This window comes from Nicotiana tomentosiformis, chromosome 3 (genome assembly GCF_000390325.3).
Source record: "Nicotiana tomentosiformis chromosome 3, ASM39032v3, whole genome shotgun sequence".
NCBI classification, from domain to species: domain Eukaryota; kingdom Viridiplantae; phylum Streptophyta; class Magnoliopsida; order Solanales; family Solanaceae; genus Nicotiana; species Nicotiana tomentosiformis.
Window position 1 is genome coordinate 93,351,379 of NC_090814.1, and position 72,089 is coordinate 93,423,467.

Sequence of the window (72,089 nt, forward strand, 5' to 3'; positions counted from 1 at the left end):
TCTCTGCTCCAACCACTTAAATTTCTCTTCCATTTTACTTTTTTTTTCTTCCGCCTCTTTTAGTTTCTCTTGCACTGCCGCAATTTCTCGTTGCATTTCAGAGATCTGGCGTTGGTATTCACAGTTCATATTCCAAACATACTGCAAACATGACTTGTAATATTCCTGGTTAATGAGTTCATCATACTATTCCTCAAACATACAATTATTTCCGTCATTGCATTCAAATAATTGTTGACACATCCAGTATATGTGCCCAACATTACCATCGGACCAACATGCCTTCAAAATTGCACGTTTGCCACAATAGCACCTTGGTTGGTCATTGCGTCCAGACATTTGTTAATGCAAGAAAAATAAAAAATTTATGGAAAGTTTTGCTATTTGTTTTGGTTAAGCGCAGATAATAACTAAAATGTGCTAGTTATTTATAGGCAAGACAATACACATAACGTATTATTTCACCGCGCTATGCTTCGTGTGCTAAAAATTCTTTCAGGTACAATACAGCTTTTTCAGAAGATAGCTTTTGCAGGCGATCAGCTTTTTTAGGTCGACAAGACAATTTTTTTTTTAGATTGTTGTATTGAAGTATTAATGTTAAATATTAATAAGATTTAACAGCAATGGAAACATAATTTTATTTCATATATTCTGCAAGATAAACAAGTACATACACTTATTACAACCACATTACGGAAACAAAACACTACGTGTATCCTTGATAGTTGGGCACATTAGATGAACTTCCACCAGGAGCTGGATTACCACCGCCACCCAAACCAGCTGAAGGACATTTACGACGGTTGTGTCCTATTTGCGAGCATATGCCACATTTGCGCGCATAAACGGTATCACCAACATCTATTTGGTTTCGTATACGTGTTCTTTTTTGCACCTGTCGTTGACATACATAGTCCTTGTTACACACCATTTTAAATGGTTCCGGCGGCTAATAATGCTCAGCACCCACTGGCTGCAACTGCCCACTATAGGTCTTTAAGTATGCAGCAACACTATATTCTTTATCAACGTAGTTGGTTGGCCCTAAACCTATATGTTGAAAGCACTTGATGGCATGTGAGCACGGCATGTGGTAGATGGACCATTTCCCACAAGAGCATAACCTTCTGGCTTCATTTACGGTATGTGTATTATTCCCCCGGTTTTGATGAATAGCGGTGCGAACTTTAAAAATATTTTGCTCGTTGCAATACTATAAATATGAATGCCAATGTGCTCGCCGCCTGTATATCTCAAATCTTTTCATTGGTATTGGCATAAATTCAACACCCCTTTCCATCAATGACGATGCACCTCTAGCCCTTTCAACAAACCTCTCCGCCATATGCTTGAATGACATCCGCACCATGGCAGTGACAGGCAATCCACGTGCAGACTTCAATAACCCGTTGAAAGACTCTGACACATTTGTAGTCAGAATTCCCCATCTTCTGCCACCATCCGCATGCAAAGTCCACTTGTCAAGCTCATGTCGCATCAACCAACGATAGGCTCCCTCGTCTTCCTGCCTTATAGATTCCATGCGCCTCCTGAATTTACACTCTTGGTGATCTGTTGCAGCCATCCACATTAAATCATGCAATTCCTTGTTGGGATATGCCTTTTGGAAATTGGCCTTCAGGTGCCTCACACAGTAACGGTGGTAGGCATACGGTTCCTGCCATGCACACAAATTCTGTACAGAACTTAAAATACCACCATGCCGATCAGATATTAGACAAATACCTGAACGTTGTTTGATAACGTGCTCTTTCAAGTGGTTCAAAAATAGTGTCCACGTCTCTTGGCTTTAATTGGCAAAAATAGCAAAAGCTAAAGGAAATATACTTCCATTAACATGTACTGCAACGGCGATCAACAGCTTAATATCATACTTTCCATAGACATGAGTGCCGTCTATGGATATTACCGGCCGGCAATGCAGAAAACCATCAATTGCTGGTTTAAATGCCCAGAACACATATTTGAATATATGTTCCGGTATTCCCGGACTCCGCTCAAGCTTCCATTCAACAACAGTCTCAGGGTTAAAGTGTTACAATGCAGCCAAGTACCTAGGTAGAGATGCAAAGGACTTATCCCAGTTACCATAAATAATTTCAAACGCACGTTTGCGCCCGAGAAATGCCTTTCTTTTGGTAATGGTGCACCCATATTCCTGGTGGACGGATGTTATACACTCTTTGATATTGTACCTTATGGATGTTTCAATGTGTGGAATCAAGACAAGAGAAATCAAGTCACCATTCAAGTTAAAATGATTCCCACTGAATGTGTCCATTTTACAATTGTGGTTGCCACTGTATTTACCCACAACCCACATATTTGTTTTCTTCCTCCTCACACGCAGCATCCAATTACAACCCGTAAACCATCTACGGCAGACTACCTTGTATACATCTGGAGATGACTCGCGTACCGTGATCTCACGACAATCTTTTACGCTGTACATTAGTACCGCCCTAGTTAGGTGCATTTTATCGGGAAAAAGCATGCCCTTTGACAGCATTGTTGCTCTAGATTCATCCCACATTGTTGTCCAAATTTTGTCAATATCCCTTGTGAGGGCATCCACATCTGGCATACTTGGAAAATGATCAAGGTAGGGAATCTCCCTCGAATGAAACGGCACGTGGAACTCGTACACTCTTGGTCTAACGGGGGATGGAGCATGCTCCCTCATCAAATCAGGTCCAGCATTCTCTTCCTCCTTATCATCACCCTCATCAGGGAAGGGTGTGTCATCTCCAGACTCATCGGCATTGCTGTCATAATCACTATTCTCTTCTTAACTCTGTGCATCTGCCAGATCCCGATTAAATATGTCATCTTCGGGCAATTGAGTAAGGACAGGACCTTCAGGATGCACGTTTTCACTGCACAACCAACAAAATAGCTATAATGAGTTACTCAAATTGATAAATACTTTACATATAGCTATATCACTTCACTTACAAATCGTAATATGTTGACATCCCATGATGGACATTATCCTGTTGGTGATGACTCCCCGATGGACCACCATGATCCAACACACCAGAACTAGGTATATTCCAACTGGGCGTTGGTTCATAACTTGTAAAATTCATATCTGGCTGGTACCCCCTGTGGAATATATGAGTGTTAATACAAATTCAATACAGCAAAAATAAACATCGTAACACAAAGAAAAAATGAGTTTACCACTCGTCTTGTGGATTATGTAAATTAGGAGAGAAATTATTTCCTCGCTCCTCATTCGCCCATGGAGATAAGTTTAGATCAGGCCAAACTCTTTTAGACGGAACCTGTTCAGCTAAAACCACTCCAAAATAACCACCCGATGACTGAGGGATATCCCTGCTTTGCGCAACCTCATTATTGCGAACGTCTTCAACCTTGACGTATATTTCCAATATTTTTTTCACAAGAAATTTCCGGTATTCATCCAGAGTCCTCAAAAAATCTCTCAGAGTTTTATCGTCCTAGATGTTAAACTCAACATAACAAGCAACCCCTTGCGGAGTGACAGAATACGGATATCTTCCGATTACTTTAAGGTTCATCGAATATTTGCTCACACTGATTTTTTTACATAACAACGATACCAATTTAACGTACTCCATTATAAGTGGTAACTTAACATAATACTGTGGAGATAAACCATAGGTTACTGAGTTATTCGCCACCACAACCTCACATCCCCTCACCTCCCAATATAATGAAACACTTACTTTTCGCTCTTCAGACATTATGACAAAATGTAAAACAACTTAACGAAGAAATAATTCAGAAGACTTGAGAATATTTATGAATGGATTTTTAAAAAATTCTTAATCTCCTTAAATAGGGCAAAAACCAGTCCGGGGGTATAATATTTTTAGGTATAGCGCCTTAAATAAGGGTGCTATACCCAGTTGAATTATTTTTATGTCAGTTAAGCCTAGAAGAATTATTTTTGGGCCTATAAAATATGTATAGCGCTTTAATAAACGGCGTTATACTTGCCCGTCTTTTCAAATTCACGTATAACGCCCTTTTAAAGGGCGCTATACCTTAACGGGCAAACGGCCGTTAAGGCATAGCGCCCTTTAAAAGGGCGTTATATATATTTTGGTTACCATCTCTTTTTTCCACACATTTTAGTCGTTTGAGTCCAAAAGAACCACATTTTGGTTCCGGACTCCCTCAATGCATGGTGACAAACAAGTATCTTTTCCTTTTCTTTTTCTCTTTGTTATGTCCCTATACCAATCACCATTGGTGCATGCATGGCCTCAGCTCCCTAGTACATAAATGTTACAATCACTAATTATTAAAAGTACGCAATAGTTAAACCATTGGATAGGAGATGGGACATTAACCGCGGCGGCTCGATAAGAAGGGTAGCCTAAAGCCAAATTTTAATTGAGGACCTTATATTTTATTTTTTAAAATATTATATATATTTTTATTTGATTTTTTTAGTTTTTTAAGATGTAAAGTTGTTAATGATTCGTTTATAAAACATTTAATCTATCTAGAGATATTTTTTTTATCTTAGGTAATAGAATCTAATTCAAAAGGTCTAGCTGACACTTTCAAATATTTTGACATTTCAATACACTTACTGCAATGCTTGAAATCTGAGTGAAGAAATAAATAAAGAATGCACAATGTAATTTATTCCATTATACTCTTGTTTACCCTAAAAATTGAGTAACAATTAAACTTGTATTGTGGTCTTAAGGATATATGATCTAAACCAGCACCAATTGATAAACAACGAATTAAATAGATAACTTGGACAATAAAATAAATCAAACCGGTCTGCAAACGATGCCTTGACCTCGATTCGAAGTAGTCTCGAGGTTAATTAATAAGAACAATATAGGATAGAACAAACAGCGATGAATAGTGATGAACAAAGAAAACAACGTACAATATATATGTATATCCTTATCAGTGAATAATCTCTTTTCACAAGTGAATGGGATCCCTCTTTATATAATAGAGGAATCCTAAATAAGGTAAAACTCTAATAACGGAAGTAGATCCCATGATTGGCGTTAATAACCGCTTTGATTTGATATGTTCCGGGATTTTCGCCCTGACTTTCAACCGGTTACTGATATCTCTCCATTCCGTTATTACGTATTACTCAAAGTCAATCATGCTCGATCTCGATTTCTGGTGGCCTCGATCTCAATGGTCACTTCGGTCTCCAGGTGTGACATTCTATCTTCGAGCTCGAGCTCGAGCCCGATCTATTATAAGGTTATCCTCGAGGCAACTCCCCTGCCAACGAAATCGGGTATGCTCGATTTCGACCGTATACAGATAGTCCCCTCATTTTTTGGAGTGTAACGAGAAGAAATGAATTTGAGACTTCGATTTAATACCTCGATCAATTATGACGTCAACATCATGATATAAGCGACAGAAGCAATTGAAGCGTCGCGTCTGCGCAGTTCCCAAGGTCATTAATTAATGCTAGTTGATAGTCGGCCAACAGTGCTTTCAAACCGTCAAAGTGGCTATTATAAATAGACCACCTTCATAATTTTTTCAAACTTTACTTTCAAACTTCTTCTAATCTTCAAAAACTCTTCTATTCTCTTCAAGTTCATCAACTTTGTCGGTTTCCATTTGCCAATCTCTTATTAAAACGCAAATTCCGCCTTTTCCTTCCCTAAACCTCATATAGCAATGGCAAAAACATCAAAGACCGTTCCTCAAGAAGAAAAGGCCTCCTCATCGCGGTCGGCCGGTGACAAAACACCGGTGGAGCCACATATCGAAGAGTGCATCCTCGGGCCATGTGAACTTACTTCTGACTTTAAAGTCGAATGACCTTCTTCGGTTCCTGGCCGATGCGAGCCCATGTCTAGATACATCTGTTCGATATCCGAAGGTGATCTCGAGCAGGTGAAAAAGGACTTCCACTGGAAGAATAAAGAGGTGGTGATTCCTACCCCCGAAGAGGACATCACCACTCATGTGAAAGGGTTCTTAAGTGTATATACTTACCCTTTCATACTTGGTTCCATCGATCCCGTCATAATCGACTTCTGCCACCAATACCGGGTAACCCTAGGCCAGATCTATCCCTCTTTTTGGCGTATTATCATTTTGCTCAGATTCTTCTCGAGCAAGATCGAGGGGATGTCTTTCACCCTCGATCATCTTATTAGGCTATACAGCCCCCGTCTTTATCAGGGCAGACTGATAAGGCTTTAGCGCCGGGCCACGAAGGTGCTATTCTCGAGCATAGACGAGGACAAGGACCGAGGATGGATGTGTCGGTTTGTCCGAGTCAGGACCTCCGACTTAATCCCCGCCGAGAAGATTCCATTCCCCGAAGAATGGAACATGAAGCATAATTAGAACTTCACCGATAATGTTTGATTATTTGTTATGTTTCCTTTACCTCTTCGCATCTATATTCTTCTTTATGGTACAGCTTCCCCCTGGTTTCTTGGTGCAGTCCCGGACCTTGCAGGTTGGGTTCGACAAGTGGTTTCAACCTCTTCGTATGCAGAGCGCTCGTGGCGCGATTTGGCCAAGGGTCGATGGGAGGCCAAAAATCATGGTAAGTTCCCCTGTCCGTGTTTGATGATTTCCTGTGAAATACTTCTTTTTAACTTTAATTCTTCTTATACAGGTCTTGGAGATAATATCGTCATGAGGACGCCTCCCCTTGGGGAAGAGGAGCCCCCCAAGCCGACCAAAGACAAGAAAAGGAGAAGGGCCTCATCTCTAGATACCCCAAAGCCCAAGAAATGCAGGGCTCGAAAGTCGAAGACTGATCCCTTTGTTCTGTCTGCCGATGTAGTCCAAATGCTACGAGATGAAGACAAGAAGAGAGAAGATGCCGACTGCCTGCTGGTGGCTCGGAAGAGGGAAGGCGTTGAAGCTTCAAGAACTGCTGAGCCGGTGACGGTCGAGGAGGTTCAGCCGCAGATCGAGGTGATCTCGGGGGAAGGTCCGAACAAAGTCCCCGAGTCATCGGCTATTGATGATGCCTCCTGCCGTGATGAGCAACCGGCGGGTGTGCCCGAAGGGTCTAGTTCTGAGGCCCTTCAAAGAGAAGGGAATGCCCCAAGTAACTCACTTGGGGAAATTAACATTGATGATTCGCCGCCCGGCCCCATGTTCTCTGAGGGGCACTTTCGGGATGCCCGGTCCATGGGGACCCCTGATATGGGGTCGGCCCCCAAAGGGGATGATATATTTCGCGGCTGCTTCGCGGGGGTCGATGATGTTCCCGACCTGGACACATCCCTCATTTTTATGAGGCTCAACGGCTTCTGAACCAAGTGAGTTTTAGCCCATGTTACCATGCTTGCGTTTGTTCTTATTTCTCTAAGTTTGATCTCCTTCCTTTCTGTACAGGCTACGGCGCTCCTTCGAGAAGCGTCCTCCAAATACCGAGCTGAGCTGGCCCGATGCGAGGACGATCTCAAAACGCTTACGGAGGAGAGAAATTCCTTCAAACTCCTCTATGTGCACAAAGAAGAGGAGATCATGAGTATTCGAGCCGAGTTGACAAGAGCTCATCAAGATCAGACCGATCTCATTGAATGATTAATGTAAATTTTTGAGAGTATGTTATGTATTAACTCGATATTGGTGACTAACACTTTGATCCTACAGGTTCAGCAGAAGGTCGAATTGGTTGAGCAGCTTCGTGAGAAGGCCAAGATGAAAGAGGCAGATACTTTGGGGTGGAAGCAGAACATGGACCGTCTCGCCTCGGAGAAAGATGCAGTTCAGGCCCAACTGTCTTCGGTTGAGCGTCAACTCCAAAGTGTGAAGGTTGAGAGCTTGGCCCGAGCCCAGAAGGTTGAAGAGCTTGAAACTCGGTTGGCCGATGAACTTGCAAGGGCCACATCCGAGGCAGAGGCGCTCGTGGCCTTACCGAGCCGACGCTGAAGCCGCTAACACTCGGGCAAAGGAAATTTCTAATATTGTTGCGGTTAGATTGTCCCATGTTGCTGAGCATGCTAGGCGTCAGTCTCGAAGAGAGACTCTTAAGGAGGTACATGCTAGGCGCCGTTTCGTCTCCGATTTCTAATTTATGATAAATTCTATTTTGTCTTTGCCTTGTGAAGACTTTGTTGCAACCGGGTTGTTGTAGCCTCTATAATCGAGTGAGCGATAACTCGAACTCAGAGTAGAACAAACGCTTAAGTTTTTTAGTTAAGCGAGGGCGAGTCCCTGAGCTAAACAATTTGTTCGGGGTTTTGATTTTGGATGGCTTGATCGGAGCTGTAATTGTACTGTTTTTATAGCCAAGTTCGAGTAAGTTTCGAACTCACAGTAACAGACCCCTTAAGGTTTTATATCAAATAATGATGAATCCTCGAGCTATATTCAAGTCAATTTTATTTGAGCTCGGAATAGTGGAACCCTTAGGTCTGAATTAAGTGAGAATAAAATCTCAAACTCTAAGTATATTGGCCCTTAGGGTCTTTAGATTGGGCTAATATGTCCTCTAAAAGATGGATATTTTTTCCCTTTTTTGGCTTAGAAGATTTAGTAAAAAATTTCTTTTTTCCTTAACACGTATTCTTCACCCATTGGGTTTTTTGAGGGTCCGATGTCGATTGAAACCCCTTTGCTTTTTGTGCCTTAACACGTTTGTGTTAAGATAATTTGATACCTCTTAAGGTTTTTCGAGGGGTGATTTTATCGAAACCCTTTTGATTACTTACCGAGGGTAGCCTTTTTTAACCGGTGTTTTAAAGAATTCGAAGACCTATTTTTATTGCAGGATTCGGACGTCTCCGAGCCGCCTTAACTTGGATGTAACCTTTGGGTATGCCTCTTGGGCTTATTTCCCAATAACACTACGAACTTGTTTGGTGTGTTAGTCCCTGAGAATGATGGCCTTGGCCTATAGATGGGAGGGTGCCTCTTTGAGGTCTTATGAATTAGAGTTTAGATTACTCGAATTTGTCGATCGTCGACGGCAGTCCCCGAGTGTACGAGGTATATTTGCACTTGTCCCTTGAGCCATTTCTCACAAAATCGTAAGTATGGAGCTTGTATAGTAGAAAATTTTATTTGAGACACAAGATGTTTAATATAAAAAGAATGCTTCTTTGTATAATTTATACATGCGTACATGTTTTGCCATCGGGGCTCGACTAATCTATACGGACACGGTTTATTCGACCGTTTGGCCCGTTACAAAGTTTCTCTATCAAGACCCTTTGACACGAAGTTGTTTCCTCGAAAGTGTAACATCCGAGGGTGGGTGATGCCCCCCAGTATTCGAGGTTGATTGTAAAGAAGCCTTGGATACTGTTGAATTGTCTTCAGGTAGCACATAATTGTTGCCTCATTAAAAACCTCGCTGGAAAAACCCACTTGGGACAAAAACCGGTCTAAGGAAAAAAGAGTGCTACGTGTGCTTTAAAACCTGGGGTCTCGATGTCATCGATCGAACACCTGCACTGATTTAGTGCCAAATATATAAATGAAAAAAGGGAATAAAGTTGTACCTTAGCAATAATACCGTTTGAGAAGCGATATGTTCCAATTATTTGGTAGTTGTTCGTCGTCCATTGTGCCGAGCTTATAAGATCCCTTTCCGATGATGTTGAGGACTTGGTAAGGTCCCTCCCAATTTGGGTCAACATTCCCTTCATTAGGATCTCGAGTGTTGATGGTAACTTTCCTCAAGACTAAGTCCCCGTCTCTAAAGTGGTGAAGATTAGTTCTCCTATTGTAGTATCTTTCGATTCGTTGCTTTTGTGCAGCCATTCGAACGAGTGCGGCTTCTCGTTTTTCATCTAATAGTTCGAGGCTAGTATTCATAGCCTCATGATTTGACTCTTCTGTTATATGTCGAAACCTGGTACTGGGTTCTCTGACTTCGACTGGAATCAAGGCTTCGGAGCCATATATAAGAAGAACGGGGTTGCCCTGTACTGGACTTTGATGTTGTTCGATATGCCCAAAGGACTTCGGGTAGAATTTCTCTCCATTTCCCCTTAGCATCGTTCAACCTTTTCTTTAGGTTTTGAATGATAGACTTGTTCGTCGATTCGGCCTATCCGTTCCCAATAGGGTGGTACGGCATTGATAATATCCTTTTTATTTTGTGGTCTTCGAGGAATTTCGTCACTTTGCTGCCGATAAATTATTTTTCGTTGTCACACACTATTTCAGCAGGTATCCCAAATCGACATACGATGTGATCCCAGATGAAGTCTATAACCTCCTTCTCTCTCACTTTCTCGAAGGCCTGTGTTTCAACCAATTTAGAGAAATAGTTAGTCATAAATAAAATGAACTTGGCTTTACTTGGGGCCGATGGCAGAGGGCCGACAATATCCATCCCCCATTTCATGAATGGCCACAAGGATAGGACTGAATGAAGTTGTTCTCCGGGATGATGAATCATTGGTGCAAACCTTTGACATTTATCACATTCTCGAACAAACTCCTTAGTGTCTTTTTCCATGCTATCCCAGTAGTATCCTGCTCTAATGATTTTGTGAATCAGTGATTCGGCGACTGAGTGGTTCCCACAAATGCCTTCATGGACCTCTCGTAAAACATAATCGGTGTCTCCTGGTCCTAAGCATACTACCAACGGTCGATCGAGTATCCTTTTGTATAATGTTCCATCTTCAACCAATGTGAATCGAGCAGCTCTGGTTCGTAGAGCCCTCGACTCTCTAGGGTCCGATGGAAGCATTCCGTTCTTCAAGTATACAATATATTTATTCCTCCAATCCTAGGTTAAACTTGTAGAGTTTATCTCGGCATGAACTTCCTCGATCACGGATCTCGAGAGTTGAACAACAGTCCCCGAGCTGATCTCATCTTCCTCGACCGATGACCCTAAATTTACAAGTGCATAGGCCTCACTATTTTGTTCTCGAGGAACATGTTGTAAAGTCCATTCCTTGAAACGGTGCAAGGTTACCTGCGGCTTGACCAAATATCTTTGCATTCTATCTTCTCGAACTTCGAAGATTTTGTTTACTTGGTTCACCACCAGTAAAGAGTCACACTTGGCTTCAATGACTTCTGCTCCCAAGCTTTTAGCTAGCTCGAGACCTGAAATCATGGCCTCGTACTCGACCTCATTGTTAGTCAACCTAAAAGTATTGATAGATCACCTAATAGTGCTACCCATGGGCGGCTTCAAAACGATGCCTAGCCCGGACCCCTTCACATTCGAAGCACCGTCTGTGAAAAGGGTCCATACCCCTGATGATGTACCTGATTTTAACAAGAGTTCCTTTTTGACTTCAGGTACGAGGGTTGGCGTGAAGTCGGCCACGAAGTCCGCTAAAATTTGAGACTTGATGGTCGTCCGGGGATGATATTCGATATCGTACCCACTAAGTTCGACGGCCCATTTGGCCAATCGGTCCGATAGTTCGTGTTACACCCCATATTTTTGTACATGGAAGTACGCCATAAGTAAGTTAATATAAGCTCGGAAATGAGATGTTACATCCCGCATTTTCATACGTTAAAGTTTCGTCGTAAGTTAATCGACGTAAGCTGGGGAATGAGATTGTTTCGAGATTATAAGTATTACGCTATTTCAAATAAGTGATAAATAAATTCGTAAAGGTAAGAGGGTAAGAGAATCAAAGGAAATGAATTTCGTTGAAGTTTGATATTTTGGGATAAAATACGGTCCGAGCTAAAATACCCGGTATTTATGGACTAGTGCCATACAAGGTACCGTATGGCTATGATAGTAAGGTTTATAAAGTATATTAAAAGTGAGTAGTATTTTATGTAATTTGAGATAATTCTTAATTATGTGAGTAATTGGTTAATTATTGGACTAGTAGAGGAATTAATGAATTAATTAAGAAAAAGGGGTGGATAATTGGATAAGTAAGGGGGGATTCACATGGCAGCACCCCTTAAATCATATGTATGACTCTTTAAGTCATTACATTAGGTGGCAACCTAACTTATCAATTTTAAGACACCTAAATTCTAGGATCTTAAATAAAAAGCAATATTTTTCATTCTCAAACACACATCAGACGTGAGGTTTGGAGATTAGCAAAGTGACTTTGTTACAAATTGTTACCAATTTCGTGAAAATTCCTACAAAACATTAGCAACGTGATTTTGATTCTTCAACCAATTCCTACACCAAATAATTCCAACGAGAATTATTAGCACATTAGCAACGTGAGATTTTACGATTCTAAGGGAGTACGATACAACCTTTTTCAGGAATATCATATGGATTTCTCCCTACTCCAGGTATGTTAAGGCTATCCCTTATTTCTTTTTGGAATGATCCAAATAATAAAAATGAAACAAGCAAAATACACAACTTTCATAAATGACTCTATTCATAGAAATACTATGGGTGTCTATATTTTTGATTTTCTGTGTGAATTATTATTATATCTTCTGTTCATGGGTCCCAGAAAATATGTATTTGATAAAGTTTAGCCGAAAGGTATATTGATTTTTATGGCATTCCGAGAAAATTTTATTAACGTATTTCTTATGCATTTCATGCATTTATACATGTACATTGACCCATGACCAGATGGCATTATATACGCATATATATATGTATATATATGTATATGGGATATGGAAAAATATATATATATATATATATGGGATATGGGAAAAGGTTACGGCGTTATATATGCACCACCACCTGATCAGCTGGTATACGTTGATGATTTTGCCCACAGTGGCCGAGATGATATGATGGGATGCCCTCAGAGTCCTGATGATGTTATGAAATATGTACCTATGCATGACATGACATTCATACGCATATGCATGACACTATGATCATTTCATGATTTACAGAGTTATCCAGACTTACAGGTTGAATCACTTACTCTATATTTCTTCCAGGTCTGTTATGTACTTATTTATGTGCCTTACATACTCGGTATAATATTCATACTGACGTCCCTTTTGCATGGGGACGCTGCGTTTCATGCTCGCAGGTCCTGTTAGACAGGTCGAGAGTCCTCCAAGTAGGCTATCAGCTCAGCAGAAGGTGTTGGTGCGCTCCATTTGCTCCGGAGTTGCTTATGTGGTCGGTATGATTAGGACATGTACTGATTAGTAGGGCGGGGGCCTGTCCCGACCTTTATAATATTTATGTACTCTTAGAGGGTTGTAGACATATGTTGTGTATGTGAAAGATTGTATGGCCTTGTCGGCCTATATTTTGAGTTTATAAATGATCACGTTGGCCTATTAGGCCCGTATGTCACGTGTATATGATGATGTAATAAGAAAGATACGTTATGTTGGTACTCGATTGAGTAAGGTACCGGGTGCCCATCGCAGCCCATCGGTTTGGGTCCTGACAAAAGTGGTATTAGAGCATTTCTGTCATAGGGAGTCTACAAGCCGTGTCTAGTAGAGTCTTATTTATGGGTGTGTCGTGCACCACACGTATAAGCAGGAGGCTACAGGGCATTTAGGACTGACACACATTCTTCTTACTCTAGATCGTGTGGTAGAGCTCAGTTGTAAGAACTCAATTTCTTAAACTCTATCTTATTCGTAATACAACGATGCCCACATCCAGAAAGACGGTTGGTAAGAGATGTAGCTATGGAAGAGTTGAGTCAGAGGAACTCAATTTTTGCATCATGCTTATGATGGATAAATATGAGGTATTCAGCAGATCATGTGTATACTAAAACGTGTAAGCCTCTTGATAAGGAACCTTAAGGCAAGAATATTTATCCACCTTTATGGTGAAAGACAATGAGAGATTCAGAAGATAAATACAAGTTTCAAGAAGTAAAAGAAGCAAGATGAAGAAGGGTACGAGTTACCCAGTTAATAAAGATTATCATTATTTACCATTCATGGAGGGAGAGATAAGCATTTTGAGTTACCTTCAACAGTGACAGATGTATGTACAATCGGTCACACCGATCTTAGTTATGTCTTATGGGAGCTAACAGACATAGTTTAAGAGAAGGACAAGTTATCAGGATACGGCTGGGGATAGAGTAACCCAAAATAGTAAATGGATTGGTAAAGTTAGTTGACATTTCTGAAGGATAGTGCAAAAGTGGTAATGGATCTCCTTGTGATACACCTCGATGGTGCACCCTAAAATAGTACAGCTAGATATGAGTACTACAAAGATAAGCACTGGAAGCCTGGAAGGGATAAATATTACCTTAGTGTGGCTCCCATCTCTGGAAGAAAGAGAATGTTAGGCAATTCGAGGAGCCAATGGATGGAGCAAGAGGGGCTAAAAGCAAAAGAATGTTTTGTTCGAGTTTTTAGAATAAAGTGATAGACAGAAATGTTAGCAGGAAAATAAGAAGAGAGTTAATGGAGCAGTATGAGTAAAATGTGGTACATGGATGACAACGATAGATCAAAAAAATGATAGTATTACAGAGTCTATAGTCAAGTGAAGGGAAAAAAATGAGAGGTGACAGGTCTTGGGACAACAAAAGAATATAGGCCATAAAGTCATATCCTCACTTCGAAAAATAAGTTCGTGACTCCGACGCAACTACCGGAAGGAAAAGTTAGACCCCATATTAATAGAAATCAGTATGGGCTGGTGAACAAGATAAACTAAACATGAATTAGGGACTGAGTGACTTGATAATAGTCAGCATCATAAGAATTTCAGATTTGCCTTGCGGCGATAAGAGAATGGACAACAGAAGACGATTCATGAGAAATTCAGAGAATGGTCATTCAGGAAGACGCTTCCCTAAAAGCAAGCAATATGAACAAAGTTAAGCTTAAGGGATTTTATGTTCCAGTTGCACTAAGTGTCACCATTGTGAGTAAGGGAATTTGTTATCCTTGGTACAGAAGGATTGCCACAAGGCGAGTAAGGGTCATTGATGTTGTGAAATGACGCCAAAAATGAAGAGGTCAAACATCTATAGGTAGATCCTCGTGGCTTCAGCTCTTAGTACTCCCGTAAAGGGGGAATATAGAGTGATGTGGCATTAAGTCGGAATTAAGTGGTTCTAGTGACTATGGAATGGTAAAGGAAGAATGCGATAAAAATTAAAAAAAAAAAAGGAATGAGATGGAACTTATCCAAATCCTACAGATATGCTACGATTCCAAAATATTGTGCAAGCACGATGTCAAGGAGAGGAAGTAAGGGTTCCTGCCCGAGCTATTATTAATAAATAAAGAGCCAGTGTGAGACGCAAGTTAAGGCAAAGAAAATAACCCAATAAGGATTACGCGGAATATTGAGATGAGAATGGGCCAAGGAGTAGTTAGTAATGGATCAGGAAGAGCCTAGTTATGGCTAGACAGGAGGTTACGGATGAATCAACAGATCGTGCAAGATAAGCATAGTAAAACCCAATACAGTGAATTCAGCCTCGCAGTAATATCATTGTAATACTTGAGATATATTCAGATAAGAGTCGGGATAGTTAAAGGTACCGCATAAATGTTACGGGAATAAAAGAGATTGCCCCTGGGAAGACAGTCAAAATATTAGTTCAGAGTAGGGGTGGCTAGTGGGCCAGTTAGGACCAGGACCGGCCCAGGACCGCAAGCCCACATGGGCGGTGGGCCTAAACGGTCCTAACCGGATAGAACCGGGACCGTGGGGTGGTGGGTCGGGTAGTGGGTCGGTCTCATAGGGGAGGCCCGCGAGACCGGGACCGGGACCGGCTCAGAAGTGGGCCGGTTCAAGCGGTCCTAAACGGTCCTAACGGTCCTAAACGGGCCCAACGGATAATTTTTAAAAAAAAAATTTGACCGTTTGGTCATTTAAAAACTAGCCGTTTGGTCTGCCAAAATAGCCGTTGGCTATTTGCAAAATAGCCATTTAACCCCCCAAATTTTGTTTTAACCCCAAACTTTTTATAATTATATTTTTTCCCTATTTTTAACTATAAATACCCCCTCATTCTTTCATTTTTTTCACAAAATCATCAATCTCTCTCAATCTCTCTCTAATATTCTTCTATAATTGCTTACTTAATTGTTACAATTTGTGCAAAATTGTGAAGTTGGTGAATTGAAGTCTTCAAGTCTTCAAGTCTTCAAGTCTTCAACGATAATTATTTTTCAACAAGTTGTTCGTTAATTTGGTAAACTCGTTCCAACTCTAAGTTTTAATATTATAGTTTTGTTTGTTTTATTTACTTTGACAAGAGGGGTTGCTCTGATGGTAAGCAACCTCCACTTCCAACCAAGAGGTTGTGAGTTCGAGTCACCCCAAGAGCAAGGTGGGGAGTTCTTGGAGGGAAGGATGCCGAGGGTCATTTGGAAATAGTCTCTCTACCTCATGGTAGGGGTAAGGTCTGCGTACACACTACCCTTCCCAGACCCCACCAGTGGGATTATACTGGGTTGTTGTTGTTGTTGTTTGTTTTATTTACTTTGCTTGATTAATTAAGATGGCTTATTCCCTAAAAAAATATTTAGTAAAAATAAGGGAAAATCCAAGAGTGGTGAATCTAGTGGCCAATCTGTTCCTCCTCCACTTCCCCCGGCTCCCCGGCCGAAACCTGTTACCCGTCCTACACCTGCTATTCTTGATAGCGATAATAGTTTATTACAATTTACCGAGAGTCAATTTTGCCATAATATTGCACCCGATGAACAATTAAACCATGAATATATGAATGTTATTTATGGTAATCCAACTATTGATGAAAATGATGATGAAGAAATAGATTTAGATGAAACGCAACCGGATGACGATACACCCACTAGTACTGCTCCTGAAGTTAACCCAACTAATAATAATCCAAATGATCCCCCGTCTGACCCTCCTGTTACTGCCCCTACTTTTTCTAGACAACCTTCTAAACGGGCAGAAACATCTCTTGTTTGGCCATTTTTTACTCAACTAAGAGAAAAAAATAGGGCTAAGTATAAAACTTGTGGCAAAGAGTTAGTTTTAAAATATGTTGGAAGTCGGGGGGAGGGGGGGAGGAGTTTGACTAGACACATATTGCTACACCCTCAAGATAAAGCTATCCTCTAGTTTTAAATAAACAAACAGGAACAGTGATCCTCTTTAAACTTTGTAGTGTAGAGACAACTGACAAGGATGAAAGAGTTTTAAATGAATATGATTAAGTTTTCTGGAAAATGGTTTTTGAATAAAATAAACTTTAAAGGATAATAACTATAGAATTTTTTTTAAAAGAATTTGTAAAACTTTTCAAAGAGTTCTACCCCTTTAGTTTATTTGATGTGATATTATTTCCTTATTAATTTGTTTAAGAAATAATATAGTTTATATTTGAATATATTTAACTTTAAACTTTTTATTTTCCTCTTAATAAGAAGTTTTTTAGCCACACAAATATCATGTCAAGTTTCAAAAATCTTATAGCCACACAAATGTTATGTCATATCTAGAATTATAAAGTTTCAAAATTCTTTTTTCTTCAATTCTGCATCGATACATAAATTGGTGCAAAGACAGTGTATTTGTTAAGTTTTTCAAATATGGTTTTACTACGAGACGTTTATCTAATACAGTAGTTCTTTATGAATAAAATAAACTTTACAGGATAACAAGTGTTGAAATATTCTTTTCAGGTCCAGTTATGTTCCTGTACTGCATATAATCTTACTAAAGACTAATTTATATGAATCTGTCTCTAAACTAATTTAGCTGGTTTAAATCTTTTCACTATAAGGTGGTCTAATGTTCTTTTTATCGACCAGTTCGCAAAACATTAACTTCCTAAAACAAAATATAAGGTGTACTGACATTAACAATTAAAAAAAAAATTAAGTTATATATATATTGGCAACGTAAACTTTTGTATCAGATAAAATTACCTGTTGCAAGTATCAATTTAATCAGATAGTGCAAAATGTTTACGACCATTATACAGAACTTAAACTCTTAAACAAACGGATGAGGTGAGCCTGAGAGGGGTGGAGAGAAATGCAGTCTATAAGAGTTATTTTCCAAAAACTTTAATTATCTTTTGAAGAATAACGAGACCAGAAAGCATCTTCAAAGAGCAAAGTTTTTACGTCTCGTTACATTTGAAAAGATACCAGAAATTAGTATAGAGAACAAGTCAAAAACACGGCAGGCTTTAGTCATTGATATCGTTACTCTGGCGATCATTCGCAATTCAACTTTCAGCTTTAGCTCATAGCTTCACTTATCTGACAACTCAAAATCATAAAGGGGACCTATTTTATTTGTGAGGCGAATATCCGAAAAATACTTACCCGCACTCTGTGTTTATATTTCATCTTTTATGATCACATTCCAGTCAACTTGCCACCAGGGCCAAAACTGAGCAGAAGAAACGGCAAACTAAAAGCCGCAGCAGACAACCTCTATTTCGCAAGTACATTCATGGTCCAAAGATTTTTGTACAAAATATGCAAGTACAATTGTTTAAGTTGCTTGAGTCCAGGTATACAAATATCATCTCCCTTCAAATATATAATACCATTCACTCTCCAGCAAAATTTCTAAATGTTCTATCTACAAAAGTTTGGATAATGATTTAGAAAGGAAAAAGGAAAACCAAGGACTGGACTGTGAACAAAAAAATGTTCATCTACCATCAAGTGAAAGCAAGGACAGTGAGGATTGGATCAGGTTTTCCATCCTGTCCCTCAAACTGGATACTGTATTTAACAATGGATTAGAGAATTTCACGCTATCCCTAGAGGGGTTGCTCTCCTGTAGTATTTGGATTTGCCTCTCCAAATACTTGTTGAGACAAGAACCTGCTATGTTAATTAAGCTAAGAGAAGGATTTGTGTGCATGAACTTGGCAACAAGAAATCCTGCTAAAATCTGCTGCCCTGATCTCACAAGCTCCGAGACAAAACAGGGAAATACCAGTCTTGTGAAAAGATCAATATGATCTTTTGGAATATTCTCACTTTCTACAGATCCACCACATCCAACATCTGACGACTGGGAATCTTGGCACTGTCGGGAAAAGTTCCCAACCATATAGCAAAGATAGGAGAATACTGTACCATATGAAGGTTTGGTGATGATAGTTGATATAACTCCAGAAGATAAAACAAGTACTAAAAACTCAAGATCCATGCTGATTTTATCAGATATGCCTTCTCGTTTCAGCTTCTGCTCGACAGTATCCAAGCACTGCAACTGGACTACTTCATATGGCAACAAGAGCATCAACTTAAGGGCTAGAAAGCAATCCACTCCAAGTGCAATCTGGCTCAAACCTTGAGCATTCTCTTCATCTAGTAATACTTCGCCTGGCTTTGCCAATGATTTGTCCAACAATTTCAACATTTTGTTGTATTGGGATATTGTTAGCAGCTTTCTGAAGATCTCCATCCAACAGACTTGAAGAGGATGAACTGAAAGTTCAGCATCCTTCTTTGGTTCTCTTTCAATAGGTTCTTGGAAGCTTTCCCATCCTTCATCCCAATCATCATTACTCCAACTGTTTCCACCATCAGATATCTCACCAGAATCCTTTTCAGTTTCTCCCCGAGTAAATTGCTCCTCCCATTCTCTTAACATAGCCAATAATGTTTCTACATGGGATTCAGATTCAGCAAATTTAGATACTCCAAGGAAGCAAGAGACAGTGGATTCCAAAGTCGAAAGATCTTCAGGTGTAATCTCTATGCTGGGCGAGATAGTGGAGACCAGCTGTGTAGATTTTAGAGCAATCAAAGTATTTGTAAACTTATTAGACGCATCTAGTTTCTTTGAAATCCCATCAGCAGCAGTGTTCTCGCAGTTTGCAGTTGCACTATGCAAATTCTCCCAACCTTCCCAAGAATGAACTTCCACCTCTTGGTCAGAAGAAAATCCCTTGCTGTTTTTATCAGTAGCTGCAATAAGTTGCATAAGCTCCAGCATGTAAACTCGAACATGATTGGAGAGATGAAAGTTCTCAGAAAACTCTTCCAATCTCTCCCAAACGGCCTGCCTGACACTCTGCAAATTTCCCAAGTGACCATCTAATTTACTCAAAGAAGATAAGTAATGGTGTAGACATAGGTGCTCACGGGAATGGTCGGTCAATTCCTGCAAGATGGTCTCCAAGATACTAACATAGAGATCTTGAAGATTCTGGATGCTGACAGCTTCTTTTGAAAACTCTGTCACTGATCCAGCTTCACACACGAAGTGAGCCATGACTTCATCATATACATCTGCAACGGCCCCAAAACCACAACCAGAGCAAACCATTGCTTTGCAGAAATTAAAGATTTCAACGGCAGCATCATCAACAAGAACATAGCCTACATAGGCAATAATTGTAGCCCACCCCTGACTAGATGAAACTTTTTCTCCAGCAACTAGACGTGCAAAAACTTTAAGACATGTCATTAGACATTCTAAGCAGAATCTTTCTTCCGAATTCTCAAGTAGTGCAACTTCATGCATGTCATTCATCATTCTGAGCCAAGTATCCACAAGCATGCCAAGGCACACCTGCCAACCTGAGCCACAAGGCCTCTTGAAAGATATTTCAGCAGGTAGTATGACGGCCAAGAGTTGTTTTAGAATGTCCAGACGAGCAGGATTTGGAATAAATTTTAAGTATTTGCAGCAGGCATTATAAGTCTGCTCGATATCATCGATTAAGCAATGAAGACTTTCAGAGCTTTGGATACTGACCCCCGATTTAGCTCTAGCTTCCAAGTTTGTCAACAAACTTAAAGCATGATGTTTATATACATACTGCCAACACAAGAGACCATCAGGCACAGGACCGTCATGAGCAGAAACAAGGTTGTTGACCATCTTTGCCAATGCCTCAACGTTGTTTTCATTGATGTGAGCAGAAACTTCACTGTTGAAGCAATCCAAGTTCAAATCTTTAATTCCAGCAATATTTTTGAAGTTTAGATGCCCGATAAAGGACACCTTGCAACATTCTTCTTCAACAGTCTTGGAAAAACGAGCAATATGAATAGAATCAGAATGCACTGGATCCTTTTGTTCATATAGCTGCAAGTAGCAGTCAGAGAGTAGGCCATATACTAGAGAAAGCCTCTTCTTATCATGTCCATCAACTGCAGGGTAGATCGACGAGGAAATAACTTTTATTGTTTCTGCAGCACAAGCAAGTATATCTTCTCTGTGATTTGACACTTCAGTTTTAACATCATCGGTGCTCCAAGCCTCAGAAACAAAGATGGACCTCAGGTAATGCAGCAACACCTGAATAGAAGGGGAGCAGTAGGAGAAAGAGTTAGTTTTCTAGCATCTTAGAATCTGTAATTGTAATTTCATTACTCAGTTACTCTTCTGGTTTAACAAACTTGCATACCTTGCTGCAATCTAGGCTATAAGTATTGACCAACTTCAATACATCCTTCACAATGTGTTTCTTCTCTGGGGTAATGGACTGGACAAATGAAAAAACAACACTCTCTCTGTAGTCCATGTCCCCAGATAAGAAGCGAGTAGTTTCAACACCAGGGATTATTTGTTCTAAGCTCCTTGAACGCTCTGCAATGCGCTTTTGCTCTTCTAGCTTCAGTTTCCATTCCCTCCAAAATGTGGATTGTGCTTGGTCTATTTGTTCTTTTTCGTCTGAATTAAAATATGAGGTTAGAGTAGCAATAAGAAAAATGAACATGCAAAGCAAAATACAAACAGTTCTCCACCTAGGGTAAAAAATAATAAGGTAGATCATATAGGTCTAAATTAACAAAATCACCTGAGCAGATCAGTTTATGTTTCTGTTGGAGCTTCGATAGAAGCAGGTCCCTCCTTTGTGCAGAGTCCTTGCACTTGATTTCACAATTGTGTAGCAAACCATAAATCATCCCAACATTCATTATGCTGGTTATTTCATTGTATTTCTCTCTTGTTCTCAAGTTTCTTTCAATTATCTCCACCCCTGAAAATGCATCAACAAGATTTAATAAAAAGGAGCATCCTATGATGTCTTCCTCCTCAGAGACAGGTGGCTCCATAATGGACTTAGCAACAGAAGCAATCAAACTATCCTTAGGGACAAAACCATTCCTTGCCAACCAGGACAAGATAGCCATCAGTGCCTGTGTTCTTAGACTGACATATTGAATCCCTGAAAATGAGCTGGATGTAAATTTCTTATTGCTTTCTGCTTCTCGACTCAGTTCAAGTAACCATGGAAGATATACAGCAGCAAATGATAAAAGTTTTCCATTTTCTCTCAAGATAGACGGGATGCTCCAATCACCATCCATCTGAACATCTTTGGCTACCTGAAAGAGTAAATTTTCTATCTGCTTGAGCTGTGTTTCCTGGTCAGAACATTCCTCTAAGTCTGCTTTATCTTGATTACAAGGAAGTTGATATGGGATAGTTGAGTCCTGAACTAAGGCATTTCCAGGCTCTTTCCCACTCAACACCATTAAAGATTCACATTGATCTTGCATATCCAGATCTTTCCATGCATGTAGTAACTCCGCAATTGATTCCCCATCACAGTGACTCAAACCAAAACCTAACAGCTGTTTTCTGGAAGCAATATCCATGTTCTCAAGGGCAGGACCTCTTGCCAGTGCTGCACATAAGTCCCAGACTGAACCATGTCCCTTTTTGGCCAAAACAAGACATAGATCAAAAGCCAGTTGGAGATCTCCAACCACTGCAGCTTCTCTTGCAATAGCTTCTTGAACAGCTGATATGTCATCGTGCGAGCTCAACCCAAGAAGTTTGGCTAGTTCAATGATCTCATCAACATTCAGATATGCTCCACCTTGACTTGTAACAACCAACTTAACTATTTCCATTGGATCTTTAATTTGCCTGAATTGCATTGGCAACAAGGTGACACCAAGGTTGGGAAGTTTAACAGTTACAGCGTCAATAACATCAGCCTCCACCCTCACATTTCTGCTCGTTGGAAAGATATTCAAGCATTCTTTAGCCTTCCAAATCTGGCAGAATTTAGCAGCTTAATTAGTAAATTGTCATACATCTCAATTTGAATTGGACTACTTTCCAAGAGCATGTGCAACCAATGTAAAAAATTAGTTTTTAGAACATAATCTGGACACACTTTAGCCAAAAGCAGAATGCATCTTTATTTTTATTGTTTTTAATAATGGTAGTTTCCAGGCCAACTTGCCCGCACCTGACTACTCCACCGGGTTCTTGCTACCTCAATCAGCACAGACCAAGTAACTCCGCCACCAGGCATACACAGATGGTAAGAAATCACACAGTGGTTTTTGTCTCTGCTAGTCTACTGGGATTTAACCCTGGTCACCAGGTTTGCACCCACTTCATTAACCACTAGGTCACATCCTTACATGTCTATTGAATAGTTGAAGGTCTAGTCTGAATGATAATTGATTATTGAAGTCAACACACACTGTGGAGGAACCTTTTGAGTGCTTTGCGGGGGAGGGGGAGACTTGAGGTCTAGCAGACCAAATAAAGCATCCCTTCTTTCATGTAGCATGACAATACCAAGCGAGCATGTCCGTATTCATGATTGAAGAAAAGCAGGTTTCATTAAGATAAAGAGGCAAAGGTATTCATCAAACATGCCCTCAATTTCACTCAATCCAAACAGAACTTCTTAGAACATAGTGCACCTGCACAACATTTTCTCATTCTAGCCTCCCTAGAAATTGATTCTAAATAATTCCTTGACATTGGCCAGAAAAACAAAATGCTCCCCAAATACACCAAAAGCTACTGCCACATTTTTTAGCAAAATGAACAATGTTAGAAGAGATTTATTTGTTAAACTACTTCTCTAGAACGTGATATAACAATCAGGTCTTACAGATTCTACCGGTCTTCCCAACTTTAACTTAGGAATTACGTAATCATTTCTATGCTAGTAATAAAAATAAAATGGACTTACTTCGGAACAAGAAAGACTTGACGCTGAGAAGAAATATTCTCTGGCAGCTTGAATAACAAGGTTTTCTGCTTTATCATTTGCCAAAGACACTGAGCCCACACCTTTCAAATAATTCCTCGCAAGTGCAAACTTCCCTGCTTTAAGCAATCCCCTGCAGAACTCCATTAACATGTATTCAAGATCAATGAAGCGAAATGCTTTCTCTTGCAAAGACTGCAAGTCAAGCCACATGTTTGTCCAGTCATTATCTGATCGACCAGGCTGTCGCCGAACAAATTTGGATAAGATGAGACGAATTATCTGCTTTACACCCTTTTCATCAGAATATGCCTCCTGGAAAAAGCTGATAGGCTTTGGGACCTGAGCATTACGGAAGAATAATTGGAAAATATTATTAGCTAGGTTATGTGACAAACAGCAATGAAGGATTCACTACCCTATCAATACCACAAGCTACAATATCATCCTTTCGTATAAAAAGATAAAGAAGTAAGTAGCCACAAGTCGGCTAATTTATGGCACCACACTTGTTGGGGAAAAAACCCAGTGGAATCGTCATTAATCATTGTGAGTCAATGTTTGACAACAATAGTGGAAGGTAAAACCAATTTGGCATGCTTTAAACAATTTTAAGGCGCATCCAGGCCTGATGATAATTTGACACGAAGCCACCAGATTGCTGAACTTATGGATGAAAGCAATACTATCCAATGGGAGTAAGGAGAAAAAAATCTTGGTATACATGATTACTCATACAAAGGAAAAACCTAACCTGGTAAAGCGCCAAAATTCTTCCTGCTTCAATATGACCTTCTGCAAGTCTCACCCGTTCCTTGAGGCTTGCATCTTCAGAATCTGTTAAACCACAATTTGGCTAATTATTTCTTTTCTTTATCCGTAATAGGGAAAAACAGTAGTGACTTCAGTAAAGTTAAATAATAATATTTAATTGCACAGCAACCCAATCAATGTCAGTCACAAGCAGTTCGACACTGAAAATACAAAGAAACAGACACATGAAATGAGACAAACTAGTAAGGGAGTAATATGACTATGACAATCCAAATTATCAGCTATGCCATGGATTTAATAAGAGCTTTCATCTGAGTCTGAAACTATAGATGGGCAAATGACAACTTCCAGCCCTCTCCCTAAAAAGAGAGGGAGAAAAAGGAAAAGAGAGAAAGGAAAAAAATAATAAACTTCAAAACTTCTATAAGTGCTGTATCAACTACATGTAAGAATTCAACTAGTTTTTCGCATTCCATTCATTTCATGCGAGCCTGTGACATATTTTTATTTATATGCCCTAAAAGTTTGATAATCAGAAAAGCACAGATGAGAAAACATTGAATATCCATCATTACCTATTAACCAAAACTTATACTATTATTTATGAATCAAGAACTGGTCTCAAAGAAAACTTTAGACCAAAATTTACTCAATTTTTAGCTCGATGCCAGCAGGGGGGAGAAGAGGGAGCCAAGAAGAGAAGGTGGAAGATTAGCAAAACTGCCACAGATTGATAAGTTAGTAAACAAAAGCATGATGAAGCAGAACTTTCTTCGTTCGCAAGGTTGGGGATAAGTTATCAATGTTTAGATTGATTGACCCCATAGCCAATATATGGACTGTGGTGATAACAGGATTATAGCATTTTGTCAAGGACTTACCACGGGAAAACTGAAGTTTAGACAGAATGGAAGCCATCATACTCCACCTATCTGTAACAGAGCAAGAGTATATGCACTGCAGAGCACAATCTACAACCTCAGCCTCATTCTGGAAAAAGCTATTATTCTGAAACTCTCTGCTACCCTCTTCAATTACAGCTGAGCACATCTCCAATTTATTTTCAGAGGCGATCTCCTTCAGCCATCTGACCAGAAATGACTCAGCTGAATTGGCTAAAGATGAGCAGTCTGTTTTCTCATCTCTGGAAGGCACGGTCAAAGAGTGAAACCTCTTTTTCATGAATGGAATTGCTTTACTATGTAATCTTTGAATAACAGTATCTTCTTTGACCCTAATCAACATTAATTTAAATCTTTCATAATCAGGTAAGCTTTCCCATATAGTAAGACTCATGGAGAAATTCATTTCGTCATTCTCCTCAGAATAGATAAGCCGGTGTAAGTAAGACATCTCCTCTAGGAACGGCTGCAATTGATGAATGCCTTTGCGGCAAGCAAAGTCGATTAAGCACATGGAGTTGTCGAGCTGCCCACTTAAGGTATCAATATCTCTAGCTCTCTTTTTATACCAAGAAGAGAGTTCACTTACCGATGGCCATTGAGACCCCATAAATTGTTTGACAATTGGTTCAGTCCTGATCTGAGTATAGCTCTCATGACTCTCAGGGACTCTGCTGATAATAAAAGTTACCATCTCATCACACTCAACCCAATCTTCTTCCCTCAAAGAAATACTTGGAGGAGGGGAACCCCCAGGAAGGAGCTGTCCATAAGTCTGCACCGGAAGAGTCTCAGGAATAGCAGCTAAGACATCCAACAATGAGGAAGTTAAGGAGTAAGGATGACGCTTAAAGAGAAGGTTTAATGCCCCAATCTTGCCACTTTCTGCAAGTGCAACTGCAGCATCTTTAATGGGCAAATTACAAAATTTCTTATACTCCAGTAAAGAAAACCTGCAAAAGGCTAAGTCATTAAGTATCAAGTCAGTAGAAACCATTTGAGTACTACTGCTATTAAAAGCATGAAAATTTGTCATGTAAAAAGTGGAGGAGAAAAAGATCACTAGGGCCATTATAAAACACGACCAAATAAGAAGCAATCCTAATGCAATATAGGGAAAGAAACAAAATTAGATATAAGGAAAATCCCTTATCAATTTCACTGCTTGGGTCATTGAGCAACAAGCCACTTTATCCCCCTAGAAAAAGTTTATGAACAGTTTGAAAATGAACGATTTCCATCTCAACTAGTAAGTCCAGTCAAATTTGGAAGTCAAAGGTAATGTGGTAAGTTTTGGAACCTCATCTCAATTTTGAAGTTTTCAGCTTCTGTTCGACATTTCCAGAAAATCTAATTAGGTACGTAGAAACTTCAAAGCCAATATTAAAGAATAGGATATTGCTCTTTGCTTTGTAATAACAATAAGACCGCTTGTGAGCATCACGACATCCCAATTCAATGTTTGATGCAAACCTTATGAATCCAGAACTAAAAATAGAAACATTCACCATTTAAAAAAATAGGGAGCAATAATATCATCACCTGCCCATGTTTATCCCAAGAAATGTCTCTAGCCGGTCTCTGTATTGCAACAATTTAAGTCTTGCCACAAGAAAATCCCAAACCTTACTATGCTCATCAACGTCAGACTCAGAAAATCTGTAACGGTCAGTTATGCCAAGTCCAAGATCGAGCAAAGCCCTAACTGCGTCTTCAGTTGGTCCAAATCGACCTACACATTCAGAAAGTACGAAAACTTGGTCCTTGACATTCGAAAGTAGTGTCTTTATCTCATTTACACCCTGGGAGGAGTGCAACCACTGTGACTTTAGAGCTTCGTCTTTATCTAGCCCATGGTGATCCGCAAATGTGAGAGCAGCCCGATACTCTTGTCTGGAGATTAATATATCATACATTTCAGGAATGGATCGCTCAGAAAATGAAACTAAGCTCCACCGGATACTGGCCCAGTCAAACTTGTTATTCATATCACCACGATTGCATTCAAAAAGACGAAAGCTGCTTGCTCTAATTCCTTCAGTTGATTCATTGTTCTGAATGGATGGTTTTGTCTCTAGTAGAAAAAGTTTTCCCGACAACTGTGGTACTCTCTCTAAAAGGGGCAATGAATACATAGTCTCATCCTTCTTAAATAGCATAGCACCGGTAGATATGTTAATCATAGTGATGTTACCATTCCATTCTGCAACAGCAAGTATATCATCAGACCACCAGGCAAAATCCACGACTTCATTCGCAAGATTGTTTCCCTTATCTGACTCCTTATTTCCATGATGTAATTCCTCTCGATAAGCAAATTTTGAGAGAGAACACTGTTCCTTATCAAATTTAAAGGTACTCAAAGATCCTCCCATATCAAGAGTAGCAACAAATTTTCCCTGTGGTGATATTGACACCTTAGGAGAAGTTATATGACCTACATAACCTTTAGGCATAGAAAAGAAACCCTCAAACTGAGTAGAAACGAGAACTTCTAGGGCTAAGTTTCCACTTCTTCGGCAAAGGGAAAGACTGTACAATCCTAGAAAAAGAAGTACTGTCAGTAATAAAGAAAAGTAATAAGTAGCTTGTACCAATTCGAAATGTCTGGTAAAACAAAATAAAGAAAATCATAAATATGTCCAGATATAGTTAGAGAGTTTGAGCTACCATTACTAGTCAGCTGCAAGCTGCCAGCACTGCTAACTATGGAAAATAAGCTCAGTTCTGGATGGTAATCCAGGCAGAACATGTTCTGTGGAAACTGCTTCAGCACTCTCCCACTTGTCGAGGCAAGGGGTGAGAAAACAGAGGCACTTGGATCTTGACTGATCTCAATGTCATGAATCAAGCCATCTGCCGTAACTATAGTGAAGGTACACCTGAAAAAGAGTTATCCAACCAAAATAGACATAAGCTAAGTAAATAAGATGAAAAATCCGATAGAAGAAACCTGTACAATTAGTGGGCGTTTGGACATAAGAATTGTAAAATTCCAAAATACGGGGAAAAAAAATTTCAAGTGAAAATGGTATTTGAAATTTAGAGTTGTGTATCAGTGTTGTCAAAGGCGCGCTTAAAGCGCGCTTAAGCCCTGAAGCGAGGCTCAAAACACGTTGAGCGCTTCACCCCGCTTTGTGGGCGCTTTAGTATCGCATCTAAGCTCTAAGTCATACTTTTCCTTGCCAATGAGTGTAATACTGAAAAGGCGACCTTAAACAATTGATATTTCACTTTATCGTGAATTGTTTTTCAATTTCTTTGTCCATATATTTGTTATTCATGCTTATAATGATTAGTCTTGGACTACATGCATATTTTTTTACTTTTTCTTCCGTTGCGCCTTTTTCATTAAAGCACACGCTTTATTTGCGCTTTGCGCTTAAAGCCCCAATGGACCTTAGAGCTTTTTTGCGCTTTTCGCCTTTGATAACACTGTTGGAGATGAATATAATTTTGGGTTGTTTTTGAAGTTTTGTGAGTGATTTGAATGAAAATTTTGAAACACACCTTTTTGGAATTTTTCAATTTTTCGAAAATTTCCAAAATGCATCTTCAAAGTGAAAATTGGAAATTTTATGAACAAAAGTGAAATTTTTTTGGAAAAAGGGAAAAAAATTCTTATGTCCAAACGGGCTCTTAATTGAGCTTACAAGCAGGATTTCTTCAAATCAGCATCACCCTGCACCGTCAGGCCAACTATTGATGAAGAACTTTTTATATGACTCTTTGAAATTCTGGTAATTTCATCACCATTAGCTCTAATGAGATAGACTGTGTCACTATCGTCCGCAACACCAAGAACATCATGAGTTTCAGACCAAGCCCCACAACAGAATGAAGTAATGCTTTTGCCTAGAAATACAAAAGCAATAAGTAATAGATAAATGTAGCAATACTTTTGCATAATCATAAAGAATGGCACCGGAAACCAACTGTATATATAAAAGTAGGTAACTTGACAGTCATTCTAATCTTCCTCGTCACCCTCTTGAGCTATTTCTGGGCTGGGTTTATTGAATTCTCAACCGGAAAAGAGAGGAAAGTTAACACATCGGTGACACTGTTCTGTCTATGTCCACATAATTCAATTGAATTTTCAGAGGAAAAAACCAGCGCAAGTTAGGTATTAATACATATCAAAGGGCACAATGTGTTGGTTCAGTGATTAAATAGGGTCAGAAGAGTTAACACATCGGTGACACTGTTCTGTCTATGTCCACATAATTCAATTGAATTTTCAGAGGAAAAAACCAGAACCAGTTAGGTATTACTCCCTTTGTTCCAGTTTATGTGAACCTATTTTCTTTTTGGTCCGTTCCAAAAAGAATGACCCCTTTCTAAATTTGGAAACAATTTAGCTTAAACTTACAATTCTACCCTTAATGAGAAGCTTTTATAACCACACAAATACTCTGGGCCCCTTTTTGACTTGCTTAGGACCACAAATTTCAAAAGTCCTCATTTTTTCTTAAACTCCGTTTCCAGTCAAACAGGTTCACATAAATTGGAACGGAGGGAGTAATACATATCAAAGGGCACAATGTGTTGGTTCAGTGATTAAATAGGGTCAGAAGAGTAGGAAAAATTAAAAACACTGAAAAGCTGCAGGCAGGAAGGCAGCACTGATACCTTAAGACAAAGAAGCCTTTTAACATGCTAAAATGATGGCCCTATCAGGACATACTCTAAAGGAGGTTACTGCCACCACAGTTTTTCACTTCTATTTTAGGTTCCTAAAACTTACAGATATATATTCCACAAGGCTTTTGGTAGTCATCATCCTTCTGCATGATTGTTATCTGATTCCCAGATGCTACAGCGACAAGATCACCCCTTGAGGAAACAAATAAGGATGCATATCTCCTTACTTTTGTTGGATCCCCCTGCTTTCTGCATCTCTCCTTGAGTTGCGCAATACCTTCAAACATGGTAAAAAATTTGATAATATAAACTAAAAGGTCTTTACAACAAGCAAAATGAAACTAAATACTCTCTATATACAAAGTCGAATATCCTAATGACTTTTTATTTTCTTTCTAATTTTCCTTGGTCCATTTCCTTAAAAGGAAAATTTCTTATCCTTCAAGAATTTTTAAACTAAACTACTACTATCTTATCTTATTGTAATTCGGATACTTTTTGATGAAGATCGTAACTTACACATTATGTTTGTCAACTAGTTATTTTGCCTTTTTTCGACCTATTATTTCAATCCATTCTCTATCAAACTCCAATAAAATAATCTTATTATTTCTTCTCATGAATCTCTGAACTAGTAAAACACATGTAATTTAACTTAGGAGAAATTGCTTAAAGATCATTTGAATTCAAAAATCCGATATATTAAATGATTGTTTTTATGCAAAATAATGTGAACCAGCTATACAAAGCGTCAAAGCTAACGAGAGGGAAACCAAAAGAAATGCAAAAGAAGAAAAAGGAAAAGAGACAAGAAGCTCAAGATTTAAGCATCTCAGAGATGATATGCACTATAAGACTACATATGCGAAAAATAACATCCAAGTTCCGCTACAATCGAATAAGAAACTCTCAAAAGTGCAATGCAGCTTCTTGATGATATTATCATGTCAATTTTAATCAGTGATGATGGGTGACTTCAATAAATAGTTTATAATAATGAAATTTGTAGAATAACATCATATCTTCTTTTCATTTTTTGATAAATAACCCCATATTTTCTTTATATAATTGCATTTTTGTAATCCAATTCAAAAAGAAAGAAAAATTGAAACTTCCCGTCGTCCTCATAATCCGTCAGTATTAAGATTTCTATTTCAAAACTAAAACAATCTACTCACACTCAAAAGTCTTTGCACTATATGAATATATCCGGCCAAAGAAATATCCAACAAATCATGAATAAGGCAATAAGCTTACATTTATAAAATACAGAAAAGATAACATTTAAATCACACCAGAAAAGAAAACAAAAGAAAGATGTCCTCAACTATCAACTGGAAGTTACATTACATACTAGCAGAAAGAAATTAGTTTAAACATAATTTAGCCAATTTAGTTATAATAACTTCACGAAATACTGAATTTCAACAAGAAGTGAATGTACCTGAGGAAGAAAGCAATCTTGAAAAATAACTGCTTTTGGCGCCTTCATTTAGCTAAAATCAAACACAAGCAAATAAGCAATTGAGAAAAAAAGGCGGAAGATCATTAAACAAAAAAATATAGAATTCAAATCAGTAGAAACCTGTTGAATTTGTGGAGGATAATTGGAAATATAAGGCCTAGAGGCATGATGACGTGTCTCAAAGAGTATTTCGCTAGTTGATTCCTCCATCTGTATGTACAAGTAAGAAATAAACCTCTGTGAGCTTGTGATCTTAGAGATCCCAAACCCTATGATTCAGAATTCCAAGAGAAACGCACGGAACATCTATCTACAGTAAGAAAATTCGCAGGAAAACCGGTTCGATAATGAGATTCGAACCGGTCCAGCCGCTGTTTCTTGGGTTTTGGTCAAAGTTGAGGCCGGTTAAATGAAGGCATAATCATGGCATGAGTGATTCGTACGTAAACAACATCCGGGTCTTGGGCCTTTTTCTTCAATCTCTTGTTACATTATGGCCCAGGAGGCAGGACTTGTGGACTCGATGTGGAATGGTGGGCTGGGTATTTTCAAGATTTGAAAATTTGGGCTAAATTGGACTCAAATCTCAAACATAAAATTGTTTTTCGAATTTCAACAATCCAATACATAATTTAGTACCCAAATCTACTTTAAATGAGCTCAAAATTAAAATATAACTTTCAGATATCATAAATAACAAATCTCAATCGTCAAATTATGAAAACAACAACAAAATTAAGAAGAAGAAGAAGAAGAAGAAGAAGAAGAAGAAGAAGAAGAAGAGGAGGAGGAGGAGGAGGAGGAGGTAGAGGGGGATGAGGAGGAAGGAGGAAGGAGAAAGAAGAAGAAGAATAAAGAAAGATTGGGTCCTTCAATTGATGGCGCAAAACTAGGTGCCACATAAAAATTGGGTCATTTTTCTTCAATATCTCGTTACTATATGGGCTCAAGAGGCAAGATTTTTGGACAAAAAAATAGTTGGGCTGGTCACCTTTCGGGACGGCTATTAGAATTTAGCTTTATTTTAAATTGTAGTGGTAAAGTAGCCATTGATCCGATTAATTGACTTATTTATCCCCAATTAAAACACGAAACATAACTCCAGTAGTCGTTATTGGAGTTCGAAACTTTGACAAGTGGAACCTCAGTAAACTATGTTAGAATTCAAAAAATTGCTGAATTTTCAAACCTAGGAATTATTCATAATTTTTGAACCTTTACTAGTGCTTAATTCAGGAATATTTCTTGAATTTTTAACCTTTACTAGCGCAAAATTCAAGAACGGTTTCTGCTTTTCGAATTCTAAGAATTTTGAACCTTTATTAGTACAAAATCCAAACTCTATAAATGATTTATGGTTTTTGAACATTAACTAGTGCAAAATCAAGAAAAATTCAGGAACGGTTCATGATTTTTGAATTTACATTATACTTCAACAAATTTTAACCTTTAAATATAAGATCTAGGAAAATTAATGGCTTTTGAACCTTTAATAGTCCAAAAAAAAAAATGAAAATTCGTGATTTTGGATTCACATTATACTTCAGCAAATTTTAACCTTTAGATACGAAATTCAGAAGAAAAAAATTAATGGTTTTTGAATTCTTTGTAGTGCAAAATCCAGGAAAAATCAGAAAAATAATTTATGATTTTTGAATTCACATTATATTTCAACAATTTTTAACCTTTAAATATAAAATTTAGGAAAAATTACTAATTTTTGAACCTTTACTATTGTAAAATTCAGGAAGAATTCATAGTTATGAATTCACATTATACTTTAGCAATTTTTAATTTTAATTTTAAATACAAAATTCGAGAAAATTCGGGAATGCTTTATGGGTTTTGAATTCACATTATACTTCAACAATTGAGAGCTACTACTTTAGGTCATTCAAAGTCGAGGAATAATTGTTGAATTTTGAACTTATAACTATTAAAGTCTAGTAGTAATTCCTGGAGTTACTTCGTATTTTAAATAGGGATATTTTTATCAGACTTATATTTTTCGTAGTAATAAGTGATTACTTTGCCAATACACTTCAAAATATGACTAAACTCAAATAAATAGCCGACTTAAAAAGTGGCTATTTATCAAAATCATCCCTTTTGGCCTCATTTGAAAATTGGGCTTAAAGTCTTTCCATTTTTCGTCCACTTTTCCAATATTTTGTTTGTTTAGATGAGAGAAGCACATGTTACCTTTTATTTTAATTTTTTCGACAAGAGCAACATGTTGCTTCATGTCTTCTAACTTTGGGTTTGATCTTTGTTTTGCGACAAAGATTATTCCCGTAGTTTATATATATATAAAATTTGTAGTGAGACAAACCAACTTTGCAATGATTACGGGCCTAGTAGTTCAGAAAAATTCCTATATTTACAAGAAACCTATTTACAATTTCCTTCTAAATAAGAAGGGCGAATAACACAATTACCCACAAAAACAAAACTATTTACCCTTTCCTATCCATTTACTTTTCTACCCATCAAACTAATTATCTTTTCTACTCATGATAGCTTTTGTGAGTAATTTTCTCTTTTTCTCATATTTCTTAATTTATCTGCTTCTTTTCTTCTTCTTTTTCCCTCTTTTCTTTCTCTTCTCCTTTTTTCCCCCTCATTTTCTTCTTATTTTTTTCCCTTTTCCGTTCATATATTTTTTGCCCATATCATATTATTATTATTACCATAATTTAATTTCACACTCAATTTTGACTCCTTCTTTTTTTTCTTTTTTTTCTTTTTATTTATTTTCTTTATTTCTTGTTACTTTTCTAATTTTATTTAACTCATATTTTCTTTTATTTTCTTTTTCTCTTCATAATCTAATTTTATTTATTTATTTTTTGCTTTTTTTATTATTCTTATATTTTTATACAATAAGAAAAGATAACTGATATAGTAAATATTTGTTTACTTTTTTTTAATATAACTGGTATAATATACATTTTATCTTTTTTCTTATTTTCTTTCTTTTTAATTCAATTATTAAAACAACTTATACATTATAACTATTTTCTCTTTTATTTTTTGCTTTCATTTTCTTTTTTTAAAATATCATTTATTATTATTGTAAGCATTTAAATTTTGTTGGATTTAAATCCATAAAATAATTTTGGAGCATATTAAATTCAAGACATTAGTCCAAACAAATATTGTGGCTAGTAAATTGAGCTAATTATTTAAATTCAATATAGGTGTTGGGTTAATCCATTTAATTGGACTACGAATTAAATAATAAGCCCACTTCATTGGCCCAAGGTCCAAATGGCTATTAGCCCATTTTAAAGTCCAAGCTCATGTCACATGTCAAGTGATGTGGCAATCCAAGTTAAAAGAATAACAACAACAATAACAACAATAATAATATACCCAGTATTATCCCACATCGTGGGGTTTGGGGAGGGTGGTGTATACGCAGACCTTACCCTTACTTTGTAAAGGTAGAGAGGTTGTTTTCAATAGACCATCGGCTCAGAAAAATATAAGTACCACATTAATTAAAAAGATAAACAATGAGGGACAACACCAAAAAGCCATGTAAAAGTAGCATAGAAATAACACGATAATAAGATGATCAAAATGAAAGAAAATAATGGGTAGTCATAGAAACCTACTACCAACAGAATGCGAGAGTGCGTACTAATCCTATTGGTATGAACAATCTACCACCTATCCTACTACCCTAATCCTCGACCTCCACACCTTCCTATCAAGGGTCATGTTCTCGTTCAACTGAAGTTGTGTCATATCTTGCCTAATCACCTCTCCCCACTTCTTCTTCGACCTACCTCTACCTCTCCATAGGCCCTCCAATGTCAACCTCTCACACCTCCTCACCTGGGCATCTGTGCTCCTCCTTTTCACATGTCGAAACCACCTAAGTCAAAAGAACGAGCCAATAAAATCAAGACACATGTCAAATGATGTGGCGATCCAAGATAAATAAATAAGCCAATGAAATCATGCCATGTGTCAAGAAAGGGAGACATAACAAGTCAAATCAACAGCCAATAGAGTTGTGCCAAGTGTCTAGATGGTATTAGTCAGTTCAAATAGACCAATCAAATCGCAGAGCCACACTACTCCCTACAACTATAAATAGAAATCTTCATAAGCTAGAAGACACCAGAAGTAATAACAAGAAGCAAGCAGAGAGCTCGTGGATCAAACACCGTTGATTTCTCTACAAGCTACAAGTTCAAGCTTCAAACTGTCACGACCCAAAATTCGCTAAAGGTCGTGATGGTGCTTAACACCGCCGTCAGGCAAGCCAACAGTGATTTATCAATTTAATTACTCATTTTTTATATTTTGAAATAATAATTTTCTGGCGAGTAGAAGTCATATATATGTATACTCGATAAGGTAATGAAAATAATAATAATTTGGACGTAACCAAAAATCCAGCACACAGTAACGTCCAAAAAAGAAGGCAAAGGTGAAGAGTAAAGTGCACTTGCAAACAGAGCCAAGTTAACGGTTCATCCATTCTCTCAACTCTCTCCTGTAACAACCCCCCCCCCCCCCACCCACCCCACCCCACCCCCACCCCTCAAACTCTGATGGAGAGGTTGCCACCTGAACTTAGTCTCAGAATTTTGTGCCTCTTGGATCACCGTAACCTTGCAACTGCTCAATTGGGTTAGTCTTAATTCTACTGATTCATTTGGCAACTTATAGTATTATATAACAGATTTGCAGTTAATATGGAGTTCTTCTGACAATTGGGTATCTTTCTAATTATGCATTTATTGACGAAATGATCTGAATTTCTCATGAAGCTGTATTTGGCATTAAAATTGGATCTCTGTTTTGACCCCAAAAAAAGTCAAAGTTCCATGCTTTGAAAAGAGATGTTTTTGTTTTTTTTTGAAAGTTTGCAGAAGGTGGAAAATTTTGGGTTCAGATAATAGCTTGTGGTGTGATTTGTTCATTGAAAGATGGGGATTAGATCAAGCCACTTTTTATGCCCCTTCAGATTCTAAGTCATGGAAACATGTGTATATGGTTCAAGATCGTTGTGATCGGAATGGATTGTAAGCTCAATTGCCAAATTCTATATATTGTAGTACATGTTTTAGTTTTGCATTCATAATTTTTTTTTACATGATTTTTCAGGGGATTGAAGATTATAAGGGAAGGAGATGACTACTACCTAATACACCAAGGTGAAATTCAACGACATTTAGGTTCAAGAATATCTAAAATGGAAGGCATCTCTGATTCACCTGAACATAAGGAGGAACCCAATTTAGGCATATTGGACAAGATCCTTTTCTTCATTGGTGATTTTGAAGCTGCTTCAGCCCAGGCTAAACGAAGCCGGCTGGTGTAACTGGATCAGCTTATGTGCATCTCGTCTGTTTCATTGGTTACTTGTCACGTCTATCGGGTGATTCTAGGCAAATATGTAAAAAACACCTAAACTTTTTTTTGTATCTTTAAAAACAAAATTCCTTGTAATGGTAATATTTCAATGTTTTTGTATGTAATATGATGTATTCATTAATCTTTGAAAGTAAATTTAAGCCCCAACTTCGTCTGTATCCAAGTGTACTTTATAATTATTGAAGAAAAATTTCTTTTTAGATCGGTTTGTCCTGCTCATTTCATCTTCTACTCCAAATCTTGCTAAACTCTGATTTACTCCAATTTAACCAAAAACAGTAACTTAAGTGGTCAAGAAATCAACCAGTATAACTCAGCTTTCTTGGGATTGTTTGATATAATAAATGGGCCAGTCCATGAGCTCCGCAAGAATTCTAATTCAAAAGTTCATAAGATTGGAACTTGAAAGTATTATTTACCTTGTAAAATATAATATGAACTTCAACCTTGATTTAGTTATTCAATAGTTTGAGGTTCCCTTGATTTAATCAATTTAGTTTTTACCAACATACATATTAGGGCAAAAGGATTATAACCAAGTAAAATTAAGACTAAAGTAATAAATTAGTTGGATAACTAGTTAGATTGAACTTGCAAGGATTTATAGTCAACCAATTTAAATGCTGCAGTAGTGAGTCTAGCAAACCTAGGATTTCCAATATTGTATCAATTTCTTACAGAACACCTTTCTACCACCTATCATAATGTTCATCATCAGCAAGTTAATGTGTAAAAAAAAAAAAAAAAAAAAAATAGCTATACCTAATGTTTACACGAAATCAACGGCTATATGACACTTGCCTCTTACAGACTTTAATCATATTACCGTGATTAAATATATTTCTCACATTAAGTTATCACTTAACCAGGATAAATTAATATAATTTGCACGGTATAAACACACTCCGTGAGTAAGTTTTTGAGTTGAAGCCTCTAATTCTTCTATCTCTGAAAAATGACTTGCCTAGAGTATTCCAAGTTCTCATAGTTTCAAGTGGAATCAACGCTCTAAGCAGGCTCTCTTCCCAACCTTGAATTCAGACTAAAATTGCACAAAAAAAGAACTGCTATCGCCAAACAGGGAAATGTGGTCATTCATTTTCACCAAACAGGGAAAATGTTGTTTGGTTAACCGTCTGCGTATAGGAAGATTATAGTGCAGAGATTGTTTATGCAATGAATTGTTATGTCTTTAAATACTCTTATTTACATTTTGGTAATACAAGAATTTTAATCCCACAATCGACAAATTTCGGTGAAACTATCTGTATAAGGTATTAGTTATAGGGAGATTATATCAGTTATCCAAAATTTTATTCTGGAAAAGAAAAGAAAAGAATTTATACAAAGATTAAAACTTTTATGGTTCAAGAGAGTAGCGGCTCTGCACCCGAGTCCCCTGTTATGCTACCCATTACAGCACTCTTTCTTGGTCGAGAAAGGCTAAAGCGAATAGAATATAAATAAAAAATATTTAAATGAAAATAAACCCGCAAACCAACCCAGTTTTAGACATTTGCCTGACATATCAATCACCAACAAAATTTCCCAAGAATTGCAGCTTTGCTTAAGAAAAAGAATTGACTTGTGTTTTTCACTATTACATTCGAGATAAATTGTCAAAAAGATTAAACCTATGACATAAAAGTAGGCCTCGGTCGATACTTGTGAACCATGGCTAAGGAAACAGGTAAAAAATCATAGAGTAAAGTAATGCGCTATCACAGCAGCACAATCTGAGAGAAATGAAAATAGTCGAAAACGTGTTAAAGTGTTTGTCTTTTAAGAACACAACCAGGGAACGAGAATAACATCACTAGCTTATCCGCCTCTTTCTTATCTGCTAGGCAGGAACAGCTCCATTATGAATCCATGGTATTTCTCTTTAACAATTGTAAGCTCAACTAATATTAAATCCTGATGGCCGATTATGGGTAATGAATAGTCCTTTGCAGACAAATTTCACATAGGATATTTGACTGCTAAATCAAGGTGCATTTAATGGATCGACCTCAGTATCCCTTTCCTTCATTGCCACCCAATCTTCTGCTTCTGCAATCAGTAACAATATTAAGTTAATCCATCAAAGTTACATAGAGCAAAAGAAGGTAATGCAATAACAAGTCATAATCAAGTACGATTGGTTCATGTGTGAGAACTTATCCTGCCTCAGAATTGGTAATGAATGATCTTAAATCTAAGGCGTCAATTTCCTTGCAAGCTTTAGAGAGAACCGCGTACTTACTTGGCTTGTCTGCGATGGCTGCAAGCCGTCTTTGCAGGATGGATGCAACAAAGAGGAAAATTGAGCACATGCCAAACATCACAGTGATGGGGAAAGCGTTGACCTTCAAATTGACATAAAAAGATCGTCAAAAATCAGAATGCTGGAATTGAAAAAAAAAAATTATGTCTTGCAGCACAACAATTGCTTGAGTAAATAAATGTAAGAAAAGGAACATGTGCAGCACAGTTACTTGGAGCAGAAGAACGATAACATACATTGTAAAGCACAATGCACACGAAGATGTTGAGGGGAATCCTGAAGAAGTTCATTATGGTGCTCCTTGCCTCCTCGGGAATGTATTGAGACCTCATCTTCATGATGGATGGCCAGAAGAGGCCACAGCAACCCTCGAAGGTGCAGAAGCCAAGAAGCTGGATACATCCAGAAAAGGAGATGCCTCCCCCTTTCACATTTGAAGGAGATACTAGGAACTGGTTCAATGAAAGATGTTAAAAACCAACAAACCACAAGGCAGAAAACACAAAGAGCAAAGGCATTTCTACTTACAGTTGTCAGAATGGGCAGCAAGAGAGATGCAGAAGATACGACAAAAACAATTTGCATGTAACTCTCAACTTTAGGTGAGTTCTGGGCCATAAGACGAGCTGCAAATGAGCTTCCCAACATTGAAGCCAACATGAAAGTTGCAAATATAAAACCATGGGGAATGTCTTCATCATTTGGGCTGAGAGCAGGAGTCCACAGAAACACAAATGTATACATTGAACCTTCAAACAGAGATTGTATAGCACCGAGTAATGCAATCTTCTCATCTGTCAAAGAAACCGTGCAGCAATAAGGATAGTGCAAAAGTTAATGTAAACAAAACAAAAAATCTAGTAATGACACAGGGTGCAAGAGCTACAAATTGAACAGCCATCATTGAATATATCAAACAGATATATCACAAAGAATGCAGTATCAAGAGAACAGAAAAAGATGTTAAGTCCCTGAAAATGCAACCTACGCCTGCCTTTTTCAGGCAGCTTTGGAGCTTTAAATCATAACAGATAACCTGGGTGCAGAAATGGTGCGTTCCTGTAACCTTAAAGATAGCAGAATGTAATTAACCTTATAACTTCCCGAAACCACTTTGCTATGAAACTCTAACTCTAATAGATAAATAGGGAGCACATAGCACATCTATATCCATGTCAAATCTCATCCGAAGGGAATCACTCTATCCACTTTGATAGATGCATAGGTTGAAGATTGTCCACAAAAAAACATAATGTGTAGCATATCTAGCTATACCTGAAGCAATGGCCACAGCTGCACCCTTGAATTGAGTGAGCAAGTCTTTGCTCTCTGATGCGTCTCCATAGTTCTCCGACCATGATGATAATATGATAGCCATTCCAATGGCAAGAAAGCAGGCAGCAGCATCAAAAGGAGACACAGGGCCAAGATTTAATGAATCAACAAGAAAATTCCCAAACAATCCAGCGATAATGGCAACAAGACCATTTCCAACAAATATTGCCTTGGAGAAAGTTAGTGAGAGCCATTGGGAGTCAAAACCCCTCTGCACAAAGAAAGCAAGTAATATATTAAAACTTCATAAAAATATATTAGATTAATAATAAAGCAAAAACAAAGAGCAAGCACTTGCTATGTTCCTTCAAAGGACTGTAAGTTGTATCTCAAGGACAATGGTAGTACGATCAACAATGTATAAAGATCAAATTTAACAGTTTGGATTTCCTACTTAAAAGGCAGCTTGATAATAAGGACATGTCATGTCACCTTAAAGTGTTCTGCTACAAGCCATGACTCAAATGCTGAAAACAGTAGAGATGTAGCAATGCCACCCAAAACACGTCCAATCATCAGAATCTTGTATTGAGGTGAATGCTTGGTGATGCAGCTCAGTATGTAAGTGATACAGTACGTTACACATGCCCTCTTCCGACCTCTGAAATTTAAAATGCAAGGCAGATCATGTAAACAAGAAACTTTTTGGTATTAAAAGATGATTATTGACACACAAAATATTCTGAAAGCCTACTGTTTGTCAGCAAGAGATCCAACAATTGTGCCAAACAACATGGAAGATCCAAATCCAGCAATAAAGAGCTGTCCAATATCCCCCTTTCCAAATCCATAAGTGCTGTAAAGGTAGTATACATATGGACCCTGTAGCCAATCACCGGCTATGGCCACAAAATACCCAAGCGTTAGCAAAGGGAAACACCACCATTCACACAAATCATAAAAGCTGGAAGTATCATCTACTCATATATATTATTACTCCATACATAATGTAACTGTTAATTATGGAATTATTCCAGCATAGGATCAAGAAGTAAATACTTAGCCTCTTTTGCTTTTTAGTTGTGCTAATGATCATTGGAACCTCAATTAATCCATAGGCATAATGAATAAATAGTTGCTTAGATAATACAGCTGGATTAACAAGGAATCATTAAGTGAAATGATCATGCACAGATCTAAAGACCATTAAGCAAATTAGGCTGCATATCAAGACTTCAAGACCCAATCTGCTCATTTAATTTACAGCAAAAACAACTCTAAACTCAGATCCAAATAGATAAGATTCAAATTCCGAAAAAGTCCACGCTCAGATAATCAGATCGAGCACGTAAGTAAGAGAATTCCAACAGACATTAATGTGAAAAATGCAGAGTGATTTAATCAATTAGAGGTAGAAACAGGCTCAGATCTGAGGAGAAGAAAAGGAACATACCCATCATAAGAGAGTAAACAAGAATGTAATTATTCTTGAAGGAATTGAAAGCCTGAGAAGTTGTGATTCGATCTTTGTTGCTCTTTCCACCCAGCTCCAGAGCTGCTACCACTGCGGCCAGAGCCCCAAACACCACGTAATAGAAAAACTCCATTTTCGCACCAGCACTCGAACTCGATCTCTACTGGCACTCAGATTATATTCTTATACGTACAAATCAGTGTGTGTGTTTGTGTGTGTTATATATATATATATGCAGAGAAGCGGGGCAATGTATACGCGGTTTCTTCTCCGCTGTAATCCTCTAAAGGCATGTTACTTTTACTGTGACGATTTATCAGATTTAATCTTGGCCTTTGGTTATCTACAAACTGACACGTGGCGGCAAGGAATTGCGTGATATCTGTCGGTGGTTATGTACCCAACTTCATAGTATCCCTAACGGAGGATAATTTGGAAATTAATTTTGTTCATTTCATTTCGATAGTAAACAAAGGGAAACCTTTGTCACGTTCTGTAATTTAAGACGCAATGCCAAAAAATTTCATAGATGAATGCACTTTGTTTTCATTCGCTTTCAACAGCACCATTTAATATCACATGGGCTTTCTCATCATCCTTTGATTTTTTGGCTCTTCTATTAATTTTGCGCTGTTCATAACTAGAGCTTAACCGACAGCATATACGTAATACTTTTGAAGTTCAATATTTGTAAATAATAATTTGACCATTGGTACATACTAAACATTTGAAATATTGATAAAATATATTTAAAAAATTATGTTAAGAGTGTTTCAAATAAATTAATAGCTTAAAACTAGTAAATTTTTTTAAAATGATAGTCATGTTCATACGCAACAAATTTTCCAACTTCACTTAAATATTCATGTCAATTGTGAGGTTGCCAAACAGACAAATCTGTGATTAATTCACAGTGTCGCATGTTAAGAGTATTGCGTGATTGGTTTTTCAAGGCACCTAGTAATTACTATCTAAAAGAGAATTTCAAAGTAGCAGTATTAAGCTAGTTGTGCGGTGACTTATTGAAATTCCCAATTAAATGATGAAACACACAACACATTTACTGAGTAGTTATTTAATTACTCGGACGGATCAACACGTAGTTGTCAATCTCAAAACCTCGCCTAGTACAAAATTGACTTGTGCCTAACAACTGCTTCGTCATCCGTTTCTGTGTACGTGACTTTATTTCCGTCTAATCAATACATTAAATTTGAATTTTTTTAAACTTTACTTTTATGTGATACTTTAGTTAGAAATTTTTATAGTCACAAATATTTTGACATATTAAAAGTTACTTTTTCAAGTTCATTTTAATTGATTTTTTTGTTTGTTTTTATACATATTAAGAATTCATATTTTAGCATTAATTAACAATAAAATTGATCATATTAACCTTAATTTGTTCATTGAAAATATAACAAATACTCCTAAGCTCTTTACTCCAAAGGTAACTTTAGAAAAAAGAAGTTAATTCCTCTTGATATCTGAAAAAATTAAATAATATGGATCACAAAAAAAGACCAAAAAATCAATTAAAGTGGATCGAAAGGGGTATAAATTTTAAAAGTCTTTTTTAATCTTGACTTGTTTAAATCACAAATACCAAAAAAAATTTATTCTTTCTTAAATTACGTGCCCAAATCAAATATGTGAATATAAAATTAAGTTCCCATTTGGCCATAAAATTTTGGAGTTTGTTTTTCAAATTTTATTTTCAAATATCTATCTTTTTATAGATATTACATTTTGGGCAGATTTTGAAAACAAAATCTTCAAATCCAAAAAACAACTCTAGGATAGTTTTTGAATTTTTTTATTTACAAAGTTTCAAATTCTTTTAAAGTAAAATGCACGTCGAAGTATAATTTTAACTTTCAAAAATTATTTTTAATTTTATCTTCAATTTTTTTTAAAGTTTCAATCAAATCCATGTCCAAACACTAGATAATTAAGACAGAGGAAGTAGTAAAATTCTTACGTCCTCAAGGGTGATAATCATCTTTAAAATACGGGATATCACTTTTTTGCCAATTGACTCGTAGTTCTATGATATTTTCATGTTTCCAAAGGTTTGAATTTAGGAAGAGGCTTCATATTCAAAATATCAATGGATAATATGTCCATATCATGATTCATGACAAGCCTATACTATGAAAAGAATGCTAGTAAATGAGTAAAACGCACATTATCCACAACGGCGTCTTTTATGTGGCATAAATCATTTTCCTCGTGGAATTATTTTACACTATTAGATTGTTTTAAACTATTGAAAAGACAAAAATAATATTTGAAATGACCAGCAGACTAGCATCGTTTGGGGACGCATATGAATAAGATTATTAGTGCACTTTTATTGTATACTTTACTTTAACCAGTTTTTATAGTCAATTTGTTTCCTTCTCTCAACTGTCAATAAAAACACTACCAGAAGCCCATATTTCTTGCCATAAATAGCTCATTTTTTAATTAAAAAAAAGGAATACTATACACACCCTAAAAATGAATTAATTTGCAACCACTATAACTTAACCATTGGTTATATACTTAAAGCCAGCATTAGGTAGCTCATGTCATTTGATGAGTGCCTTGCACGAACAGCACTTGTAAATTACAAGTTACTCACAACCACCACTCTAGTCAAATGTCAATCGTCATTTGAAAACTCTATCTCTATGGCTGACAGGCTATTCTATTATTAGGAAAATTGTTAAAATACTGCAGCACTCTCCCCTTTACTCCGGAAGGCTAGTTCATGACTATTGTCGGGATCCTTACACAAATAACCAGTCGGATTCATTGTTTATTTTTCCTAGCATGTATACATAGATTATACATGAATTATACATATATTATATATCTGTTGTCTATTTTTAAATTAAGAGATTGGGTGTGCGGCTATTTTGTTTAGTTATTCAATTTAATCTCATAGTTTGCAATGTTGTTGTACAATTGCTGAGCTCAAGGGCCTGCCCTAAAAAATATAGAGTCCATGAAACAAGAACTCCATTGGCCCAAACCCACCTTTAATACTATCATTAACATCACCTTTACTTTTGTATAAAAAAAAGGGGGAAAATTGGAAGACTTCAATAGGAATCAATGAGACCATGGAGTCCTCCTCCAATTGACAAAATAATTTTGGGAAATGATACTGTATAGTTGCTTTCAAAATAATAATTGAAAAAATATATTTATTTTTTTATATATGCATTATGTATTTTATATATAAAAATTATATAAATTTTATATATTTTTTTGGCTATCGAATGTAAATAGTTTCTGACGCCGGTCAAAGGTAATACCCAAGAATTTTCCTCGTGATGTAAACAGGAATGCCAAATCAAATTATAGTTTGACTTATCTTTTAATATCTCAGACAAACTACACAAACTGTAGCATAATATATATTATAGGCCGACTCACTTTTAACACTTGCAAAAATTGGAAAAAGAAATACAGCGACATCATAGGATTTCCATCTAATGTGACATGGAAACAGTGAAACCAAATAGCAGTGGGACCTCTAATTAAACCACAGCCACAAACTTAAATATCCACATTTGACATTCCCGTCGTTGCCGACTAATCACATGATAAGAAAGCTTCCGTTCTCGGCTAGCTTTAGGTAGTTAAATAGACCAGGAATCCTTCTCTAGGTATTTTTAGGATCGGGAATCCGGGTAGCGCGAAATTTAGTCAAATAACAATATAATGACAATGACAAAGATAATAAAAAGTTGATAAAAACGGCAATTAAAGCATATAAAGAAGACACAAATTTAACGTGGTTCGGTCAAAGTGACCTACGTCCACAAGCGGAGAGCAGCAATTTTACTATACCAATAAGAGTACAAAAGAGAGTACAAAATTAAAGTAAACACTCTAATTAATCCCAAAAACCCTAAGGGAATAACCTCACAAGACCACTCCAAGAGAAAGGGTTCAGACAAGTGTTTCCCAATACTAACTCTCATACAAAATACTCTTAATAAATGAGGAAAGGAAGAAACAAGAAATGAAGACTCAAGTCTTGTTGGTATGTTTAAAATGAACTAATGGCCTTTCCTTTTATAGGCAAAAAAGTCTTGGCATCTTAGGTGTAAAAGAAGAGATACAACTTGTGCAAATGATGTCCACCACATAATGCAATATTTTTGGGTCCCAAAAAATATTGCCAACAAAGTCTACACTTTACAAAGATACTTATACTTATGTGAGATGGACTCCATTAGCCAAAATATTGGCCATATTATAAATCTCCGCCTTGGCCTAATTTTGGCTGATATAGTAAATTTGTTCCACCTTCTCCGCAAAAGCCCCAATGGGTATATGTCAAAATTTAATGTCATCAAAATCATACATGTTGTTTGATACCGAAACTGTAGTAGGGCCTATAACAGTGGAGCCCAATAAAGTATACAACGAACCAGATATGTGTGCTTTCATGATCACAAGAGCACCTTGAAATATTTTTAGAACTCCACCTTCACCAGTGAATTTGCACCCAAAGGATTCTAAAGTGCCCAAAGAGATGAGATTTTTCTTCAACTCATGATCATATCTAACATCAGTGAGAGTTCTCATCACACCATCGTGCATTCTGATCCGAATTGTACTATTGCCAATAACGTTACAAGTAACATTGTTATCTAGTTGGACAACTCCATGTGCAACTGAATCATATGTAGAAAATAAGTCCCTGCTAGGACACATATGATATGAACAACCGGAATCTAAAATCCACTCATTGTCTGATCTAAAACTAGTTTCAGTTGTTAAAAATATAGTTCCCTCAATCTCATCAGTTGCTACACTAGCTTCGGCGGTGTCAGTATTTTTGTGCTCATTTTTTCTTTCTTTATGCTTTTCTTTATTTTTCAGTTTATAGCATTCAGAAATAATGTGACCTTTCTTATGACAATAGCGACACTCTAAATTATTGTATCTGGATATGGAGTCGGATTTACCCCTAACAAACAAGTCAACTTCCGCTTGAGTTCCACTAGCTTCCCCAGTAATATCACTATCTATTTGTTCTTTTGATTTTAAAATAGATTTAATATCTTTATAAGAGATATTATCCTTTGCATAAAGTATAGTATCTCTTCTATGCTTAAAAAATGGGGGTAGAGAACAAAGTAGTAACACGGCTTGATCCTCATCTTTAATTTCAGTATCTATATTACTCAAATCGATAAGAATGGAATCAAAGGTGTCAAGATGAGAGAGAATAGAGGTACCTTCACCCATACGGATTGTATAAAGTTTCTGCTTTAGGTAAAGTCTATTTTGCATCGTCCTCTTCATATATAATGTTTTCAATTTTTTTCACATGTATTTGGATGTGGTTTCTATAGAAACTTTACGTAAAACCTTATTTGAGAGATTTAAAATGATACCTGCTTTTGCCCTTTTGTCTATGACGGCAAACTCCTCATCCATCATTTTATTAGGCTTCTTCTCCTTTTCCTGCAACGCCAAATCTAAGCCATCCTGAATTAGGATAACTTCCATCTTTAATTGTCACATTCTGAAGTTTGCACTTCGATCAAATTTCTCAACATAAGTCTTTGTTAAAGTCATATTGGCTACTGAAATAAACCCGATTAGATCCGGCTCTGATACCAATTTATTAGGATCGGGAACCCAGGTAGTGCAAAATTTAGCCAAACAACAGTATAATGACAATAACAAAGACAATGAAAACTTGATAAAAAAGGCAATTAAAGCATATAAAGAAGACACAAATTTAACGTGGTTCGGTCAAAGTGACCTACGTCCACAAGCGGAGAGGAGCAATTTTACTATGCCAATAAGAGTACAAAAGAGAGTACAAAATTAGAGTAAATACTCTAATTAATCCCAAAACCCTAAGGGAATAATCTCACAAGATCACTCCAAGAGAAAGGGTTCACACAAGTGCTTCCCAACACTAACTCTCATACAAAATACTCTTAATAAATGAGGAAAGGAAGAAACAAGAAATGAAGACTCAAGTCTTGTTGGTGTGTTTAAAATGAACTAATGGCCTTCCCTTTTATAGGCAAAAAAGTCTTGGCCTCTTAGGTGTAAAAGAAGAGATACAACTTGTGCAAATGATGTCCACCACACAATGCAATATTTTTAGGTCCCAAAGAATATTACCAACAAAGTCTACACTTTGTAAAGATGCTTATGCTTATGTGAGATGGACTCCATTAGCCAAAATATTGGCCATATTACAGATATTCATCAAAACATTACCAAGGAAAAAGCAAAAAACACATAGAAGAAAAAAGTTCCTCACTTTTTGGAGAACTACCCCGATGTTGTATTTATATGAGTGACAGAGTTACCATCAAACGATATGGTGCAGCGGAGGGAGTTGATCTTCCCTTAACCAGAGGTTTCAGATTCGAGTTGTGGGTATGAAAAAATCCTTGGTAGTGAGTTCCTCCCCTCGAATGGGGATCTACACGGTGTGAATCCAGATATAGTCGAACTCCAATTAATACTAGCACCGATCGAATGGGAAACCCAAAAAAAAGAGTGACAGAGTAAGCGAGGAGGAGGTAAAAAGATGAGAAAAACTAAAGTATCTATCAATTGCATAAAATGTTTTAGGTAGAAATAGATCATGTTTCCACATATGATATATGAGGGAATCCAAATAGGTTTATATCGAGTTACACGAACAATTAAAATTTTAGGTTAGGTGCTCAATTATTTTTCATTATATCAAGCTGATAGGATGTCTATATTTCATACCCAATCAGCTTAATTTAAAAAAGGAATTAGAGTAACGAAAACATGAGCTTTCATACACGATGGAATAATAACAAGATCTGTAAAATTTTGGTTCTTCTTTTGTTCGTTTAAACTAACAGTAATTCATTAAGCAGTAATTCCTCTAGTTGCCCGATGCCCCGATATGCAGGCTCAACCCATGGACCTGTAATGTGTATGTCCAATTATACAGGAGTGGGCAACAGAGGGTGGAGGGATATTGCTAAGGTAAGCTGCATTGCCTTTTTTGATACTTTTTTCTAGAACTGAATAAAACATTGAATTTATGGAGTAATAGTCTACTAAAATGTCATTTTAGTGCCATCTTAATTTCTGTCTGGTCTGATTCACCGGATCAATTGAAAAAAAGTTAGATGTTTGCCCTGATTTTTTTATCATATTTGGTTTTCCTATTTCTTGAAAGAAATGACAACATATTTACCTTAATTGCGTTTTTCTTTTTTTAGAAGAAAATTATAAATCTCTCATATTTGGCTAGTCCTTTATATTTTAGGAAAATATTTTAGACTTTTATAAATTGAGGATCCTTCCTTCTTATTCAACAACATTCACAGTATAGCCATATGGGTTTGAGAGTCTTGTTTAGGGGGAGAACTTTTCGAGACAAGTGTTAGTGTGTCACGTGTGTTTGTCTCTTTGTGATGTTGTTCTCTCGATATTTTGTACTCTCTTTTATATAGTGAATTGCTCATCTCCGCATGTGGACGTAGGTCAATTGACCGAACCACGTTAAATGTCTGTGTCTATTTTGGTATATTTCTTTTCTATTGTCTGATTTATCATCGTTCAAGTGTTACTCTACTAGCTTCCGCATTATACCTGATTTTTCGGTCTAACAAGTGGTATCTGAGCCTTGGTTATTTATCCGAATTTATAAAGAATGGAGACGAATATGAGCAAGATGGGATGTTTGAATGGGAGCCATTATAATGTTCGGAGAAAAAAGATGAAAGATTTGTTATTCGTGGAGAAGATGAATCTACTAGTTTTTGCAGCTCATAAACCCGAGACTATATCTGATGAAGATTGGGATTTCGAGCATCAGCAAGTAAGTGGATTTATACGATAATGGGTTGAAGATGATGTTCGCAACCATATTATGAATGAGACATATGCGAGATCATTGTGAAAAAAGTTAGAGACTTTTTATGCTTCAAAAGGAGGACATTCCTATTCTTGATCATATAAATAATTTTCAGGGTATCCAAGATCAGTTGTCTGGAATGAGAGTTAATTTTGATGATGGGATACAAGGACTTTGGCTTCTAAATACTCTGTTAGATTCTTGGGAAACTCTTCATGTTTCTTTGACAAATTCAACTCCTTGTGGTAAGGTGACCATAGAATATGCCAAGAGTGGTGTGATGATCGCGGAAGTAAGGAGAAAATCTTAGGGTTCTTTCACACAAGCAGATGTTTTAGTTACAAAAGACCGGGGGAGAGATAAAACAAGTGGTATCAGAGCGAGGTTCTAGACAGGTTCATCTTGGCGGGTTTAATTTTTAGCCGTAACCTATTTGACGGAAATCATAATTTTTGTCTAAGAAATTTGACTGGAGTGCTACTCACGTTGAGACAAACTTTGTGGTGGAGATTTGGAGATGCGGCATGTTGAAGGTTATATGAAGAAGGTGGATCAAGTTTATTTAGTCAGAAAATTCAGGCCAAGGGGGAGAATTATTAAGTGTTTGTCCTGATATTCATACCATATTTAGTTTCCCTCTCTCTTGAAGGAAAGGGCAACATATTTACCATAATTGAGTTTTTCTTTTCTTAGAAGGAAATTATAAATCTCCCATATTTAGCTAGTCCTTGTTCTTGAAAAAAAATATTTTATACTTTTATAAATTGAGGATCCTTCCTTCTTATTCAACAACATCCACAATGTAATCGTATGGGGTTTGAGAGTCTTATTTAAGGGGAAAACTTTTCGGGACAAATGTTAGTGTACCACTTGTGTTTGCCTCTTTGTGAGGTTGTTCTCTCGATATATTGTACTCTCTTTTTATACAGGGGATTGCTCATTTCCACCTGTAGACGTAGATCAATTGGCCGAACCGTATTAAAGTTTTATGTCTCTTTTTGATATATTTTTCTTCTATTGTCTGATTTATCGTCGTTCAAGTGTTTCTTACTAACTTCTGCATGACACCTGATATTTTCGAATAAAAAGAATATCAATCTTTCCCTTACCAAATTACAAAAACAAAAAGAAAAGAAAAATACAACTTGGTATATCCACAAATTATGATAGTAATACTACATCACAAGTGCAATGGAAAATAAAATGTGGTCTAGGTTGGTCTTGGGTTCCTCTACTGGTTCATGATTTAAAAATTTAGAACCAGCCCAAGCTCCTTATTTTTTGGGCCGATTTGGTTAAGTAATAAGTGGATCGGTCCATTTTTAGGGGTTCGGTTAAGGGGTCGACCTTACCTACTTGACAGGTCTTGTAGAGTGCAAATAGGAAGCAAAGCGCTAGGTAGTAACAAAATTTGAAAATAACTTGATCGTGCTAACCAAGCCCCCTAAAACGAAAGGGAAGATTCAACTCTCACTTTAGTTTTAGCTTTTAACTGAAAGCACTTGAAATATCTTGTGTATGAACTCTTGAATTTAGAAGTTCCACACCGCGAAGTTCCACTCACCTTTATTTCACTAGATCATAAGAAGCAAACTCACATATACTGATATACTCTTGGTTTAAGCGTATTGTAACGACCTGGCCAGTCGTTTTGCTTTCTAAATCCATTTTCACCTAATTAGACTCTCGTATGTACTTTTACTATTTTATAACTTGTAGGGATGGTTAGTTCGGGTTTGGAAGGGTTCGGGTTAAAATCGGAACACTTAGTTCCTTAATAGTGACTTATAATGGTTAAGTTTGACTTGAGTCAAGGTTTTGAGTAAACAACCTTGGAACAAGGATTTGACAATCCCAATAGGTTCGTATGGTGATTTTGGACTTGGGCGTGTGTTCTGATCGGTTTCGGATGACCTGAGAGCGTTTCGGTGCTTAATATTGAAAGTTGGCACGTTGAAGGTTGTTCAAGTTTTTAAGTTTGGATTGGAATAGACTTTGGTGTTATCGAGGCCCGTTTGGGATTCTGATTATGAGGATACTTCCGTATGGTGATTTGGGACTTGCACGCAAAATTTGATGTCATTCCGAGTAGTTTAAGTATGATTCGGCGCATTCGGAGTAAGTTGGAAAAACTTAAAGTACATAAGTTGTTTCGACTTAGTTTTGGGGTGCGATTCTTAGTTTTGATGTTTATTTACGCGTTTCGAGTGTTCGAGCAAGTCTGTTTTATGTTTATGAACTTGTTGGTATTTTTGGACGAGGTCCGGGGGCCTCAGGTGTTATTCGGACGATGTGCAGAATATGTTTGAACTTAGGAGAATGGCTGAAGCAGCAGGGATCTGGTGCACTCGCACATGCGTGGAAATGACCGCAGGTGCGAGCTCGCTGAAGCGGCTCATTGACCGCAGAAGCGGCCTGGAGTGGGCTGGCGAGTGGTCATAGAAGCGGAGAAGGTACCACACCTGCGAGTTCGCAGGTGTGAGAAATGCGATCACAGAAGCGGAAAATGCCAGCCAGCTTGGGTTCGCAGGTGCGACCCACTTCTCCACAGAAGCGGGCTCGCAGAAGTGAGACTTTGTCCGCTAAAGCTAGAGTGGCTGGCCTAGGCAAGGTCCGCACATGCGGCGATTTGTCCGCAGAAGCAGAGCTGCATGTGCGACTGTTTTGTCACAGGTGCGAAAATCGCTGGGGCAGTAAGGTGCATTTATATCGGACTTAGGTGGGTTTTATCTCATTTTCACTTGGGGTGTACGATTGAGGAGCTCTTGGAGAGGGGTTTTTCGCCTATCATCGTGAGGTAAGTAATTACTACTTAATGTGAGTTTAATACGTGGATTTTGGATAGATTCTTAACATGTAAATTGTAGAAATTATGGGCTTAGTTGAAAAACTTAGGTTTTGATAAAAATGGGATTAGACCACGAAAATGATTATGGAATTGAGTAGAAATTATATATTTGGGTTTGTGAGGTTATGGATAACATTTATCTTTGAAAATTTTCGGAATTCGGGCACGTCGGCCCGGGGGTGAATTTTAGGAATCTCCCAATTTGGGTTGGGTAATTACTCTAGGAGCTAAATTATGAACTTTTGAGGGTAAATTATGAACAATCCTCACGAAAATGATTAGTTTTTTGTAGGGATGGACCACACATATATATAGTTTTCTTCAATATTTATGTAATTTTATCTGTTTATAAATATTAATTATCATTATATTATTTTATAAAATATTAAAAATTAAATACCTATGGGGCTTACGCCCCGCGCCTCAGGGCTTACGCCCCGCTGAGGCATATGTAAAACGCCCCGCCTTACGCCCACGCCTTTTAAAACACTGGGTGCTACGTATGCACGAAGTAACGATAGTCCGTGCGTAGCTACAAATCAAGCTTATGTCCGGGTAGTTTTAGGACCCTATCATGAAATACTTGTATTGTTTGCACTCTACTTGTTAATTTAAGTTTTTAAATTATATTGAAACTTGATAAAGGATTCGAAAAGACCGAACTTCACTTACTTTGAGTTTTGGTGGGTTACTTGACCGTTGATAGAAATTGTGTCTACTTGTGTATTAGTTTTGTGATATCCTTTAAATCGAATGTTCGTAGAGTATTCTCTCTTCTTGTGGAGCGGGCCGAACGCCTCAGCGGTATAATAGACGCATCTATGATTCGTGCCGGTTGACCCTCGACAGTGTACACATTATTCTGGATCGGGCCATGCGACCTCGATATAAATCATGCGTGATAATGCTCGGAGTCCGATTACACTTGATATTATTTTCATGACTCGAGAAATTATAATTTACTTGATGGCCCGTATTTGTTGAAGTTAGTATGTGTCAATTGGAGATTTTAAATTGACTTTTAGTTAAAGAATCACTTATTTACTGTTCGTTATTGTGTTATCATTATTATTGATATATTCCATGCCTACGTAGAATTTCTATACTTTATTTATTGGCCCGTAGTAAGTGTCGATGTCGACCCCTCGTTATTATTTCTTCGAGGTTAGACTAAATACTTATTGGGTACATGTGGTTTATGTACTCACGCTACACTTATGCACTAATCGTGCAAGATCTGAGGCAGGTGCATCTGGCAGTTATTCAGACGCGCACCCCCGCTACCCTGAGGCATAGTGGTGAGCTACTCTCTGTGTCCATTCTGCAGCACCTGCATTCTCTTTTTTCTATTTACTTTATGTCTCTCTTATTCCAGACAGTAGCATAGGTGGTTTGTATATTCTACTAGTTGCTCATACACTTGTGACGCCGGATTTTGAGAGTATTTTAGTAGACACTTTATGGTTTTGAGTATTAATTTTATTTTATTTACTCTCTCATTAGTTTATGTTTTACCTTACTATAATTTCCCACTACTCATTTACCTAATAAATAAAAAACAACTACTTTGAAATTATTAAAAAGAACAAATACGTGACTAGTTCACCGTTGGCTTGCCTAGCAATGACGTTGGGCACCATCACGACCTATAGGGAAAATTGGGTCGTGACAACTTAGTATCAGAGCACTAGGTTCACGTAGGTATCACAAGTCATGAGCAGGCATAATACAGTCTTTCGGATCAGTGCGGAGACATCCGTACTTATCTTTGAGAGGCTATAGGGTGTTAGGAAACTTCTCTTTTTTCATCTTCTATCATGCAGTTGATGTTGTGCTAAGTATCTTTCTCTTATTCTCTCATAGATGGTGAGAACACACGCGGCAGATGTACCCGATCGTGGAGGAGCTGCTCCCCCTATTGCTAGAGGCCAAGGTAGAGGCCGGGGAAGAGCTCCAACTCGTGCTAGAGGATGAGGGCATCCTAGAGTTGCTCCAGTTGTGCCACCAGTGGATCCAGTGGAGGATCCTGTTATTGAGGAGTAGGGCAATGTACCTGCAGCAGAGCCGGCCCCAGCAGATTTCATGTCCGCACCAGGATTCCAGGAGGTCATGGGCCGTGTGCTGTGGTTTATGGACTCTATGACGCAGGCTGGTTTATTTCCAGCAGACCCAGCCACATCTCAGGCGGGAAGGGAAGCACAAACCCCTACCGCTCAGGCTTTAGGGCATGCAATTGCCATATATCAGACCCCAGGTGCACTACCCATAGGCAGAGCCAGCCAGTTGCAACAGCTATTCCAGAGCCCAGACCAGCCGCGACCAGCGAGCCACAGAAGCTATTGGATAGATGGACCAGACTACAGCCTCCCGCCTTTAACGGTGAGCGACATAAGGACCCCCAGGGCTTTATTGATCATTGCAGGGACAAACTGTACAACATGAGGATATATGAGGCCCATGGGGTGGACTTTACCACCTTTCAGCTGGAGGGCAGATCCCGTAGATGGTGGTAGTCCTATCTTTTCAGCAGAACAACAGGTTCTCCTCCCTTGACTTGGGACCAGTTCACACGTCTCTTTCTGGAGATATATATCCCACCCTCTCAAAGGGAAGAGTTACGGGGTCAGTTCGAGCGACTCCATCAGGGTCAGATGTCTGTGATCGATTATGAGGCGAGATTCTCTGAGTTGTCTCGCCATGCCCTTATGATACTCCCCACTGATGTAGAGAGAGTGCAGAGGTTATTTCGTGTGCAGGGATCTTGGTCATGTGAGAAGATTCTGCCCCATGCTTCGGGGCAAGGCAATACATTAGGGTCATTAGCCCATGATTACCGCACCAGCTGTCGTATCAACCGTCCGGCCGCCCAAAGGCGGAGGGCAAGTGGGTAGGGGCCATCTTAGAGGTGGAGGCCAGTCAGATGGTGCTCCAGCTATGTTCTATGCCTTTCCAGCCAGACCAGATGCAGTAGCCTCAGATGCCATGATCACATGTATTATTTCTGTTTGCGGTAGGGATGCTTTGTACTATTTGATCCAGGGTCTATGTATTTATATGGTTCATCTCTATTTGCTCATTTTCTGGGTGTTCCTCGCGAGTCCTTGGGTACTCTTGTATATGTGTCCATGCCAGTGGGTGATTCTGTTGTTGTGGATCAGATTTATCGGTCCTGTATCGTGACTTTCAGTGGTTATGAGACTAGAGAGAATCTTCTATTGCTCAACATGAACGACTTTGAGGTCATCTTGGGCATGGGCTGGTTATCTCCATATCACATCGTCCTTGATTGCCATGCCAAGACTATTACCTTGGCGATACTAGAGTTTCCTAGATTGGAGTGAAATGCTTCATCTGTCAGTGCATCTAGTCGGGTTATCTCATCCTGAAGGCTTTGCACATGGTCAATAAGGGTTGTTTGGCTTATCTAGCTTATGTTCAAGATACTGTTGCAGAGACTCCAGCAAATGATTCAGTGCCCGTGGTTTGGGAGTTCTCCGATGTGTTTCCTTATGATCTACCAGGCATGCCACTAGATCGTGATATCGATTTTTGTATTGATTTGGCTCCAGGTACCTAGCCTATCTCTATTCCACCATACCGCATGGCTCAGAAAGAGTTGAATGAGTTAAAAGAACAACTTGAGGAGTTGTTGGCAAAGGGGTTTGTCAGACCGAGTGTGTCGCCTTGGGGTGCACCGGTGTTGTTCGTGAAGAAGACGGATAGGACCATGCAGATGTGCATTGATTACCGATAGTTGAACAAAGTTAATTAAGAACAAGTACCCGTTGCTGCGTATTGATGATTTGTTTTACCAGTTGCAGGGAAACATGATGTTCTCTAAGATCAACTTGAGATCGGGGTATCATCAGCTGAAGATTCATGATTCAGATGTTCCGAATACGGCTTTACGGACTAGATATGGCCATTATGAGTTTCTAGTGATGTCTTTCGTCTTGACCAATGCCCCGACATCTTTTATGGATTTGATGAACCGGGTGTTCAGGCCATACATTGACTCGTTTGTCATTGTCTTCATTGATGACATATTGATCTACTGGCATAGCATAGAGGAGCACGAGCAACATTTGAGAGTTATGTTTCAGACCTTGCGGGAACAGAAGCTATATGCTAAGTTCTCCAAGTACGAGTTCTGGTAAGATTATGTGGCATTCTTGGGGCATGTTGTATCAGACGAGGGTATTAAGGTAGATCCCAGAAAGATCGAGGCAATCCAGAGTTGGCCTCATCCTACCACAGCGACCGAGATCAGGAGCTTCTTGGGGTTAGCAGGTTATTATCGCCGGTTTGTGGAGGGCTTCTCATCTATTGCAGCACCTTTGACTAGATTGACCCAGAAGGGTGCTCCATTCCGATGGTCCGATGATTGCGAGGTGAGCTTTCAGAAGCTCAAGACTGCATTGACTACAACACCGGTGTTAGTGTTGCCTTCCGATTTAGGGATGTATACTGTGTATTGCGATGCTTCACGCGTTGGCCTAGGTTGTGTATTGATGCAGGAGGGGCGAGTTATACCATATGATTCACGTCAGCTGAAGCCGCACGAGAAGAATTACCCCGCACATGATTTGGAGTTGGCCGCGATAGTTCATGCTTTCAAGATTTAGAGGCATTATCTTTATGGGGTGTCCTGTGAGGTTTACACCAATCATCGCAACTTGCAGCATTATTTCAAGCAGAGGGATTTCAATTTGAGGCAGCGCAGGCAGCTTGAGTTACTAAAGGACTATGATAATACCATCCCTTATCATCCGAGAAAGGCGAATGTGGTTGCGGATGCCTTTAGCTGAAAGGCTGAGAGTATGGGTAGTTTGGCATTCATTTAAGCAGAGGAGAGGCCATTGGCTTTGGACATTCAATCCTTGGCTAATAGACTTGTGAGGTTGGATATTTTCAAGCCCAGTTGTCACGACCCAAAATCTCACCACAGGCGTCGTGATGACACTTAGTCTGTAAGACTAGGTAAGCCAATTACAATTACAATTAAAACTATTTTTTTAACATATAATTTTAATACAAGTGTCGAAACCAATAGCGGAAATAATTATAACACCTTCCCAAGATTGGTAATACTGAGTCACGAACTCTAACTGAATACATACAATGAATCTCAAGATCGAATATACAATACTGTTCGAATAAGAGTTGACAGTACAATAAAATGGAAAGACTCTAAGGGACTGCGATGACCAAGCAGCTCTACCTTGAATCCTTACGATCAACACACTAACTCTGCCCGAGTTCGATATCTCCCATACCTGGCTCTGCACAAAAATGTGCAGAAGTGTAGTATGAGTACACCACAGTCGGTACCCAGTAAGTATCAAGACTAACCTCAGTGGAGTAGTGGCGAGGTATAGTCAAGACACTCACTAGTCTAATAACCTGTGTAATATAGCATACAAAAATAATAAAAAACAAATAACAATGATGGCAATAATAATCAACCAGTGATATAAATAGCAGGGTGACAAGAATACCATAAATATTGCTCAACAAATAATCAATACAAGTACAACCAATTAATCAAGTCCTTCAAATATAATTCTTTCAAATACAATTTTGGAATATAATTCCTTCAAATAAAAGTCACCTTGTGATACCTCATTTCATATTCATAAAAATATGGGCCTTAACCCACTTTTATATTTTCACGTCACCTCCTGCCCATATTTCTATCACAACTGCACGGATAACTCACGTGCCAAAAATATCAATATATAAAAGAATTCGCATGATCAATTTACTTTAGAAATAGTTTGAGTGAAGAAAATGACATTTGCACATAAATTAAAGCATCAGATAAACTACCGATTTGTATGTAACACTTATTAATTTAAAACATGATAGAAATTTTCTTTTATTTAAAACAATTCAATCATCAAAAATCAGTAAAACCCAGAAATATAAATCTTTAAAGTCTCGTACTAAAAAGCCCAAGCCAACACAATACAACAAGGAGCACAAAATACATAATAATAATAAATTCAACTTGTACATCACTGAAGAAGACAAGAATTTATATATCACGGAAAAACAAAATAACCAAAGGCAAGTGCATCCATAGAAAAATATCAACAAAAGGGCACTCCCGAGGTACCGCCTCGTAGTCCCAAAAATAAATATGCAAGACAGGGGGATCTCCCGGAATACCGTTCCGTAGTCCCAAAGTAAATATGCAGGGCAGGGGGATCTCTCGGAATACCGTTCTGTAATCCCAAAGTAAATATGCAGGGCAGGGGGATCTCTCGGAATACCGTTCTGTAATCCCAAAGTAAATATGCAGGGCATGGGGATATCCCGAAATACCGTTTCATAGTCCAAAAGTAAATATGCAGGGCAGGGGGATCTCCCGGAATACCGTTCCGTAGTCCCAAAGTAAATATGCAGGGGGATCTCCCGGAATACCGTTCCGTAGTCCCAAAGTAAATATGATTTCAACAACTGCACATCAAGTGCTCACATTTCAGAAATGGCTCATCAAGTGCTCAAATATTACAACATATCACAAATTTCATTAATTGTTTGCAGATGAAAAATCCATAATAAAATTATCTCCATGAAATAACAACTCAGCAAAACACGGGATTCATATAAAAATCAAAGTGACAATCACGCCAAATTATCATATAAAAACAAATTCAACAAAACAAGGAATGAGGCATTTCAAATCAAGGATTTACTAAGTTCCAACAATTTTCCAATTTAATATATACGGGCATCTACAAATTTTAACCAATGTAATTTGCACATATAAACCAAGTACGTACTCGTTACCTCGCGTACATGATTTTTCAATTACACAATTTTCACATAAGACCCAATGCCTAAGGGGTAATTCCCCCACTCAAGGTTAGGCAAGATACTTACCTTTTTGAAGTTAGGCCGATATTCCAAAATTGTCTTCTTGCTTGAATTGACCTCCGGATAGCTCAAATCTAACCAAATTAATTCAATTCAGTGAATACTAATTATAGGAATTAATTCCATATGAAAATACTAATTTTCCAACAAAAATCCGAAATTTAACTCAAAAATTGCCCGTGGAGACCACGTCTCGGAATCCGATGAAACTCACAAAATTCGATAACCCATTCAATTACGAGTCCACCCATACCAATTTTATCAAATTTCAATAACAACTCGACCTCCAAATCTAAACTTTTCTTTCTTGAAAAGTTTTGTAAAAATCTCGATTTCTTCCATTTAAATCCGAAATAAATGATGAATATAACCATGGACTTATGAAATATAATCACTTTTGGATATAGAACACTTACCCCAATCTATATGGTGAAGATCGCCTCAAAAATCGCTTCAATTCGAGCTCCATAGCTCCAAATATGTTAAAATTGGAAAATGAGACGACCTGCTTTATAACTAACAGTTCTGTCCAGGCTGCCCTCGCCCTTCGATCTTGGGCCTCGATCCTGGGCCTCGTTCCTAGGCCTCGATCCATGACCTTCGATCCTCATCCTTTGATCCTCGGCCTTCGATCCTGAGCCTTCGATTCTCGGCCTTCAATCCTCGGCCTTCGATCCTGGGCCTCTATCCTGGGCCTTAATCCTCGGCCTTCGATCCTGGGCCTCTATCCTGGGCCTCAATCCTCGACCTTTGATCCTCGGCCTTCGACCCTCGGCCTCGATCCTAGGCCTTAGTCTTCGGCCTTCGATTTCTGCCCTAGAATTTCAAGCAAAAAATATTGCAGCAGCTGTTTAAGTCCAACTTTTGATCCGTTAACCATCCGAAACTCACCTGAATTTCAATCATATATGAATTTCAATCATAAAACAAGCTACAGACATGCTCGCGTACTAAAAACACTGAAAAGAGGTCATCTTGACCCGATATTGACCAGGGTCAAACTCCCAAATTTCTTAACATTACTAGCCTCTCCACCAATGATAAAAAAAAAAACAAAATACACCCAAGCCCCCCGGGACCTTAACCAAATATACCAACAAGTCCTAAAATATCATACAAACTTAGTCAAAACATCAAATCATATCAAATAATGCTAAAACCATGAATCATACCCCAATTCAACCTTAATGAAACAAAGAAATTCCAACTTCTACATTCGAAGCCGAAACCTATCAATCAAGTCCGATTGACCTCAAATTTTGTACACAGGTCATAAATGTCATAACAGACCTATGAAAATTTTCGGAACTGGATTTCGACCCCGATATCAAAAAGTCAACTCTCCGGTCAAACTTTCAAACTTAAATTCATATTTTATCAATTTCAAGCCTAATTCAACTATGGACTTCCAAATAAAATTCCGAACACGCTCCTAAGTCCAAAATCACCATACGGAGTTGTTGGAATCATTAAAATTCCATCCCGGGGTCTTTTGCTCAAAAGTCAACTCTCCGGTCAACTCTTTCCATTTAAGCTTCAAAAATGAGAATTGTTTTCTTAGTTAAATCCCAAATCTTTCGAAAATCAGACTCGACCACACACGCGAGTCATAATACATATTACGAAGCTTCTCGGTACCTTAAGTCACTGAACAGGGCGTAAATCCTTAAAACGACAAGTCCGGTCGTTACATTCTCCCCCTCTTAAACATACGTTCGTCCTCGAATGTGCCAAGAATCTTTCTGAGGACTTAATTTACTGAATGTATTTACTGCACATATACTCGCGGGTGATTCTATGTCACCATAAATTTAACAGGGGTCCGACAATACCATCTCAATTGAGATTACTTCTTTGATCCACATTTATAAACTTAAAAACTAATTTCTTACACTCCAAATATTTCCAAAAGGCCTGATTTTCACATCAACGCACGGTATTAGTCTCAACTGGCTATAGCAACTCGTGCCTATGCACATCAACTTTCTTGATAGTGTTGAAGTACTTCGATCGCCCTTGAGTGAGAAGTAGAATCCGTCCTCAAACACATAACATAACTTATCTCTTCTTTCGCACGTCTCAATCCCCCAAATTTTACTAACTCCCAAATTTTTTAGAAATTTTGGCAGAGTCTCCCCTGTAAATGGGGCCTATCCACCTGCCAGAGTAATACCAAAACAACTCCTAACAACACATCCACAATCCAATAAAGCACCATAATGTATATATCAATAACACTAATCTCAGCATTACAAGCACCGCATTATCATAATGATATCAGGACATGAAGCACATCATATGTATGTCCATCACCATATCTCTGGTCTTAATAGTTGTTCATAATCAATTACAATATCGCCAATTAACCTTATATTAACCAAAACCTCATTTCGAATTTTTTTCACAATACTGACAGCAAAATGTGAGGCATGAAGACCTCATAACTATTTAACCGACTTAACGAATCACATTTAATGCCACCTAGGCACTCAACTCATAGGTTAAAACTCAATATTTTTCCTCACAATTATGGATAAATATGCACAGAAACACATAAAAGAATTATCAAATAAGCCTAACAGGCATAACTCCTTATTAGTACTATAGTACAAATTAAACTTCACAGAGGGAGAATTTAAACTCATAAATATTTCACCACAAGTACCTTGTCCTTATATAAATTTCACCGTGGCTTGTAGCCCGGTTTAAACATATCACATCATATAAAATGCGAGGATCTCGTCTTCAACTCCGAATCACAAGTATTTTGCACATTGGGCCAACTGAAATTTTCAATTTTTCTCTCTTTCTTCTTCTCAATAAATTTCGTAAATAATTTTTTTACAACACATAATGAACCCCCATACCAATAGGGCATATAATTCATAAAATTGAAATTAATTAATCTGAAATCACATCAAAACCCACTGTAGTAAGTAATAGAAATCATTGGACTTATAGCCCTCGATAGTGAAAAAAATAAAAAATGATAGACATGGGCTAAAATCATCAAATCTCCCAACAGGGTAAACACGTGAGTGGTGTACAAATCACAAACTCGCCCTATATGGAGCACGATAGAAGGTCTCACTTCGATAATCAGAATTGAATCAAAATAAGAATAGTGCTCCTTTTATTATAAATTAAATCATGCTTGTACGACACCATCAGGTGTATTGGCCTCAACCAAGTCATAGCAATTATATCAACGAGCCGGGCCTCCCCCTCTTGGGCACCCTCTACTCGCCTATCCGTCACCCCTAATTGACTGTGCACGTGGAGTATTAACTGGAATAAATCTTGTAGCCTAAGTATTCTGATGAAATCCGTCTCTCCCAAATTTGGGACATTCTCTCATGAATTGCCTAGTACAATCACACTGATAACAACCCCTCTGTGGGTTTGGCTGCTCATACTGAGTCTCTGCCGGATAATTGGAATAACTATTATAGGAATCCCGTGTCGGTGGTGCATTAAAAGAACTTACTGTAGCACCCCGAGTATTCTGAAATTATTTCTGTGACCCCGCTGGTACTGAAATGTAGAATTATTAAGGAAGCGGGAATACTGCAAGTACCAACATCATCCCATACAAATCTCAACTCTTAATTATATACAAATTTCGGAGAACCTTTCAATACCACATAAATACATCTCAGGCCAAAACTGATATAACACATGACCCCGCAATCTGATAGTTGATATTGGACTCCCCCTACTTGGCGCGAAGCAATAGGACACAGTCTGATGATCCACAATGCTAACCTTCATCGCTCGCACGACACCGGTCATAAGACACCTCCCGCTATTTATTTAGCGCATGTCATCCTCATGACAGTTAAACTCGCTTCCTCTAGTGCCTTAGCTGCTAGTATATACCCTTCGCTAAATAGAAATCCCATACGAACCACATAGTCTCTAATACCACCAACTATCTTCAGATATACATCCATCTCGTGAACCTACCATGATTGGGACGATTAGGCAATTAATTAAACCTTCTCAAGATCATACTTATCAACCAGATGTCAGAACCTGTTGCATCCCCACATGCACAACTGAATGATCTCTCAATACTTTTGCATCCTCGATCTGGACGACACGTTATAACAATGGTTGAGCAACCCTGGCTCCCTTATAACCCCTCTGTAGTATCACGAACCGTTGGCGCATAGTTGATACCGAGTGCGTAATTTTATACCGAGTGGATGCAAAAGAACATAAGATATATGCTTCAAGCTAAATAAATGTCGCATGATAAGGAATGAAAGAAGTGAAAATTTTCTAACAGTATTGTAGCCTCTCGAAGATAAGTACAGACGTCTCCGTACCGATCCGCAAGACTCTACTAAACTCGTTCGTGACTCGTAGAACCTATGAATCTAGAGCTCTGATACCAACTTGTCACGACCCAAAATCCCACCACAGGCGTCGTGATGACACTTAGTCTCTAAGACTAGGTAAGCCAATTACAATTACAATTCAGGCTATTTTTTTTAACATATAATTTTAATACAAGTGTCGAAACCAACAACGAAAATAATTATAACACCTTCCCAAGACTGGTAATATTGAGTCACGAACTTTAACTGAATACATGCAATGAATCTCAAGATCGAATATACAATACTGTTCGAATAAGAGTTGACAGTACAATAAAATGGAAAGACTCTAAGAGACTGCGACGACCAAGCAGCTCTACCTTGAATCCTTGCGATCAACACACTAACTCTGCCCGAGTCCGATATCTCCCATACCTGGCTCTTCACAAAAATGTGCAGAAGTGTAGTATGAGTACACCACAGTCGATACCCAGTAAGTATTAAGACTAACCTCAGTGGAGTAGTGACAAGGTATAGTCAAGACACTCACTAGTCTAATAACCTGTGTAATATAGCATACAAAAATAATAAGAAACAAATAACAATGATAGCAATAATAATCAACCAGTGATATAAACAGCAGGGCGACAAGAACACCATAAATATTGCTCAATAAATAATGAATACAAGTACAACCAATTAATCAAGTCCTTCAAATATAATTCTTTCAAATACAATTTTGGAATATAATTCCTTCGAATAAAAGTCACCTTGTGACACCTCATTTCATATTCATAAAAATATGGGTCTCAACCCACTTTCATATTTTTACGGCACCTCGTGCCTATATTTCTATCACAACTGCACGAACAACTCACGTGCCAAAAATATCAATATATAAAAGAATCTGCATGATTAATTTACTTTAGAAATAATTTGAGTGAAGAAAATGACATTTGCACTTAAATTAAAGCATCAGATAAACTACCGATTTGTATGTAACACTTATTAATTTAAAACATGATAGAAATTTTCTTTTATTTAAAACAATTCAATCATCAAAAATCAGTAAAATACAGAAATATAAATCTTTAAAGTCTCGTACTAAAAAGCTCAAGCCAACACAATACAATAAGGAGCACAAAACACATAATAATAAAGTCAACTAGTACATCACCGAAGAAGACAAGAATTTACATATCAGGGGAAAAACAAATAATCAAAGGCAAGTGCATCCATAGAAAAATATCAACAAAGGGGCACTCCCAAGGTACCGTCTCGTAGTCCCAAAAGTAAGTATGCAAGACAGGGGGATCTCCCGGAATACCATTCCGTAATCCCAAAGTAAATATGTAGGGCAGAGGGATCTCCCGGAATACCGTTCCGTAGTCCCAAAGTAAATATGCAGGGCTTCCATAGTCCCAAAGTAAATATGCAGGGCAGGGGGATCTCCCAGAATACCGTTCCGTAGTCCCAAAGTAAATATGCAGGGGGGTCTCCCGGAATACCATTCCGTAGTCCCAAAGTAAATATGATTTCAACAACTGCACATCAAGTGCTCACATATCACAAATGGCTCATCAAGTGCTCAAATATTACAACATATCACAAATTTCATTAATTATTTGTAGATGAAAAATCCATAATAAAATTATCTCCACGAAATAACAACTCAACAAAACACGGGATTCACATAAAAATCAAAGTGGCAATCACACCAAATTATCATATAAAAACAAATTCAACAAAACAAGGAATGAGGCATTACAAATTAAGGATTTACTAAGTTCCAACAATTTTCCAATTTAATACATACGGGCGTCTACAAATTTTAACCAATGTAATTTTTACATATAAACCAAGTACGTACTCGTCACATTGCTTACATGGTTTTTCAATTACATAATTTCCACATAAAACTCAATGCCTAAGGGGTAATTCCCTCACTCAAGGTTAGGCAACATACTTACCTTTTTGAAGTTAGACTGATATTCAAAAATCATCTTCTTGCTTGAATTGACATCCGGATAGCTCAAATCTAACCAAACTAATTCAATTTAGTGAGTACTAATTATAGGAATTAATTCCATATGAAAATACTAATTTTCCAACAAAAATCCGAAATTTAACTCAAAAATCGCCCATGGGGACCACGTCTCGGAATCCGACGAAACTCATAAAATCCGACAACCCATTCAATTAAGAGTCCACCCATACCAATTTTATCAAATTCCGATAACAACTCGACCTCCAAATCTAAAATTTTCGTTATTGAAAAGTTTTGCAAAAATCTTGATTTCTTCCATTTAAATCCGAAATAAATGATGAATATAACCATGGATTTATAAAATATAATCACTTTTGGATATGGAACACTTACCCCAATCCATATGGTGAAGATCGCCTCAAAAATCGCTTCAATCTGAGCTCTATAATTACAAATATGTTAAAAATGGAAAATGGGACGACCTGCTTTATAACTCACAGTTCTGTCCAGGCTGCCCTCGGATCCTGGGCCTCGATCCTGGGCCTTCGATCCTGGGCCTCGATCCTCGGCCTTCGATCCTGGGCCTCAATTCTGGGCCTTCGATCCTCGGCCTCGATCCTCAGCCTCGATCGTCGTCCTTTGACCCTCGGCCTCGATCCTAGGCTTCAGTCTTCGGCCTTTCGATTTCTACCCCGGAATTTCCAGCAGAAAATATTGCAGCAGCTTTTGCAACAGTTGTTTAAGTCCAACTTTTGATCCGTTAACCATCCAAAACTCACCCGAACACAACCCATATATGAATTTCTATCATAAAACACGCTACGGACCTGCTCACACACTCAAAATACTGAAAAGAGTCCATCTTGACCCGATATTGACTAGGGTCAAACTCCCAAATTTCTTAACCTTACTAGTCTCTCCACCAATAATTAAAAAAAAACAAAATATACCCAAGCCCCTCGGAATCTTAACCAAATATACCAACAAGTCCTAAAATATCATACAAACTTAGTCGAAACCTCAAATCATATCAAATAACGCTAAAACCATGAATCATACCCCAATTCAACTTTAATGAAACTAAGAAATTCCAACTTCTACATTTGACGCTGAAACCTATCAAATTAAGTCCGATTGACCTCAAATTTTGCACACAAGTCATAAATAACATAACGGACCTATAAAAATTTTCGGAACTGGATTCCGACCACGATAACAAAAAGTTAACTCCCCGGTCAAACTTTCAAACTTAAATTTCTATTTGAGCCATTTCAAGCCTAATTCAACTACGGACTTCCAAATAAAATTTCGAACACGCTCTTAAGTCCAAAATCACCATACGGAGCTGTTGGAATCATCAAAATTCAATTTTGGGGTATTTTGCTCAAAAGTCAACTCTCTGATCAACTCTTTCCATTTAAGCTTCAAAAATGAGAATTATTTTCTCAGTTAAATCCCAAATCTTTCAAAAATCAGACTCGACCACACACGAGAGTCATAATATATATTACGAAACTTCTCGAGACCTTAAGTCACTGAACAGGACATAAATTCTTAAAATGACAAGTCGGGTCATTACATGAGTCGAGTTCTTGCTTGCGTCGTCGCTCGGTCTTCATTATTCGAGCATATTAAGGCTCGTTAGTATGATGATACGCACTTGTTGTTTCTTAGGGAGACGGTACTACAGGGTGGTGCCAATGAGGTAACTATTAGTGAGGATGGTGTTCTGCGACTCCAGGGTCGTCTATGTGTTCCTAATGTTGATGGATTGAGGAAGAAGATTCTAGAGGAGGCACATAGTTCTCGGTATTTTATTCATCCAGGTACTATGAAGATGTATCGCGGCCTGAGGCAACATTATTGGTGGCGGCGTATGAAGAAGGACATAGTTGAGTATGTAGCGAGGTGCCTAAATTGCAAGCAGGTTAAGTATGAACACTAGAGGCCAGGTGGTCTACTTCAGTAGATGGTTATACCTGAGTGGAAATGGGAGCACATTACTATGGACTTCGTAGTTAGGTTGCCGCGGGCTTTGAGGAATTTTGATGCAGTTTGGGTCATTGTTGACAGGTTGAAGTCGGCATACTTTATTCCGGTTCTGACTACGTATTCTTCAGATAGATTGGCCTAGATTTACATTAAAGAGATTGTTCGGTTGCATGGTGTGCCTGTTTTCATCATTTCAGATAGAGGCCCTCATTTCACTTTGCACTTCTGGAGAGTAGTTCAGAGCGAGTTGGGTACCCGGGTAGAGCTTAGCACAACCTTTCATCTGCAGACCGATGGGCAGTCGGAGCGGACGGTTCAGATCTTGGAGGATATACTCAGAGCATGCGTGATTGACTTCGGAGGGCCGTGAGATCGATTCTTGCCTTTGGCCGAGTTTTCTTATAATAACAGTTATTAATCCAGCATTGAGATGGCTCGATTTGAGGCTTTGGATGGCCGGAGATGACATTCGCCCATCGGATGGTTTGAGCTCGGTGAGGCTAGGTTATATGGCACTGATTTAGTGAAGGATGTCTTGGAGAAGGTGAAGTTGATTCAGGAGCGACTTCGCACACTATAGTCCAGACAGAAGAGTTATGCGGATCAGAAGGCGTGTGATTTATCATTTATGGTGGGCGAGAAAGTTCTCTTTAAAGTCTTGTCGATGAAGAGAATCATGAGGTTTGAGAATAAGGGCAACTTGAGACCAAGGTTTATAGGTCCATTTGAGGTGTTGAGGCGAGTTGGGGAGGTTACTTATGAGCTTTCTTTGCCTACTAGTCTATCGGGAGTTCATCCGATTTTCCACATATCTATGCTCTAGAAATATCATCCCGATAGGTCGCATGTGTTAGACTACAACATGGTTCAACTAGATGAGAGCATGGGTTATGAGGAGGAGCCAGTTGCCATTGTGGACAGGCAGGTTTGCCATTTGAGGTCTAAGAAGATTTCTGTGGTAAAGGTTTAGCGGAGGGGTCAACCAGTCGAGGAGGTGACTTGGGAGACCAAGGAGGACATGTATAGCGGATATCCACATATATTCAGCACTCCAGGTATGATTCTAGACCCGTTCGAGGACGAACGTATATTTAAGAGGTGGAGAATATAACAACCCGACCGGTCATTTTGCTTTTTAGATCCCTGTTCCCCTAATTAAGACTCCCCGTATGTGCTTTTACTATTTTATAAATTGCGGGGATGGTTAGTTCAGGTATGGAAGGGTTCGGGTTGAAATCGGAATACTTAGTTCCTTTATAGTGTCTTATAATGGTTAAGTTTGATTTGAGTCAACATTTTAAGTAAACGACCTCAGAACCGGGATTTGACTGTCCCAATAGGTTCGTATGATAAATTTGGACTTGGGCATGTATTCGGATCGGGTTTCGGATGGCCCGAAAGCATTTCGGTGCTTAATATTGAAAGTTGGCACGTTGAAGGTTCTTCAAGTTCTTTAAGTTTGGATTGGAGTAGACTTTGGTGTTATCGAGGTCCATTTGGGATTCTGAGCCTGGGAATAGTTCTATATGGTAATTTGGGACTTGCATGCAAAATTTGGTGTCATTCCGAATAGTTTAAGTATGATTCAGGCGCATTCGGAGTAAGTTGGAAAAACTTGAGGTTCATAAGTTTATTCGATTTGGTTTTGGGGTACGATTCTTAGTTTTGATGTTGTTTTACACGTTCCGAGGGTTCGAGCAAATCCGTTTTATGTTTACAAACTTTTTGGTATGTTTGGACGAGGCCCCGGGAGCCTCGGGTGTTATTCAGACAATGTGCGGAATATGTTTGAACTTAGAAGAATGGCTGAAGCAGCAGGGATCTGGTGCACTCATCCCTGCGTGGAAATGGCCGCAAGTGCGAGCTCGCTGAAGCGACCCATTGACCGCAGAAGTGGCCTGGAGTGGGCTGGCCAGTGGTCACAGAAGCAGAGCAGGTACTGCACCTGCGAGCTTGCAGGTGCGAGGAATGCGATCGCAGAGGCGGAAAATGCCAGCCAGCTTGGGTTCGTAGGTGCGACCCACTTTTCCGCAGAAGCGGGCTCGCGGAAGCGAGACTTTGTCTGCAGAAACGAGAGTGGCTGGCCTAGGCAAGGTCCGCACATGGGACGATTTATCCGCAGAAGCGGAGCCGCATGTGCAAAAATCGTTGGGGGCGGTAAGGTGCATTTATATTGGACTTAGGTGGTTTTAATTTCATTTTCACTTGGGTGGTCGATTGAGAAGCTCTTGGAGAGGGGTTATTCTCCTATCATCATGAGGTAAGTAATTACTATTTAATGTGAGTTTAATACGCGAATTTTTATTTTTGTGTTTCATGTCCTTGTGTTTAAATGGCCAAAAACAACTGTTGATTTGAGAAATATATCTCATCAAAGCATATTTATGCACATAATTCTATAGAAACTAATCTAACGTAGTAGAGCTAAGATAAATGAGAAAATCACATATGCTAAATATTTATATCTCCACTATATTAACATCAATGTCTTACTCCACGATAAATATCAGACATATAAGGCTACAACTTTGACATTCTTTTGAGTAGAAGTATTAAGAAGAGTGTCATTTCAGTTCACTACTAGGCCCAAAAGTGAAAGCGGATGCAGCTATATATGGCGTCGTTTTAAATTAACGGGCTGAAATCCAAGATTCTGGAGCTTAAAGAACAGTATGAAGTGGAAACTAAACAATTAAGGTGTGGAAACGAAGCCAACCACAAAATTTGTTAATCTGTCAATTTTCTTATTTTAGCAAGAAAGATAGTGCAGCATGAAAGAACAAATTAGAATAAGAGCGGAAGGATAAAGGAGTCCAGAAACGGTGGGATTTGCAGAGGCTCCAAGTGTTTTCTCAGTAGGCGCCCAGAAACATCTAGAAATTTAAATTTTAGTGATCTTTAAGAAAATGACCGCTTGTGTAATGACCCGACCGATTGTTTAGAGTATTTTAGCCCTGATACCCTGTCTATTGCCTCCTCTATACTATATTGTGGTTATGTGACTTGTCAAAGTATTTGATTTTGGTTTCGGGTGAGTTTCGGAGTGAAATGAGACACATAATCCCTAAGTTGGAGCCTTAAGTTGATAGTAGTTTGATTTTTATGTAGACGACTCCGGAATGGAGATTTGACTGTCCCAATAGCTCCGTATGGTAATTTTAGACTTAGGAGCGTATCCGAATGTTGATTTGGAGATCCATAGGTCATTTTGGCGTGAATTGGCGAACGTTAGAAAGTTGAAGGTTTGGAAGATTGAAAAGTTTGATCGGGATTTAACTCTATTGATATCAGGGTCGAATTCCAATTTCTGAAGTTGGAATAGATCTGTCATGTCATTTATGACTTGTGTGCAAAATTTGAAGTCAATCAGAGATATTTTAGTATGAATTGGCAATAGTTTTAACATTTGGAAGTTCATAAGTTCCTTAGGCTTGAATTGATGCACGATTCATAGTTCTAGTGTTGTTTGATGTGATTTGATGCTTCGAGCGTGTTCGTATGATATTTTAAGACTTGTTGGTATGTTTGGTTGAGGTCCCGGGAGCCTCGAGTATAATTCGGATCATGTTCGACGCATTTTAGAACCTTGGAGACTGCTGCAACTGGTTTCCTTATACGCGATCGCGAGTGGGTTATTGCGATCGCGAAGAGTTGTTTGGCACTAGTGGATTTGTTTTCTATGTGATCGCGTGGTTGAAGCTGTGATCGTGAAGTGTACTGAGTTTGTTCATCGCGAACACGTAGGGTAGATCGCGTTAGCGTAGAAGTAATGGCGAGGCTGGGGGGTTGGGGCAGGTTGTGCTACGCGTTCGCATGACCTGGGATGCGGTCGCATAGGGGAGTCAGCTCGTTCATCACGTTCGCAGTTGGTTTCACGAGATCACGAAGTGTAATTTTTGAGCTGGGCAGAATTTGGGATACGCGATCGCGAGTCTTTATCTGCGATCGTGATAGAGGGCGACTAGGCAGCATAATTTAAGTTTCAAAATGAGGGTTTCATTTAATTTTTCATATTTTGGAACTAGAGAGCTCGGTGTAAGGCGATTGTTTGAGGGTTTTTCAAGGAAATCATTTGGGGTAAGTGATTTTAACCCGGATTGGACTATATTTCATGAATCTATTGCTATTTTCATCATCTAATTAGTGATTTGGGTTGAAAATTTGGAGAAAAATTGTGAAAACTTCCTAGACTAAATTTTTGTGTATTG

The 72,089-nt window shown here is 38.2% G+C and overlaps 3 protein-coding genes across 3 annotated transcripts; 1 reads left to right on the top strand and 2 right to left on the bottom strand.

The window, feature by feature from the left end:
- Nucleotides 1-18,298: 18,298 nt before the first annotated feature.
- Nucleotides 18,299-32,272, bottom strand: LOC104091580 (MAG2-interacting protein 2). Its single transcript, XM_009596951.4, has 12 exons — nucleotides 31,689-32,272; nucleotides 31,548-31,599; nucleotides 30,207-30,380; nucleotides 29,113-29,314; nucleotides 28,130-28,341; nucleotides 27,002-28,001; nucleotides 25,439-26,412; nucleotides 24,538-24,620; nucleotides 23,766-24,125; nucleotides 21,618-22,827; nucleotides 21,225-21,490; nucleotides 18,299-21,115 (listed from the first exon to the last, which is right to left on the bottom strand). The coding sequence occupies exons 1-12, from the start codon at nucleotides 31,776-31,778 to the stop codon at nucleotides 18,506-18,508; spliced, it is 7,233 nt and encodes a 2,410-aa protein (XP_009595246.1). The 5' UTR covers nucleotides 31,779-32,272; the 3' UTR covers nucleotides 18,299-18,505.
- Nucleotides 32,273-36,050: 3,778 nt separating this feature from the next.
- On the top strand, nucleotides 36,051-37,162 carry LOC104119703 (uncharacterized). Its single transcript, XM_009631278.2, has 3 exons — nucleotides 36,051-36,215; nucleotides 36,451-36,610; nucleotides 36,693-37,162. The coding sequence occupies exons 1-3, from the start codon at nucleotides 36,137-36,139 to the stop codon at nucleotides 36,907-36,909; spliced, it is 456 nt and encodes a 151-aa protein (XP_009629573.1). The 5' UTR covers nucleotides 36,051-36,136; the 3' UTR covers nucleotides 36,910-37,162.
- Nucleotides 37,163-38,506: 1,344 nt separating this feature from the next.
- Nucleotides 38,507-42,241, bottom strand: LOC104119692 (uncharacterized). Its single transcript, XM_009631268.4, has 8 exons — nucleotides 41,957-42,241; nucleotides 41,258-41,402; nucleotides 40,996-41,164; nucleotides 40,504-40,774; nucleotides 39,757-40,022; nucleotides 39,465-39,680; nucleotides 39,208-39,310; nucleotides 38,507-39,014 (listed from the first exon to the last, which is right to left on the bottom strand). Exons 1-8 carry the CDS (start codon nucleotides 42,108-42,110, stop codon nucleotides 38,950-38,952), a joined length of 1,389 nt encoding a protein of 462 aa, XP_009629563.1. The 5' UTR covers nucleotides 42,111-42,241; the 3' UTR covers nucleotides 38,507-38,949.
- Between the last annotated feature and the right edge of the window lie 29,848 nt (nucleotides 42,242-72,089).

Bases quoted from the DNA above. Each gene is read 5' to 3' on its own strand.
- LOC104091580 (XM_009596951.4), bottom strand. From the start codon at position 31,778: ATGGAGGAATCAACTAGCGAAATACTCTTTGAGACACGTCATCATGCC. The intron at 29,315-30,206 runs GTAAGTTTTAGG...TTGTATTTCTAG, and splicing joins GCCTTGTGGAATATATATCT to GCAAAAGCATTACTTCATTC. The intron at 26,413-27,001 runs GTGATGATATTA...AGCCTTTTGCAG, and splicing joins CTTGGGATAAACATGGGCAG to GTTTTCTTTACTGGAGTATA.
- LOC104119703 (XM_009631278.2), top strand. From the start codon at position 36,137: ATGGAGAGGTTGCCACCTGAACTTAGTCTCAGAATTTTGTGCCTCTTG. The intron at 36,216-36,450 runs GTTAGTCTTAAT...TTTTTTTGAAAG, and splicing joins CCTTGCAACTGCTCAATTGG to TTTGCAGAAGGTGGAAAATT. The intron at 36,611-36,692 runs GTAAGCTCAATT...ATGATTTTTCAG, and splicing joins CGTTGTGATCGGAATGGATT to GGGATTGAAGATTATAAGGG.
- LOC104119692 (XM_009631268.4), bottom strand. From the start codon at position 42,110: ATGGAGTTTTTCTATTACGTGGTGTTTGGGGCTCTGGCCGCAGTGGTA. The intron at 41,403-41,956 runs GTATGTTCCTTT...TTGTGGCCATAG, and splicing joins TGTTTACTCTCTTATGATGG to CCGGTGATTGGCTACAGGGT. The intron at 39,681-39,756 runs GTAAGTAGAAAT...TCATTGAACCAG, and splicing joins TGCTGCCCATTCTGACAACT to TTCCTAGTATCTCCTTCAAA.